General features: G+C 33.1%; 3 protein-coding genes across 3 annotated transcripts; 2 read left to right on the forward strand and 1 right to left on the reverse strand.

Moving 5' to 3' along the window:
• Positions 1–5,346: 5,346 nt before the first annotated feature.
• Positions 5,347–6,282, reverse strand: LOC101962086 (olfactory receptor 6C2). Its single transcript, XM_005342509.3, has one exon. The coding sequence runs from the start codon at positions 6,280–6,282 to the stop codon at positions 5,347–5,349; it is 936 nt and encodes a 311-aa protein (XP_005342566.3).
• Positions 6,283–32,623: 26,341 nt separating this feature from the next.
• Positions 32,624–33,562, forward strand: LOC144378332 (olfactory receptor 6C2-like). Its single transcript, XM_078052358.1, has one exon. It carries the CDS (start codon positions 32,624–32,626, stop codon positions 33,560–33,562), a length of 939 nt encoding a protein of 312 aa, XP_077908484.1.
• A 12,810-nt stretch (positions 33,563–46,372) lies between these two features.
• On the forward strand, positions 46,373–47,254 carry LOC144378333 (olfactory receptor 6C2-like). Its single transcript, XM_078052359.1, has one exon. The coding sequence runs from the start codon at positions 46,373–46,375 to the stop codon at positions 47,252–47,254; it is 882 nt and encodes a 293-aa protein (XP_077908485.1).
• The last annotated feature ends 24,835 nt before the right edge of the window (positions 47,255–72,089 follow it).

Raw genomic sequence — 72,089 nt, forward strand, 5'->3', positions numbered from 1 at the left:
AAATCTAACACATTGCCAATATTTTCTCATTACAGATTTCATCCATTTTAAAATGCTCTAGGTTTAAGAATCTATGATACTCAGAAGTTTTGGGAATATGAAGAGCTCTTCTGGTTTTGCAAGAGTTGGTAATTCTGATTCCTATGGATGGGGTGAGAAGATTTACAATTACAAGATTATCATTTGTTTTATTTGCCAAAGTTGAAGTGAGATGAATAAACAAAAGGGACCTTGGTGACCCAATTTCAAAAATCACTAATGAAACTTCACTATAATGAACTTGGCAGGAATCCTGAAAAATACAGTACTGAAGGCAGTGTCCTCTGAGAAACAGAGACAACAATCATGACCAACATATAACACCGAAAGCCAGATGGTTAGGTACATGTCTGTCCCTCTGATATCTGTTCCACCTCCCCTATGGTGGATGATGATTGGGACTTTGTTTTCTTAATTATTACATTTTTTTCCATAGAAGCTTTTCTTCCCTTTCACACTGTGGATATCACTTTTTCCTTTAACCAGATTGTTTTTGGTTATCAATTTTTAAAATTTATTCTAATTTGTTATATATGACAGCAGAATTCATACTACATTTTTAATTTAAATAAGTAAAAAATTCAGATAGTCACAATAAGAAAATATATGAACAATCACAAACTTTTACAGTTTCTATAATTTCCAACTTTTCCCATACACAAATAACTACATCTTACATTTGTATTTCCTATGATATAAATATTCCTTATATAATTTTTAAACTTGTTTCATCATGAAATATTAATATACAAGTATTTTAAGACAATAATGTTAGAAGGTATCATCATTTTTGATATTCTTATAATAAGATTCCTTCAGTTTTTCCATGCCATTCCCAATTCTTGAACATGCCTTGAAGCTGCTTATTATTATCAGATAGATGGGTGCATATAAATATATTGCATGGTTGAATAAACTGTTTTCCAGAAATTTACTTTTCTTGCAAACCATCCTTTTATGACCACTTTTGCAAGCTTACAATGACTACATTTATACCACCAGAAATAAAGCACATCCACACTCCAAGGCTTCTGCATCAGATTATCAAAAGTTTTTCTAAAAGGTCATACTGATTTATACATCTAATTATACTTCATGACAGTACTCCTGTTTCAACACTGAGTTAAACACTGTATATTCTTCTTCTTTTTTATTTTCAAGTCAATAAACTCTTTTCGACTATGTTTTTTTAAATTTATTTTTTTTTAAATTAGTTACACATGACGGTACAATGACCTTGACATATCATACATTTGAATCAGGTATGATATGATATCTCATTTTTTCTGAGTATACAGGTTGCAGATCACATTGGTCCTGCATTCACATATATACACTATGTTTAAATATTTTTTCTCTAATTGTTACTGGTCTTTAAATTTGCGTATGTTACTTAAAAAATTATGATTTCTCCTATTAGTCCTTGGGAATTGTTCTCATAGTTTTAACTTATTTAATATTTATACTTATTTTAAAAAATATTCTATTGTATATTTCAAATTGTTATCTACAAACTCACTAATAAGTTTGATTCTACTATTAGTGCTATTGAAAATACATTTCAAACTATATCAAATATTGTATTTGATATAGTCATTGAGATAAAATATTTTTCTACTTTAATATCTTTCTTTTATTAATTATTTATTTTATTTCCTTTTAATAATTTATTTTACCTTTATTATTTATTTCACTTTATAATACTTTTGTTATTAATAAAATATGGTGAATTATTAATAAAATGTGGTGAATTATATATTTCATTTTAAATGTACAACCAGTATTATGTTCTGTTGACAAATTCAAATGTATTATATTAACCTTTTATATGTTCTGGATTCAATTAGTTAATTTTCTAATATTTTTTAAGGATGTAGTATTTATGATCACAAGAGATTGGTCATTAATTTCCTTTAACTGTCCTAACTAGGTTTTTGTATCAAAAGTACTGTGAGATTTTAAACTGAGTGGTTTTATTTTTTTTCTCTTATTTTTTGAGGATTTAATGTAAGATAGATGCTACTTAGAGTAATCTATTTGGAGTGCCATTTGATCTTGGAGCTTATATTGTGGAAAAGTTTTTAAATGTAGCTGCATTTGTTTTTCATAAATTTGGATATAACAAAATTTGAATTAATATTGTATTGTATGAGTTGTAATTTTCTAAGAGATGCCAGTCAAATATATGTCTAAATTCATTTGCATGAAGTTTTAGACTATCACCTCATTTCTTCTTAATGATCCTAAGATCTGTAGGATATTTGGAACTTTGTTAAAAATAAGAAGACAATCTATGTGTTTATATTAGAATTTTTTTTTCTGTTCCATTGACTATTTTTTAATCTTGATGCAAATACTGGCTTGATTATAGTAGTTTTATAAATTTTAAAGTCAGGTAGTTTTTGTCCCTAATATTGTCCTTTCTCAAAGCTGTTTTGACTACTCTACATCCTTTGCAACTACATGTACATTTTAGAATCATCTTGTTGACTTTTATAGAAAAACTTGCTGAGATTTTGGTAGAGATTATATTGAAACTATAGAAAAATGCAGGTAAAATTGATATCTTAACAATATTGAGTGAATCTATGAGTATAGTTTATTTCTTCATTTATTTAGGTTTTCTTTAATTTTCATCAGTCATGTTTTGTAGCTTTCTGTGTATACATCTTACAGATTTAGCTCTAAGTGTTTTATATTTTTGCAGCAATTTTGGTTCTATTGTTTAATAATTTTAATTTTTAGTTATTTGTTGCTAATGTTTAGAAATAAAATTCATTTTTACACATTGATCTTGTATTTCACACTTGAAAAGTTTACTTTTGGTTCTAGTAGTTTTGTCATTTATTTATTTATTTATATTTTATTTTATTTTTTTTGTATTGGGGATTGAACCCAGGGAAGCTTTCCACTGAGCTATGTCCCTTGCCTCCGCACCTCCCCACTTTTTTTTTTTTTTGAGACAGGGTCTTGCTAAATGCTTTGGGCTGGCCATTGGGTCTGGCTTATCTTTAGTAGTTTTTAAATAGATTCCAGATAATTTTCTACATACATATTCTTGTGGTCTTCAAATAAAGTTGGACTCCTTTCTTCCTTTCTATTCTGGATGTCTTATTATAATTATCAGAATAATTGTTATTAGATTTTGCTTTATTTTATGGTTAAAATCTCCAGTATAGTTAAAGAAATGTGGTAAGAGAAGATGTCATTATATTGTGTATTGTATTTTAGAATGAAAGCCATCCATTTTCTCACATTTTACTATTAATAAAGTCAGTATATAAATTCTTTTCTCAATTTTGGTTATGCTTTCTTATTTTTTTAGGTTCTTCAAAAATAATTACACTTCATATAATTTCTTTACATATTTATTAAATTTGCTAGCTTTGAATGTGTTCAGAAAAACATTATATTTGTGTCAGTGTTGTTGCTGGATCATGTTGCTGGATGACAGCCCAATGACATAAATACCCATCATTGATTCATCAGATTTATTCTTTAATGAAGAATATGTAAATTCAAAAAGTAGAGATAGAGGTACAGATTTAGACTTAGCAAAACTTGTATTTGGAAAAGTTTCAAGATCTTTTGTTCTTTTTTCTCTAATTAGATGGATCTATGAGCTATACCATTTATATCTGAGTCAACAAGATGTTGTTTTAGTGGATGATGTTAGATTTCTCATTCCAACGATTCTAAATATTTTAAAAAAATCTTAAAAGGTGTTAGATAACCTCATTGGATATTTTCCTGAAAATAGTCTAGGGTGCAGAGTGTTGCACAGACTATAGTGTTCAAGATTTTGGAATTAATGCATATTTGCTTTAAAAGAAAACACTACATTAGAAGTAGAGGTCAAAGATTAAATTCCTTAGACTCTGGAAAATAGTGGAGATTATGGAATTTCAATTGTGGTACTTTTACCATGTGAAGTAGTAGAATAAGAGGAGATTTCATGAATGACTGGACAAGAGATTTGTTAAAATGTTCAATGTTATTTATTTATCTAAAACTTCTATATGAATTATTTGGGGTCAGGGATGCAAATAAAGACAAGAAATACAAAGCAGCTGTCAGTTCTTTGGGGTATAAGAGAGTGTACCAGTAAAAAAGTGATAGAATATCTATGTATGAAAAAGAATTTTTAAAGACTGCTTATACATTATATCCATCATTAATCATTAAAAGAAGCTAAAAAGAGATGATGTAGTAGCTCAGATCTAGCAAAGTGGAGAGTAATTAATATTTTCTGTGTTTGAAGAGAAATATTAGAGGGAATGGTTACTGGAATCTGGAAAAAGTGACTCTTAGCTGTAGGTGAGCTACTCACAGGATTTTGGTTTTTAGGTGTGGCCAATCCCTGGCAATCCCATTAGGAACAAAGGGACAAAATAGATATCCAATTTCACTTCTAAACTCTGATCTTTTAGTAGGTCTTTCCATTGGCTAACCACGTTGAATTTATGAAATTCATGGAGGTAAATCTCATAAAAATATTCAAAAAATTTTGGAAGGTCAGGTTCTGGAGTGTCAGGTCATTTGTTTTGGTGCTATTTCATGTTTGGTCAAACCTACTCATTAAAACTTACTGGGAAAAATTATAATAAGGCATAGTTCCACGCAACGAACCAGACCCTAAAACATCAAATATGTGTCATTGCTTGAGATAGTGGTGGTGAGTCTTTACTTTCTTTGCTTGAGGTAGTGGTGGTGAGTCTTTACTTTCTTTGCTTGAGGTAGTGGTGGTGAGTCTTTACTTTCTTTCTTTTTTTTCCTTCTTCCTTCCTGTATTTTTGAGATCCAAAATACAACTTTCCTATAACATAAACTACATTATAGTGAGGAAGTGTCAATTTGTTCTAAACACATTCCCCATCAGGTAAGTACTTATTTTTTGAATTGTTTTGTGTTACATTTGGTTCTCTTAGTTAAACATTTATAGTAATTTGTAGTTTTGGTTAACCTGGATAGAAGATAAAATTATTATTGTATTTCTTGTGAACTTTTAGAGATATATTCCAGTAAAGAATATTAGTCTAACAAAGGTTCATTTATATGAAGAGAAAAGAATAAACTGAAAATTGAGCTTTAGGATATTTTGAGAAAATTATCCTGAATTAGAACACAGATGAGGAAGGCATAAAATGGTTTTGTAACTTCAGGAATTTGTTAGGAAATCTCTGGTTCCTTGAAAACTTGATTTTTAGATGTCAGCATTATCCTTTAAATATTTAAATTGATTCACAAAATTGATTTTTAAATATGACAATAAATTTGACAACATATTTTTGATGTCTCTGTATTCTCTTACTTCTTTGAAGGTAACTTAATTCTTTTGAAGGAATCATTGAAAGCTTGTCTCACCTGTTTGTTTCTCAGAGTGTAAATGAATGGGTTCAACATGGGAGCAATGGATGTCATTAGCACTGTCACACCCTTATTGATAGCCACAGATTCCTTGGCTGAAGGTTTGACATAGATGAAGATACAGCTTCCATAGGTGATGGACACCACAATCATATGAGAAGAGCAAGTGGAAAAGGCCCTTTTTCTTTGCTGGGCAGAGGGGAATCTTAGGATGGTCTTGATGATGTATATGTAGGACAGAACAACGCACAGAAGAGTTGTGATGAAAGATAATACAGCACAGGTTATCACCATCTGTTCTAAAAGCCATGTGTCCGAGCATGAAATCTTCAAGATAGGATATGAATCACAGAAAAAATAATCGATTATATTTGAGTCACAGAATTCTAGATTTAGTATCATGATAAGTGGTGGGAGTATGATCAACACCGCAATGATCCAGCAGCAGAAGACAAGCTTTCCACAGACTCTGCTGTTCATGATGACCACGTAATGCAGGGGTTTGCAGATGGCCACATAACGATCATAGGACATAATGGCCAGAAGAAAAAATTCAGTTACTCCAAATACATCAATAAAAAACACTTGAATGACACACACATTATAAGTAATGGACTTGTCACCTGTTGCTATGTTATATAAGTATCTAGGAATACAAGCAGATGTAAACAAGATTTCTAATAAAGCAAAATTCTGTAGGAAAAAATACATGGGTGTTTTAAGGTGGGGATCCAATAAAGTGAGGGATATGATGGTCAGATTCCCAGTTATACTCAACATGTAAGTGAGAAATAGAAACGCAAAAATTAGACCTTGACCTTGAGGATCATCAGTCAGCCCTAGCAAAATGAAGGTGGTTATTGTCTTGTTTGCCATCATTGAATCCAAGTTTCTTTCATATTTTCAGAAAAAATTCAGAGACGTTTCAAGGGAATACAATGTTATCAAAGGTGAATAGTGCAATTTTTCTTTCTTATTAGGATATAGAGAGTCACCAGAGGCTGTTACTGTCACTTCAGCAACCCAAACGACAAGGTTAGCTACAAAATAATTGTTTTAATAAATCATATCAGAGTTCTGAAGAGTCAAAGAAGCCTGAATGAAATAACTATGTAAGATAGTAAATCCTTCACAGGGGAGAAATGACTCTTAACTGCACTTATTTGAGGCTGAGGAGATGAAGGTGAAGGAATTTACCATAAATAGGAGTAAAAATAAACTACCTAAATCTTTGATGAACTTTTAGCAGCTGCATTTGGATTTCTGTCACAGATTTTTGAAGATTCTCCACTTTTCCTCAGGTCCTTATAAGGTACTTGGTAAAGTATTTTAAAGCTCTTGAGAAAGTACAGATATTGTCGCAAGTACCTGTAAGATATTCTCTTAATATATTCCAAGCATAAGTATAAGGATGAGGCAGAGAAAGTGAGAAAAATATTCCTCCAAAACATTCCAGATATACTCGTAGGATAACAGTAACCAATCTGCAATGTCAAGGGGCAGTCTAACAGGGTAAGAAAAAAATCTCCTAGGATCCAGAATACTGGAAGTATATCGAAAAGCAGGGAATTCAACAGCATGAAGAAGATAAAATGGTATCCTCATGATGCTGAAAGGAACAAGAACAACAAAAAGCATCAACTTAAAATTCTTTATTCAGCAACCATTTGTTAGAAGCAAGCATTTGCAAAATAAGAGTTTTTATGCATAAAACTGTAATAAAATATTTACAGAACAGCTGAATTTAAATGAATGTTCAATCATCAAGAATGAAAATAATAATTGCTGCTGATAATGTGAGGAGAAAGGTCCATTGTTGGTGGGAATGTAAATTAGTACAATCACTTTGGAAAGCAGTATGAAGATGCCTCAAAAAACTAGAACCACCATATGACTTAGCTATTCCATTCCTGGTATTTATTTGAAAGAAATAAACATGCTATAGAGAATCATGCATACCAATGCTTATAGCAGCACAATTCACAATTGCCAAATTATAGAATCAGTCTAGGTTTCCACCTATGGATGAATGAATACAAACCATTTCTTGGATGCCTTAAGTAAGGATAGTATCCAACTTACAAATATTGCTTTTTCCTATACATAAATATGTATGATAAAGTTTAATTCATTAAAAACAAAAAAAGTAGGTGGAATTCCATGAAAACAGAAGAGAAGTCAGTGGAGTAGAAGAAGGAGATTGAGGAGGGAGAAGAGGGGACCAAAAAAAAAAAAAAAAAGGGAGGAACTGTGGAATGAATCTGATCAAATTTTCCCATGCATATACATGAATATACCACAGTAAATGCCCCCTTTATGTATAGCCACAATGCACGAATTTAAATCTATAAATCTATAAATAAAAAGGGTTGTTTTATAACTTAGGCACAGTAGAACACCAATGACAGTAGCTAATAACATGATAGAACAATTATAACAATATATTTTCATAAAGTTGTTTAAAGCTTATTTACTTCTGGAACTGTCCATTTAATACTTTGAAACCGCAGCTGACTATAGGTAACTAAAACCACTTTAAAGCAAAACTGTGAAGGGGGTGGAGCAGGTGGAACACTCACATGTCCATAACACACACAGAAATTGTTCCAATGCATCATGAAATGCTTAGTACTTAATGGAAGAGCAAGGTAATAATTATGTACCTCTTCCTGCTTTGTCTGCAAACTATAGAGTCCATTCTTTCTACTTTTGCATCTCCAAGTGTGTGTCATTTACATAATGAAGGCAGAGATGAAGAATTTTTTTTCAGTTCTGAGTTTTGGTCAATAGCTGTTCTGTACACTCTTCGTTAGCTATCAGAAATTGGCCATGAGTGCAGGTAATTAAAAGTTTTCAGTCTTGAATCAGACTAATGGTGGTTTGAGTATTTTATAGAAGTCATTTTAAGTATCTTTTTATTAGTGAGGTAGGTTTATAGCCATTCCAACCATGTGATAGTTTCCATAGTTAAACATTCAGGTCTTACCTTCACCATCATAGAAGGGAAGTGTCACTGAGTTGAGAAGGTATTCAAAATAATGATCTTAAGGAAACTAATTGAGATACAAGAGACTTTAACGAAGACAGAGATATCATTAAAAAATCAAGCAGAAATCTTGGAGCTGAATAAGGGAATCAAATAAAAAAATACAATAGAGTGCTTCAATATCAGACCAGATCAAGCAGAAGAAAGACTTTTTGAACTTGATGGGTTTTTGACATTATCCACTCAGAGATGTAAAATAGAAAGTGAAAAAGAGTAGACAGACCTTATAAGACTAATAAGACTCATTAAACGAAATCAACACTCACAGAAATTTTACATATTCATGGAAAGCCATGTGATTTACTTTTAATGTGAGATTTCTTTTTCACCATTGTGACAAGAGTTTTTCTTTCTTTCTTTTTTTTTTTAAAGGAGCAACACTTTTCTGGCGATATCTGGAACACCCAAGAGTGTTGATTCACTAGGTTTCAATCACAATACATCACACTCAATTGTAGTAAAAATCCAGTTCTGCAGCCTGTTTACCATCCCTTGTTTCCTTTTTCCTCAACTGGCAGCCTCCTGTGGTTTACTGTAATTCCCCAGTCAAGCTTGCACACTTAGGGCAGTATTCAGCATTCTGAAAATATTTTCCTAATTACTAGTATTATGCAGTCTTCTTTTTTTTGATGGCATACTTACTGTCTTTATCAGTAATATTTAACACTCAACAATCAGTGAACAATCTAAAGTTCATTGCCCAGGCTCAATTTAATACTATATAGTATTAAAGACAGTCTTACTAGGTATTACAAAAGAGAATACATAATTAATACTTCTGTGTTACTGATTTGTTTATCTTTTCTTTAAACAGTTTTTCAAGACATTTTAATGAGATAAGGTTATCCAATGTATTATTAATTTTGGTGGAGTTACTGATGTATATGTGTATGTGTTTTTAGCTTTAGATTGCAAAATCTCTACATGAAATCATATGAAATTTAGATACTGCTCTTGACATAAAAACTATCCCCTCAATGATTATAATCTATATGAGAGCATGCTATTTAAAAATGTGTCCCATAAATAACATAGGTTCCTTTATAACATATTCAATTTAGCACTCACATCTTTTATTTTTCTGAATTTCTTTAATTTTATTTAAAAATTCAAATATATTTTTAAGAGATACACGCAAATACAAAAATTGCATATATTAATGGGGTGACATGAAGGTTTTGAAATATTTATGTATGTAATGTTCAATCAGATTAATATATGTATCTTCTAAAACATTTATTTATTTTTAAAAAGTTTTTATTATTATCAAAATTATTCATAATAGTGGGGTTCATTGTGACATATTTATAGGTGCATATAACATAGTTTACTCCATTTTACTCCCTAGTGCTTCCCCTTTCCCTCTCTTCTTCTATTTCCTAATCTCTGTCCTCTAATCTATTGATCTCTCTTGTATTTATTTATTTTTAATTGGTATATTATAATTATAAATAAAAGATTCATTGTGATATATTAACATATGCACATAGAATTTTTTTTTGTGTGTGTGTGTTACTGGAAATTGAACCCAAGGCCTTGCACATGATAGGAAAGTGCTCTACCTCTAAGCTATGCCCCTTCACAGTTCCTATTTTGATAGAGGCAAATGCAATCTATTTTGAAGTAGAATTGTGATCAATTTTTTCACAGAGAAAATTGTTGAAGTAAGACATTTTCATGCTTATGTGTTGGACTATCATTCACAACAATGTTTGGTAATTTAACTATCAAAATTTTTAAGGTTATCATTCAAAATGAAGGTATTGTTTAGACTTGTGAGTTTCCTTACTCAGCCATTCACTTAAGAAAGTGTCCCAGTCAGGCCTAGGAATGCATAAATATTTCAGAGTTTTTCTTTAGTAATTGCAAAAATTTTCCCTTTACTGACTGCGACTAAATACCTGCAAACATTTTCTTATATTCTCCATAATTTTAAAAGAAAATATATTGTGAAGAGCTGAAGGCATTATAAACTCTTGATTGGTAAATGTTGATATTCTTGCCACATCAGTTTAAACATTTGCTTTATTTGTTAGCTTTGATAATAAAATCTCACATAGGGTAGAAATATCTAATTCAAATGATTTTGGGTTATGTCTTTCTCAACTTTGCTTTAAATAATTGTTCTAAGTTATATACATATGTAATTAGTAAATACATGATATAATTTAACACATCACTTATCTTTAAAATATGCTGTGAAACTATTTATATCTCAATAATTGAAGATATCTGGCTCTTATATTTTGGGTTATGTAGATTGGTTATATATTAAAATTCATCTCCATTATTAAGATTTTGTGGTCTCCCCCCACACTTATTCATTATTAATGTGAATATATTACCTCATTTTAAAACTATGATTAATTATAATTTTAAATTCTATGTTGCTTTTACTTTAAATATGCTTCTACTTTAAAACAATTTAATTTTTGATAGTATTCTTATGTATACATTTCATGCTTGCTATAATAGGTAGAATTTTGGGATAAGAATATGCTTATTATTTAAAAGTTTTGAATAATGTTACCAAAGTGACTTTCACAATTTTTAAAAATCAATATTATATAAAAGTTCACTGTATGCATGTCTGGTTTTCTTACATGAAAATCACTCCTGTGTTGTATTATTAAAAGAGCATCAACACTTTATTTGGTGTAGAAATTGTTATTGGCTCTGAAATTATCCATGAAAATTTTACTTATTCAACCTGTGCATAATACTTTCGATTAAAAATGAGCAAAACAAAAAATGTTTCTCCTTCTTCTTTTTGGCAGATAAAAGTTTCCCTTAGAGAATTTTCTGCTGCCAATTATACTTTATCAATGTATTCTTTTGTAAGGTATTAAGAAAAAAAATTTAAGAGCTTTGGAAAGCTGATTTTTGACCATAATCCTCTTGCTCCACAATAATTTCTAAATTATCATCAATTATTTATAATACTAGCTAATAAAAATTTAAATTTTGAGTATCTCCAGAGATCACACCTCTTTTAAATTGATGACTTTAAAGACACTTTCCCTAGAGACCCAAATTAGTTTGTCATGTGAATGGTTTTACTCATTTCCTTTAAAACACTTTCTTTCTATTGATATCAGCTTTGTCAATTCCTACTCTGTATCTAGTTCCCATAGATAGACCTCTTAAGTTAGAGAGGAAGGTTTGCTGTCACACTCACCAGGACACTGTGTGTGATGTATTTTAAGACACTACAACCCACTTGTAATCATTCCATCTCTTTTCCTCATCCTCAGAATTCCCAGAGTATCTGTGGTTATGTTCTCAGCCATAAATGGAAATATCTCCTGCTCTCTTGCTTCTTTTTTTCTAACCAGTAAGACTTTCCTTTATTTTCAAAGTTATTAAGAAGTGATGTTTGGAAGAATAAGATTCTTATTCTTATTGATTGAAGTATGTTTTTCCTATTGGTTTCAGAGATCTTTGGATTCTGAGTTTGTGGGTCACTAAATAAGTCAATATTTCATTATATCTATCTCTATTTGTGTCTCTATCTATACATATGCACACACACAGAGATAATTCAGAATGGTCTGACTTAGAATTATTGCTGTGAATTATTGCTATGTATTTAGTGGAAACCATACTTAGAATGTTGAAATTTGAAATATTCTCTGGCTAGTGATATGTGGTATGATATCTCTTGTGATGTTGAGCCATGACAGTGAGCTATAGCTGCCAGTCAGCCATGCAATTTTGAGGGTAAAAGCTACAGACTACCATGTTGTTAGGCTATGATGCTCTATAGGTTAGGTATATTTAAATGCATTTTCTTTTAAATATATGATGGGTTTATCAGGAGGTAACCTCCATCTCCTAGAGTAATTTTTGCAAACTATTTACATAAGAATAGCATTGATGAAAACATCACAACCAGTAAAGAACTTGACTCTTTCAAAGTTATTTAAATCAATGTTTTCATTGTTAATAGATCAAGTCAATAGATCAAATCAGGAAGTTTCCATCTAAATTATTTAAAAGTAAAAGTGAAATCACAAACATCATACTTACTTTTCTAAGTGCCAATAATAGCTTCATCTGGTTGATCAATCACAATAGCTATGAAGGTTAAAAAGAGGAAAGTGTTAGCAAAGTCTTATGTGTGGGTCTCTGGTCACTCTTACCTATGACCTCACAATCATGTGCACTGGTGCTCTGAGATGGCCTAGATTGCTCTTGATGTTTAATTTCCAACACATCACGAAGATTTTCTCACTGAGGCCATTTACAATTTTTAAAATAGGAAATATCTCCTCATTCTCCAGTTTGGAAGTACATACTGTTCAAAGGCTTCTAGACTACCCAGAACTCTCTTTGGTTTGAAGAATTGATTATTCTCATCATCCTAATTTTATTGCCTTTGTTTGAGGGAGAGTGTTGTTGATAAGACTAAAACTAAGTATATAAATGAAAGGATCCTTGGTGCTTCATGTTAACAAATTAATAAGGAATCCCTTGAGTGAGGCAAAAAGGTACAACATGGGCACAGTTCCTTAGAGACATAAACATTCAATAACATCAGACATGGCCTAATACAAAAGACTGAAAATCAGCTGGTAAGAAACCAGGAATACTTCACTTAGAAAGAATCCAATAAAAAATGGGCAAGTTATCTGAATAGACCCTTCTCAAAAGGAAGAAATAAAGTAGCTTATAAATATATGAAGAAATGCCCAATATCTTTAGCCATCAAGGAAATGCAAATCACAACTACAACAGGATTCCTTCTTACCACAAATATATGATTGGTTTTATGTACATTGGTTTTATGTTTCAGATTTTGGAACCTTTTGATGTGGAATTTCGGGATTAAGGATGCTCACTTTGTAATTGAATTGAAGTCCATAAAACCAATGTCTATGTTGGGTGATGTGTTCAAAGATGCAGCTCGGACTCAGTGACAGCTCTGTGGATGTTGTTGACACTGTTCTGAGACTGCCTGGGCTCCATGAGTGTCCGTATGATGTACATAGGGTTTTAATGTACATCAATTTTCTACTATGACCCCTCCACTACCTTCACTCCCCTATGCCTAATCCAAAGTATCATATTCTTACCTAATCTCCTTACCCTTATTGTGGATTAGCATTTGCATATGACCAAAAATATTTCTTTTGGGGGGGGGTTTGGCTTAATTCTCTTAGCGTGATATTCTCCATCTACATCCATTTACCAGCAAATGCCATGACTTTGTTCTTCTTCAAAGATGAGCAATACTCCATTGTGTATATGTACCACAGTTTATTTATCCATTCATCTGTTGAAGGGCACCTAGGGTGATTACATAGTTTAGCTATTGTGAATTGAGCTGCTATAAACATTGATGTGGCTGTGTCACTATCATATGCTGATTTTAATTCCTCTGGGTATAAACCAAGGAGAGGGATAGCTGGGTCCTATGGTGGTTCCATTCAAGTTCTCTGAGGAATCTCTACACTGCTTTCCATAATGGTTCCACCAATTTGCAGTCCCACCAGCAATGTATGAGTGTACTTTTTTCTCCATTGTTGTCAACATTTATTATTGCTGGTATTCTTGATAATTGCCCTTCTGACTGGAGTGAGATGAAATCTTAGAGTAGTTTTGATTTGCATTTCTCTAATTGCTAAAGATGTTGAACATTTTCTCATATATTTGTAGATTGATTGTATTTCTTCTTCTGTGAAGTGTCTGTTCAGTTCCTTACCTATTTATTGATTGGGTTATTTTTTTGAGTTCTTTATATATATATATATATATATATATACTAAATATTAATGTGGTTTTTTTAGCAATAAGAAAGCATTTGCTTTATTGCAGATTGTAATTGAAATGAGTTTAGAATTTCATAAATTAAAATAATATTTATTTGGAATTGGGGAACATATTTGTCATATTTAAGTAATTTCCTTTCGTTCCAGTTAGACATGGAAGATGATGCATTTTATATAATAAATTATGTTGATATTTTTCTGAGTTTGAACCATCCTTGAATTCTCTTAATAACCATATCTGCCACAGTATATTTTTTGATAAAGTATTGCTACATTTCTGTTACTAACATTTTGTTTACAAACTTTGCATCTGTAATTTCAACAAGCTTTTTTTTTTAAGGTTGCTCAGAGTGTGCTGTTAAAATTATACTAGAGTATCAATCAAGATGTTATTTTTGATACAGAAATAAGCAAACTTTAAAATTACTGTTTTAATATAATAATTTATATATTCTACCATTGTCTAATTATTAATCATCTAGAGGTCTGCTTTGTATCATGCCTGTTCTACAGCTCAAACAGCACAGCCACTCTTTGAATATTGTTCTTCATAAGAATAGAATTTTAGAATCCAGAAATATTTTGTAAAGATCACTCATGAATATTACTGTCTACTCTTACAGCTACCAAATAGTGACTCAATTCATTTTCCCTTGGGTAAAATATTCTCATCATTCTCAATTGAGCTAATCTAAAAATTCTTCTAATAGAAGTCAGCTCTAAGGCAAAATTCCTAGTAGAAATTCAGTAGCTTATACACTGTGGTGATCTGGATCTGGAGAACTAGAAAATGAAATGAAATGTTAATAACACCTCATACATTCATTGTGCATTGATGGAACAGGAACTATAACCTCAAAAAAATGTTACCGTCTAGAATGCAAAAAACACACATATGGAAGCCCCTTTTCTTAAGCAATTCTGAAATCTTGCTTAGTAGATATTTTAAAAGTATTGCTCTCTTGATACAGGCAGTATTTCATTATTTGGCCTGAATTATACTTCCCGGACATCATTAAACTTTTAAATTTTCATTGTTAATTCTTGTCTCCAATCTTGGGGAGACCCCTCATTTGTTGTGATATCTCTTTGCCATATTGAAGATTAAATTATCTCTAAATTATACTTAAAAATTTGGTGCCAAATTCAAACAACAGAGATTATCTCCTGGACTTTTCCTGAAAGTTTTATAGATTCTTAAATTAGGTCTTTGAACTATGTTGAATTAACTTTTGTATATGATGTTAAGAAAGGGTAAATTTCTATTGCTTGTATATGGCTTTTAAATTTTTTCAACATCACTTGCTGAAAAGGTCATCTTTGCCTAATCTAAAAACCTTGACAATGTAATAAAATCCAAATTGATTTTAATATGTGACAGGTACACTCATTTTCTTTTTTCCTATTGATTTTTTTTTAAAAAATGACAGTGGAATGCATTACAATTCTTATTACACATATACAGCACAATTTTTCATATCTTTGGTTGTATATAAAGTATGTTGACACCAATTAATGTCTTCTTACATGTACTTTGGATGATGATGTCTATCACTTTCCACCATCCTTGCTAATTCTTGCCCTCTCTCTTCCCCTCCCACCCCTCTGCCCTATCTAGATTCATCTGTTCCTCCCATGCTTCCCCTCCCTATTCCACTATGATTCAGCCTCCTTATGTTAGAGAAAACATTTGGCATTTTTTTGGGGGGAGGGAGATTGGCTGACTTCACTTAGCATTATCTTCTCGAAGGCCATCCATTTACCTGCAAATGCCATGATTTTGATCTCTTTTAATGCTGAGTAAAATTCCATTGTATATATATGCCACATTTTTTTATCCATTCATCCACTGAAGGGCATCTAGGTTGACTCCACAGTTTAGCTATTGTGAATTGTGCTGCTATAAACATTGATGTGGCTGTGTCCCTGTAGTATGCTGTGTTTAGGTCCTTTGAGTATAGTCTGAGAAGAGGAATAGCTGGGTCAAATGGTGGTTCCATTCCCAGTTTTCCAAGAAATCTCCATACTGCTTTCGATATTGCCTGAACCAATTTGCAGTCCCACCAGCAATGTATGAGTGTACCCTTTTCCTCACATTGTCATCAACACTTATTGCTGTTTGTCTTCATAATAGCTGCCATTCTGACTGGATTAAGATGTTATTTTAGAGTAGTTTTGATTTGCATTTCTCTAATTGCTAGTGATGATGAACATTTTTTCATATATTTGTTGATTGATTGTATATCCTCTTTTGAGAAGTGTCTGTTGAGGTCCTTGGCCCATTTGTTGATTGGGTTATTTGTTTTTTCAGTGCTTAGCTTTTTGAGTTCTTTATATGCCCTAGAGATTAGTTCTCTATCTGATGTGTGAGGGGTAAAGATTTGCTCCCAGGATGTAGGCTCTCTGATAACCTCACCGATTGTTTCTTTTGCTGAGAAAAAACATTTTAGTTTGATTCCATTCCATTTATTGATTCTTGGTTTTAATTCTTGCGCCACAGGAGTCTTATTAAGGAAGTTGGGGCCTAATCCCACATGATGAATATTAGGGCCTACTTTTTCTTCTATTAGACACACAGTCTCAGGTTTAATTCCTAGGTCCTTGATCCACTTTGAGTTGAGTTTTGTGCATGGTGAGAGATAGGGGTTTAATTTCATTTCTTTGCATACGGATTTCCATTTTTCCTAGCACTATTTGTTGAAGAGGCTATCTTTTCTCCAATGCATGTTTTTGGCACCTTTGTCTATAGTTGTAGTTTTGTGGGTTAGTCTCTGTGTTCTCTATTCTGTACCATTTGTGTACCAGTCTGTTTTTGTTTTTCAGGAAATAGAAAAAGAGGCTCTTTTTGATACTATTGCTTTGTAGTGTAGTTTATGGTGTTGTATAGTGATACTACCTGCTTCACTCTTCCTGCTAAGGATTGCCTAGATATTGGGTCTCTTATTTTCCCAGATGAATTTCATGATTCCTTTTTCTATTTCTATGAGGAATGCCATTGGGATTTTGATCGGAATTGCATTAAATCTGTATAGTGCTTTTGGTAGTACGGTCATTTTGATAATATTAATTCTGCCTATCAAAGAGCAAGGTAGATCTTTCCATCTTCTAAGGTCTTCTTTGATTTTTTGTTTAAGGTTCTATAGTTTTAATTGTATAGATCTTTCACCTCTTTCATCAAGTTGATTCCCAAGTATCTTATTTTTTTTTTTGAGGTTATTGTAAATGGGGGTAGTTTTCCTCATTTCCTTCTCAAATGATTTGTCACTAATATAGAGAAATGCCTTTGATTTATGGGTGTTGATTTTATATCCTGCTACTTTGCTGAATTCATTTACTGGTTTCAGAAGTTTTCTGGTGGAGCTTTTGGGTCTTCTAGATATAGAATCATATTGTCAGCAAATAGTGTTCTTCTTTTCCTATACATATTCCTTTGATTTCTTTTGTCTAATTTCTCTGGCCAATGTTTCAATAACTATGTTGCATAGAAGTGATGAAAGAGGGCACTCCTTTCTTGTTCCAGTTTTTAGAGGAAATGCCTTTAATTTTACTCCATTTAGAATTATGTTGGCCTGAGGCTTAGCGTAGATAGTTTTTATGATGTTGAGATATGTTCTTGTTATTCCTAGTTTTTCTAGTGTTTTGAATATGAAGGGAGCTGTATTTTGTTGAGTGTTTGTTCTGCATCTACTGAGATGATCATATGGTTCTTATCTTTGAGTCTATTGATGTGATGAATTACATTTATTGATTTCAGTATTTTGAACCAACCTTGCATCACTGGGATGAATCCCATTTGATCATGGTGCACAATCTTTTTGAAATGTTTTTATATTCAATTTGCCAGAATTTTATTGAGAATTTTTGCATCTATGTTCACTAGAGGTATTGGACTAAAGTTTTGTTTCTTTGATATGTCTTTGCCTGGTATTGGGATCAAGGTGATAGATATTCACCTCATAGAATGAGTTTGGAAGTGCTGCCTCTTTTTCTATTTCCTGAAATAAATTATAGATTATTGGTATTAGTTTTTATTTAAAGGTCTTGTGAAACTTGGCTGTGATTTTATCTGGTCCTGGGCTTTTCTTGGTTCATAGGCATCTGATGTTGTCATCTATTTAATCACTTGATATCAGTCTATTTAAATTGTGTGTATCTTCTTGAGTCAGTCTGGGCAAATCGTATGACTTAAGAAACTTGTCAATGCCTTCAATGTCTTCTATTTTATTGGAGTATAAGTTTTCAAAATAATTTGTAATTATCCTCTGTATTTCACATATGTAATATGAGTTTTCTCTCTCCTTCTCTTCTTTAGCCTAGCTAAGGGTCTGTCAATTTTAGTTAGTTTTCAAAGAATCAACTTTTAGTTTTGTCAATTTTTTCAATTGTTTCTTTTGTTTCAATTTCATTGATTTCAGTTCTAATTTTAGTTATTTCTTACTTCTAATGCTTTTGCTGCTGATTTGTTCTTCTTTTTCTAGGGCTTTGAGATGTAGAGGGAGGTTCTCTATTTGTTGACCTGTGTGGGAGTGGAGTGCAGTGTGGAGTTCTGCAGAGATGCTGATAGGTGATTCTGCTAAGGTGCTTATGAGCTGTGCTTGGGCTAGAACTGCGGGCTTTGGGTTTAGGGAGCCAGGAGTAGTGAGTCCTACTCAAATACTGAGGCTCTGAGCCCTGCACAGGGGTCGAAGCACTGGTGATTTCTGCAGAAATCAGCTGCTTAGGGATACTCTTACACTCTCTGAGATGCAGAATTCCAACTAGGTGAGATCTGGGTCATGGAGTGTCACAGAATACTGCCTCCCTCTGGCCCGCCATATTTGAATCCTAAATTTTTTTAAATGATTTTTTATTTATTATTTTATGTGGTGCTGAGGATCGAACCCAGTGCCTCATGGGTGATAGGCGAGCACTCTACCACTGAGTCCCAGCCCTTTAAATTTCATACTAAAGTGACATTTCTAAGATTCCTCTTGGCACCTCTTGTAACTTCTCTATACTAATGAAAATATGAAAATTCCCCAAGGAAAGTTGTAAGAGTTTATATCACAAGAAAATTAATATGAGTAGAATATAAGAAAATTGAAATAATATTTATTTATTTATTTATACAGAATCTCCCTGTCTCTGAAATCTGCTGAGAAATTGGAGCCTCTGGATAAAAGAAAATATTTCATTTTTATTATAAAATCAATTATATAACTTAAAAACCCCATAGTTTTCTAGTTAAACATAGCTTTTTCCCCAAAAAATTTCAGATTCAATAAGTGTAGACTTTGCTTCAAGTTCTCAGTTCTGAAAATGTGCATATTAAGGTGAATTCTTTGAATTCACTTTTAAGATGCAGTGAAGGAAAATAGAAGGGAGAATTGTAAGAAATTCTGTTCGCAGCATCTTTGTTTATCAACACAAGATTAGTAAGCTGATATTACTAAAATACTGCATTAGAGTTTTTCAATAGTGTTGTTGCTCTACCTACAAATTTTCTAACTATAAGTGAAGGATTAATTATGCTGATTTATTTTAGTATCTAAATTCAGGTATAATATTAGCAAATTAAATGATTTTTGTTGTAATTAAAATTTCATAGGCCTGATTTGAACTCCTATAAAATCCATAATTATTCATTGGGATGAAGATGTAATTGACTTGATTTAAAATGAATATATTCTGTAGATAATACAGTAATATTATCTACAGTAATTCTGTAAATACAGATGCTTTATGTAGTAAGATCAAAATCCATGCATTTTTAAAGTTTGTTTGTGTTACTTGGAAAAAAATCAATAAAGAAGTACATTCTCTGATATTTCTGGAGAAAACATGAAGAACGACATCTTTTTATAATAAAAAGACAATTTTAGAGATGAGAGCATACAACAAATTTTTTAATTTAAAGTAAAATTGTAAGGACATCCCTTATCTATCTGTATAAAAATGAATTTATAAATTGAGACTAAAAATTTTCTGAAGAAATAGTCAACAAATATATGAAAAAATGTTCATCATCACTAGGAATTAGAGAAATGCAAATCAAAACTACTCTAAGATTTCATCTCACTCCAGTCAGAATGGCAGCTATTTTGATGTGTGGAAAAAATGTTTGTGAGGATGTGTGGAAAAAGGTATACTCATACACTGCTGGTGGGACTGCAAATGGTGCAGCCAATATGGAAAGAAGTATGGAGATTTCTTGGAAATTTGGGAATGGAAATTTCTATTGTATTGTATTGTACACAATACAATTTGATTGATAGATACATAGATATAGAGATATATAAAGGTAGACTAAGAGAGAGAGTCTTTACCCAAAGGACTCAAAAACAGCAATACTACAGGAACAAGCCACATCAATGTTTATAGCAGCACAATTCACAATAGATAAACTGTGGAATCAAGCTAGATGCCCTTCAACAGATGAGTGGATAAGAAAAGTGGTATATGTACACAATGGAATATTACTCAGCAATAAGAGAATAAAATCATGACATTTGCATTTGTGGATGGATGGAGTTGGAGAATACAATGCTAAGTGAACTTAGCCAATCCACAGAAATCAAATGTCAAATGTTTTCTCTGATTTATGGTGGGGTAGGGAGGGGAATAATGGGAGGAACAGACAAAACTCTAGATAGGGCAGAGTAGTAGGAAGGGAAGGGAGGGGGCATGGTGTTAGAAATAATGGTGGAATGTGATGGACATTATTATCCAAAGTGCATGTATGAAGACACAAATTGGTGTGAATATACTTTGGATACAACCAGAGATATAAAAAAATTGTTCCCTATATGTGTAATAAGAATTGTAATGCATTCTGCTGTCATATATAAATAACAAAATTATAAACAGAAATATTTAACTATAAATTAGCAAACTATAAATGAAAACTAAAAATGTAATTAAAAAACTATCTTCTAACTTTAATAAATTTAAAACATTTAAATGGCCTATTAAACAAGTATAGAATATCTTCTAAGAATAAATATTTTTCATTTTATTGAATTATTTCTAGTAAATAGAGAAAAAGTAATGGGTGCTTGCTTACTATGTCCAAAAACCTGTTAGATACATTATAGAGATACATAAAGATAGACTCAGAGAGAGAGAGAATGTACTCAGATGCTTGCATCTGTGTGTAAAAATGCATTAACTTTGTTGCAAAAAATTTTTTTCTCTTTTCTCCCCAATGATTATAGTCATCATGATGCCTGAATACTCCCAAGAGCTACACATGCCAGAAAAAAATTTTCAATATTAAATTATTGTTGAAATATTTTTGGTTCAATTTTCTATAATAAGATGTAATGTTGCCAGTATAATGAAAAATGTTATTTCATACTGAGTAGTTTATTTTTAGCCTAAATGATACAATGATAATCCAAAAGTTAGTAATTATTTATTTTCAATTTACCTTATACATAGTATAAAGGTGGAAATCAATACTTTAGAGAATATTCCTTTGTAATTTGTTATGTAAAATAGACTCCTTAGTGAAAAAAAATCAAGCTTTTAAAGCATAGCAAGACCAAGGAAACAAGCATTAAGAACTGATTAATTAAATCATAAAAGTATATTTTAGCAAACTCTAGAACTCAACAGCAAAACTCACCATCACCACTACTTTTCAGATCTATTGTGAAATCTATAACTAAGATTATAAAGAAAAATATAGATTTTAAAATTCAAGTAAATTCTTAATTAGAACATAAAATGTATTTACTCTTTATGTTTATAAAATATCTGATCTGATGGGGTTCTTAGAACATGCACAATAAGAAACAAACTATTACAACAATAAAACAGTTCAGTAATATGAACAGATTTTTTTTAACTCCTAAAAGGAAAAAAATCTTTAGAATAAAAAGTATAAAATTTACCTTTCTCAAAAAATGCTCATAATACGTATGAGCTCAAGGTCATGCTATTGTTTGAAAGTGAAAAATACCATGATAAATCCTATATATACATATAATCATATTGCACACTTAAAAATAATAATAATTATAACAACAACAACAACAACAACAACAATAGGAGGGGACCAGAGAGAGAAAGATACTAGGGGAGATAACAGGGAATGAGATTGATCAAATTATGCTATGTGCATGTATGAATTGGGCCTAATAAATTCCACTATTATGTATAATTATTCTTCACTACTTAAAAAAGAAAAAAGTGAAAAATAGAACACAATTAAAATATATTAAAAAAGCAAATTCTTTGCATAATTTTACTCACTTAGATACTAATGCATTTTAAGGTGAGGACATTGATGAATATATATATTCTTATAAAAATATTCTGGTATATTTTAGATACAAAATTACAAAGTTTAGATACAAAATACAAAATTTAAAAAATGCAGTAATTATTAACTCTTCTATCAAAGGGAATGATCAAATGCAACATAATTTTTTCAAATTTACTTAACTATTTAATAATACTAAGAAGGAACTATTAGTGAATTCAGTAACTAATTGTGTAAAGTCATGTTTTTAATTTAAGACAGTGGTACACTTCATTTTCCTCTTAACCTGAGCAAATTTTTGTAGTTGATTTGCAAAATATATTATTTCCAAATTAGCTTAGAATATGAACACTGAAACAGAAAATAAAACATATTATGTAGTATAAAACATTTCCTTTTTTAAGTTAAAACACTTAAAGTAATTTTCTTCCCATTAAATTTTATAAGTTAGTATTTTTGCCATTTCCGAAGATTTTAAAAATTTTATTGCTTAATATAGAATATTTTCCTTCTACATGATATAGTTCATTACTTTATACATGGATTCAAGAAGCCAACATTACCTCATTTATTAATTCCATATTTCTAGTAACTGTTTTTTCTTTCAGTTTTTTTTGTTTCTTGTATTAATTTTTTAATTCACAAGTTTGTGATGAAAACGGTGGATAATAAAAACACACAAATCAATCTATCTTTCTTCTTTAATCTCATTTCATTTGGTATTTTTAATTTTGCTAAAATGCCTACATTCTTTTATCTTTTTTTTTCTGCAAAACATATTGAGCGTTTCTGAAGGTCAAATGGGAGCTAATTTCAAAACGAGGACGGAGACATTTTTTCAACAAGAGAAAATTAGGCAAGTAGCAATTATTAATTAACTTCCAAAAGAGTTATTTTTTGCTATTTAAAAAATGTATTAAAATAAAATGTGAAGTCATATGCTAGTAAGAATATCTTTCAACTTTGTTATGTTTAATTGATTTCTAAAATTTCTTAAATATTCTTTATTTTGTCAGTAAAAATATAATGGCCATTTCTTCACAGCTCTCCAGTGCAATGTTTGGTTTGAACTACTAAAGCATCAGAAATTCAGGTGCAAGTATAAAAATAAAACTTTTTGTACTTGCATTCATGGATTCATAATATAGAAAATAAACAGTTATTCATGTTTTATAAAAAGAGAAATGATAAAATATCATGTTTGAATAACTGTTATTTATTTTTGTGTAACTTACATTGTTTGTGTAATTATTCCTAAATATTTGAAAAAATTCACTACTATTTTACTTACCATTATAAGTATATATTGGTATATTTTTCTCTATAATATATGAGTAGCAATAATGAAAGGCAAATATACTCATTGAAAACAGTATTTAATTTTGTTGGCAAATTAAAAACAAAATAATCTCTCAGGTTATTTCAAAGCAGAAAATTAAGATTTTAATATTTTAGTAATGTAATTTTCCTTTACTAATACATGTGTCTGATCATATGAAAGTATGTATGGAATGGATAATAAATATTTCTAATAAACTCTTATTTTAAACACCAGATAGTATAAGATAATACATAGATTATCATAACTGAGATGGTTTTCTGAAAACTAGCAAATTCTAGTCTCCAATTATTTAAAAGAAGTAAGTGCTTCTTTGTGATTAGTCTAAGGGGTCAAGGTCCCTATGGAAAACAGGAAAGATTTAAAAACATTCAAAACAACCTACAAAACCCCAGTAGTTCTTTTGTCTTTATCATTTAATAAAAGTAGATTTATTATTCCAAGCATAATGATATTAAAGTATCATTTTATTCACATTAAAAATAATCATATCAATATAATCATGGAGACATTAAAAACTAGCAATTTGTTTGGGTCATAGATAACATACATGTTCCAAGATATCAAGATAATTCCTTTCAAGGAATAATTTTGTAGGGATACATTCATATTTCCAACTTATAAATATATCTCTAAGAGAAAGACATCGAAGTACCTAACACAAATATTATTTCTATTTAATTTTTAAACATGATGTTCAACATTAAGAAAAAATAAAATGTCTGCATGGTGTTGCCATTAGAGAATGAGTGTTACAGTATTTTCCTCAGTGATTTGAAGATTAACACCTAAATTCAACCTTTTTGAAGTGTTAATAATTATGATGTATTAACTTATCATGTGTGAACATTTACTAAATCTGAAGCACTGTAAACAAATGAATTCAACTTAATCATTTTAATAGGAAAGAAAGCATAATTATAAACAGTTTACTATTGAAAAATAAAAATTAGGAAAATTACTTATGCACACTCATGACAGTTTGGAAATTATGATGACTGGATTGCAAATTATAGTTTGTTAACCATTAAACCATACTTCCAACAACACAACTGCTACCACTTGACATGCTCACTACTCAAAAGCCAATTCTCAAGAAATGAGAGTTGGTGGGAAGGAAATCAGTTTATTTGAGGTTTGGCCCTGAGAAGTTGGATGGGAAAAGAAGACCATCTTAGGGGTCTCTGAAATAATTATGACAACCAATAAAAATAACCATAAAGATCATTATCAGATCAATTTGGGAAATTTGAATATGGAATACAATTTTTTCCAATAGCATTATTTAACCCACAGGGATTTGAAACAGTTCAATAAACATCCAATGAAAAGTAGCACCTTAATTAAAATCATTACACCTAAGTCTAAACAATAAAAGTAATTTGGCTATTATTTGGAAGATATCACTATTTGCTTTAAGTAGGAAGATTTGTGATAGGGTGTTCAAAATATGAAAATATTTTATTAAAATGTCTAATGTTCTATTTGTTCAAACTTGGTACACCACTCTTATGTCTTATAAAATTTTGTTTTATATATTTATAATCTTGGGCTCCTTTTCTATGAGAAAAAATACTGGAAATTAAAGGAAAAATGCATAGAAAGTAAAGCTTTTAAAAAGAACTGCAACTGATACTTTGAGTAAAGGAGTCTTCATGGACATCAGTATTTTGAATCGTTCCTTTGGTACTCTTAGGATTTCATACTGTGGGTCCTTGTGTTATAGTAATAGAGCAAGGCTGAGGATGAGTGAGAAGAGAGCATGTCTTTTATAATTGTGGGAAAAGGACAATTGTAAAGAAAAATTAAGAAAGAAGAGCAGTCAACCACAACTGAATCCTTATGCATTTTTAAGAAGAGTATATAGAGAGGCAGAATATCCAGAAGTTGTATACTGACTTCTCTCCTGGAACATACTATGCATAACAAGGTAGAAGATAATTCCAATATTGAGAGACAGTGTTGGTTTGGTTTTTCTGGGGGACAGGAGGGGCTTCCATTTATTTCATGTTTTTATGTGATATTTTTTTCCCTTCTCCCCTGTCCTCTCTTTTATCTGTTTGGCTGAGGCTCAGGCCCAGGAAGCAGGGCTCAGGTGTTCATGGCTCCAGCAGTTGAAAGAAGCTGAGAGGCATGGTTGAGAGAGTAGCCCATTTTATCCAGAGGTGGCTGCTAGCCAGCCTCCCAAGCCATTTCCACAGGACTTTTTTTATATGCAGGTCAAAGAAAAAGCACAATTTCAACAGGTTACATAAGTGGGCACATGTTCACAAGCAGATGTTTATGACCTTGAGTACATACACTAAGTCAGACATTTTTATGACCTTGACTACACACTGAAAACATAACCCTCCAGAAACTTTGGGAAGGGAGCCAGGCTACAACCATTTTGAGCTTATCCAGCACTCTCCGCCTCTCCCTCTCTCTTCTTCTTTTTCTCTTTCCACCAGAGACCTAAAAACATGAGCAGACTACCTGCCCGAACTCCTTTCTTCACTTGATTGCCATGATACACATTCACGTGTGTTTTTCATCCCACCCACCATTCTATGTTTTCTTCTTACTTATTTTCTCATCTCTCCTTATTCTGATTGTGCATATTACATTGGATCTTTGGACCCAAACCCTTGTCTTTCTATACTTACTCCCACATGTCCTCATTCTGGATCGTGTCTTAAAGCCACTATACAGTCTTATGAATTCCTAATTTTCATCTCTAGTTCATACCGCTCCACAAACTCCAGACCTGTGTGTACAACTATGTAGCTGACTAAACAAATCCAACTGCTCCAAAAGGAATTATTTATAATAACCAATTTTGTTTACTTTTAACTCTTTACTCACAAGATACTAGAGCTAAACCTTAATTTTATCCTTAATTTCTTTCTTTAGCACTAAAGGGTATTTTTTAGAAAATAGCGAAAGATCTTCAAAATATTTCTGGAATTTAACCACACCTCATCTTTCTCACTGCCACTTTTCTGGTTATAACCATTCCTATTTTTTGATATTAAAAAAAAAACATGTTTAGTAGGCAAAGAGGTTGATATTGAAGCTATATCATGAGAAACTAGCATTAGCCATCAACCAAACGTATGATAATTATTTTATTATTTTTAAATATATATATATATATTGTTATTAATGGACCTTTACTTTATTTATTTATTACTTATTTATTGTTTTATATGTGGTGCTTAGACTCAAACCTAGTGCCTCACACATGCCAGCCAAATGCTCTAACCCAGAGCCATATCCCCAGCCCTAATTATTTTCTTCTTAACATGAGTTAATATATAGATGAAAATTAGCATTTTAGGTGGTACTTGAAAACATATTACCACAATTTTTTCTTCTTAGATTTTTATATTTTTCAGCCTCCAAAGAAGATAAGTCTATAGACTCAGTGGAGGTGAAAAAAGGGTGACATGAAGGAATTAGAAGAGACCAATGAGCAATGTGTTGGATGGCAAAGGAGAAGAGGAGAAAAAAACATGACTATCAGGAATGTGAAACACATGTGAGAAAATACCTTTAAGAGTATTTTAAGAGGTTTTATGAAATATCCCAGTAGATCATTAGTTACACTCCCATTGTTTTATTTCAAAAATTTAATCAGCTTTTAGTGTTAGTACTAAGAATTTCTGTCTATATAAAAACCTGAGAATTTCTGTACTATATAAAAACCTCAGGGCAAAACTGGTTCACATGTAACTTATTCTTCAATTACATCTAAATCAAACATTAATGTCTTAGTCCATTTGTGGTCCCATAACAAAATATCTGAGACTGGATAATTTATAATGAGCACAAATTTATTTTCTCATATTTATGAAGGTGAGGAATTCTAAGACCAAGGTGCCAGCAGGTTTAGATGTACAGTGAAGCCTGCTTTCTTCTTCCAAGAGGCACCTTGTGACTGCATCTTTCAGAGGGGAGGAATGTTGGGTCCTCACATGGCAGAAGGTGGAAGGTAAGAGATCTAAATGCTGAATAAAGCCTCTTTCATGAGGACCTCAATCCCATTCACTGGAGAGGAGCCCTCATGACCTACTCACTTCTTAAAATCCTGATTCTTAGGACCACAATGACCATTAAATTTTGATAACTAAATTTGAGAGAGTACACATTCAAGCTGTAGCAACTATTTTTTTTTCTTTTTCAAAATCTAAATAGTTATGTTCATTTACTTTAATAGTCTATTAGCTGTGAGTATCTAAAATGTTATAATTTCATTCCACACATTCTTTGGATATCAAGACTTTCCATAGATATGAAATGATGGATATTGTGGGAACACCATAGTTTTTTATTACTCTTTGATGAATCAATGAATTGGAACATTTAATAATTACCCTTTTTCACCTATTATTTTATATTTTTAGAAATATAAAATATATTTCACTTATTACTTTATATTTTTAGAAATAGAAAATTTTTAGATGGGTCCAACTCTAGACCCATCTAATTTCCATTTCTGTTAACTCAGTCTTCTATTTATTACTCTTCTTATTCAACAGAGAAAATGGATTATAATTAAAAATATTCAATTATCACTTGTGAGTATCATGACCCTCCATTTATTGTTTATTGGCCTTTTTTGACACCATCACCTTCCTCCATAAAGTAGTCCAGTTCCACTGGCAAATTATCTTTTTCCTCTTGTTCCTATTGGTTCATAATGGATATAATATTGGACATGTAGTAATCCAATATTATGTGTCAGGAATCCTTTCTCTTTCCCATCCAGTGGATCAATTAATAAGATGATATAAATATGGAATGAAAATGAAGCAAGCAAAGAGGAAAATTTATCTTTCTGGATGTTATAAATGTTTCAAAACTTATAGACTAAAAATGGCTCATTTTGTTCCTTTCCAAGTGAAGAAATAGGGTAAGTTCTAAAAACAAATTGAAAAATGAGGAAAAAAACAACATAATATTTGATTGTTTATTAAGTCACAACATGGTTATTCACTTGAGAGAAAATTACATATCCTTATACCTTACACCAAATTATGATTCAGATAGGACAAAAATGTAAACATAAACAAAAAATAATAAAATTATTGGAAGTAACATATATGTCCAGATCAGGGTCGTAAGAAAACCTCAAATAGTACTGCTAAATTTAGAAATCATGGATCAAAATCAAGAATATATTTTATGATGTAGTTGAAAATTTTTCTAAATATCAGTAATATTATTAGTATTAAATATTAAATCACGAAGTACCATTTCTAAGATATAAGACTTCTAAAGACTTAATAACAACTAGATGTTAAGCACATGAAAACATCTTAGGAAAGATAAGAATTCAGCAAGCATTTTCATTCAAAAATAACCAGTGGGCAGTAATATTGAATTCATTAAGAATAAATTACAAATACACACTGAAGAAATTTCTATATCATTATCAACCAACATAATGTGAATAAAATGAACAAAAACCAAAATATCATTTGGATCATTATTTTTGGCAAAGATACTATACTGATAATGCATCTTGACCTTGGAACTATAATGCATTGTCATTCTCCAAGGACACTATTCTAATTCCTATGTGCACTATTTAGCTTTTGTTTTGTCAATAATATAAATTACATTTTATTTTCATTAGTGACGTTGAGGCAGGGTCACCAAGGACACTTGTTTTTTTAAGCTTAGTTAATCCTTCCTGATACAGGATGACCATATAAATGATTCTCCATCATGACTGTGGTGAAACTCTTAAAGGACTCATCCTATTTCAATCTTGTTGAGATTGGACCCTTAGCTTTTAAAAAATTAAAGAAATTTCTGGTTCTCCCTAGATATTTTATTACTCTTTCCTTCTCTTAAGCCATACAAATTAGCAGAAATAGTTTCCTTTTAAAATTTAAGCTAATATTGGGATTTGTGATAACTATCAGACATCAGGATATAAAACTTGAGGTAACCTGGTATATATATATATTTCTGCTGCTCCCTTTGAGTGCCAGTTCAATAAGAAAACATGACTAGATTGTATCCACATCACTACTAACAAATTTTACTTGGTTGTGAATTGCACTAATGAGGCTGTGGATAAAACAAAACTAATGCCTGAGTGACAGACTAAAGTGTAAGTAGTTTCATATTTCTAAGTCAATTTTTCTTTTGTAAATTTTGTTAAATAAGATTTTTCCTGTCACTAATGGAGACAGATAATACAAATATTGATGTTGATATATGTGTATGTGTGTGTGCTAATTTAGTTTTTAAGGATATGAGCAATTAATTTCATTACTTGATGTTATTTCTTTTTGAGATTATTAACCACAGGCACAAATTAAGAAGGCTTTAAGCCTGTTTATGAATTGAAAAAATTTCTGGGTAACAAAATGGTCAAATACAAAAAGTATTCTCTCACAGTTACGAGACTAAATAGACACAGTACTGTAGAAAAGTTATTAGCTAATATCTACAAACTTTTAAAATAACTTGTTACCTTACTTTTATCATTTTTTACATGATCTATATTAGAATTTAAATGACTAGTTGGGCAGATGAAATGCCTAGTCTGAGTAATTATGTCATAATGCTCAAAATTTGTACTGAAATGTCAGGGAAACATATACCTATTTTTTTATTGAAGGAGCTACCTTCAGTATGAGTGTAGTACGTTCTATATGGGCCACAGGAGTAAAGACTTTTCTCAAGTAAAGAATACATCCTGGTATTTGTCTGTCAATATCTATGATATGTACATTCAATATCCAGAGAAATATATTCTAGGAAATGGATTAAGATATGCATCATATTGTGTAACAAAAATATCACAGTTTAAGTAGGCTGATTGGTAAATAGTAATACAAAACAGCTCTGAAATAGAGATGATGGTTCTAAAAATGCAGTGGAGGTGGTTCTAGCTACTTCTACAGGAATTGAGATGGTATGTCAGGAACTACTCTAGATGCAGTATGGAATATGGATTAAAATGATCAGAATAGAAGATTTAAAGTCCAGTTAGAGAATTAATGTTTCCTTCTGAGTGTAAAATCAAAATGATAGAAGTGAGATGTAAGCATGAAATGGAAAATATGAATTGTGTTTATAATATATTAAGCATCTTAAGAATGTAGATCCTAAAGAAAATGGTCATTATTTAGATGTGCCCAATCTTGTGGGATAACTTTTGAGAGAAATCAACACAGTTTTGGGTTTGGCAAGAGAAATAACATTAATAATTATGCAGAAATAATGATTGTGGACTAGTAAATAAAAAAGTCATATATATATATATACATATATATATGTATATATATATATATATTTTGTTTCAGAGAATAACAGCCAGAATAATTAAATGCAAGAAAAAGTATAGTGTACTATAGACTGCACAGAAATTTAAAGGGTATATATTGGGATTGGAATGTAGCCCAGTGGTAGAGTACATGCCATCAGGTGCAAGGCCCTGGGTTTGATACCTAGCACTAAAAAACAAAGAAGTATACCCACACACTAACAAGGTGAATTTATGATTTGATTCGAAACCTTTATAAAATAGCATGGCTTTTGAAATACAATGATTGAGTGTATGTAAATCTGGGCTACACTAAATCAATATAACTTGTGCCAAGCTTTTCATTATATTGCAACAAACTACTTATAGATAAAAAGAATTTTGTGTATTAATCATTACCAAAAATTATAGAAATAAGGAACTGTTATGAAATATTAAAGAGTCAGATGAAATGACCAACATCCATAATTTTTCTGTATTTATAGTTCTTAAATTAAAAAATATTTTTTTCTTTCAATTTTATTAACATATATTAATTGTACATATGAATAGGGTTGTGTGAGATATTTGCACTAGTCAAATCCAGCCTCCCTTTACCTGCCCTTGCACCCACTCTTCCCAATCTCTAGTATTCACTATTCTACATTCATGTTGACAATTTTTGGCTTCCATATGTTAAAACATGTAGTAGTTTTCTTTCTTTCTGTGTCTGGCTTTTTACACTTAACATAAGGCTCATCCATATAGTTTCATCCATTTTGCTGCAAATGTCAGGATTTCATTCCCTTTTATGGCTGGACAATATTCTATTGTGTATATATGTCATTTTCCTTACCCAGTCATCTATTGATGAGCACCCAGACTGATTCTTTATCTTAGCTATTGTGAATAGTGATGCAATAAACCTGAAAAGGTAGTTATTTCTTTGGTGAGTTTATTTCATTTCCTTTGACTGTGTACCCAGAAGTAGCATACCTGGATCATAGGGTACATCTATCTTTAGTTTTTATGGAACCTACATACTGTTTTTCACAATAGCTGTGCTGATTTACATCCCTAAGAGTTCCTTTCTCTCCACATCCTTGTCAGCATTTGAATATTTTGTTTGTGTTCTTGTTTTTTTGATAATAGTTCTAACTGTGGTGAGATGGTGTCTCATTATAATTTTCATTTTCCTTCCTGGGAAATCTCTAGTGATTTCCTCCTCTATAATTCCTGATATTTCTAAAATGTGTGCTTTCTTTCTGTTAGTGATTTTGTGTGTGTGTGTGTGTGTGTGTGTGTTTGTTTTATTGTCAGTCTGGTTAGAGCTTTATTAGTGTCATCCATCTCTCAAAAGTCAATTTTGCATTTTGATGATTTTTCTCTATTGCCTTCTTAATTTTCAATTTTATTGACTTTATTGTCCTTATTATTGCTTGTCTTAGTATACATAGTTTTACCTTTTTTTAAAAATTGTACTTCATTGTCAAAGCTTGTAAGTATTGTTTTTTCTTTTGTTTAGGTGGTTTGACTTTTGGCGTGCATATTGCCTAAAACATCAAAATCAATTATGATAAATCACACAGCAATAACAACATTCATCTTGTTGGGACTTACAGATGACCCACAGCTGCAAATTCTGGTTTTTATCTTTTTATTCTTAACATACATTCTGAGTATCACTGGTAATCTGACTATTATCGTTCTCACCCTGACGGATTCCCATCTTAAAACACCTATGTATTTTTTTCTTCGAAACTTCTCCTTCTTAGAAATCTCATTCACAACAGTCTGTGTTCCCAGATTCCTCTATAGTATATCAACTAGGGATAACACCATAACTTACAATGCTTGTGCCAGTCAAATATTTTTTATTGGACTCTTTGGGGCCACAGAGTTTTTTCTCCTGGCCGCCATGTCCTATGATCGCTATGTGGCCATCTGCAAACCCCTTCATTACATCACCATCATGAACAACAGAGTCTGTGCCATCCTAGTCTTCTCTTGTTGGATCTCTGGGCTGGTGATCATCATCACACCTCTCAGCATGGGCCTCCAGCTGGAGTTCTGTGACTCCAATGTCATTGATCATTTTGGCTGTGATGCATCTCCTCTTTTTAAGATCTCATGCTCAGATACGTGGTTTCTAGAACAGACTGTTATTATTTGTGCAGTGTTTACTTTTATTATCACACTCATAGGTGTGATTCTTTCTTACATAAATATTATTAGGACAATTCTACGATTCCCTTCAGCTCAGCAAAGAAAAAAAGCTTTTTCCACCTGCTCCTCCCACATGATTGTGGTTTCCATCACCTATGGCAGCTGCATCTTCATCTATGTCAAGCCTTCAGCCAAAGAACAGGTGGACATCAATAAAGGGGTATCTGTGCTCACTACATCTGTTGCCCCTTTGTTAAATCCATTTATTTATACGTTGAGGAACAAGCAAGTGAAACAAGCTATCAATGACACAATCAAAAAAATTGCCTTTATTTTACACAAATAGGAGTGTGCTGGATATAAGCAATTAAATGAAAATGAAAAGTTAGTTCCTTTACGTCTTTCTTGAAGTTCTCACTAGATTAGCTGGATTAACTTTCTTATGGTTCTTTATTTATTTGTGACAATTTTGTGATTTTTTAATGCTAATTTGTTATATGTGACAGCAGAATGCATTACAGTTCATATTACATATATAGAGCACAATTTTTCATATCTGGGGATGCAAATAAAGAATATTCATACCATTTGTGTCTTTGTACATAGGGTAATGATATCCATCTCATTGCATTATCTTTTTTACCCCGATGCACCCTACCTTCCCCTCCCACCTCTTTGCTCTATCTAGAGTTTTTCTAATCCTCTTATTCTCCCTCTCCCAAACCCACTATGAATCAGCTTCCTTAAATCAGAGAAAACATTTGGCATTTGATTTTTTGGGATTGGCTATCTTCACTTAGCATTATATTCTCCTCTCCATCCATTTACCTGCAGATACCATGATTTTATTCTTTTATTGTTGAGTAATATTTCATTGTGTATAAATGCCACATTTTCTTTATCCATTCATCTACCAAAGGGCATCTAGGTTGGATCCACAGTTTAGCTATTGTGAATTGTGCTGCAATGAACATTGATGTGGCTTTGCACTGTAGTATGCTGTTTTTTTAAGTCCTTTGTGTATGACTGAGGAGTGAAATAGTTAGGTCAAATGATGGTTTCATTCCCAATTTTCCAAAAAATCTCCATACTGCTTTCCATATTGTCTGCACCAATTTTCAGTCCCACCAGCAATGTATGAGTGTACTTTTTTTCCCCACATCCCCGTCAACACCTATTGTTGTTTATATTCTTAATATTTGCCATTCTGACTGGAGTGAGATGAAATCTTATAGTAGTTTTGATTTGCATTTCTTTAATTGCTGGAGATGTTGAACACTTTTTTCATATATTTGTTGATTGATTGTATATTATCTTCTGAGAAGTGTCTGTTCTATTTTTTTGGTATTAAGATTTTTGAGTTCTCTATATACCCTATAGATTAGTGCTCTATCTGACATGCATGTGGAAACAATTTGGTCCCAATTAGTAGGCTCTCTATTCACTTAACTGATTGTTTCTTTTGCTGAGAAAAAAGCTTTTAAGTTTAAATCCATCCCATTTATTGATTCTCAGTATTAATTCTTGTGCTATAGGAGTCTATTTAAGGAAGTAGGGGCCTAATTTGACATGATGGAGTTTAGGACCTACTTTTTCTTCTAATAGATGCAGTGTCTCTGGTTTAATTCATAGGTCTTTGATCCACTTTGAGTTGAGTTTTGTGCATGGTGACAAATACTGGTTTAATTTCATTTTTTTGCATATGAATTTCCAGTTTTTCCAGTACCATTTGTTGAAGATGCTATCTTTTCTCCAATGCATGTTTTTGGCACCTTTGCATAATATAAGATAACTATAATTATGTGGGTTTGTCTCTGTGTCCTCTGTGCTGTACCCATTGGTCTGTGAGTCTATTTTGATGCCAATACTATGCTTTTTTTGTTCCTATTGCTCTGCAGTATATTTTAAGTTCTGGTATAATGATGCCACCTGCTTCTCTTTTTTCTAAGGATTGCTTTAGCTTTTCTGGGTCTTTTATTTTTCCAGATGAATCTCATATTGTTTTTTTTCTATTTCTATGAGGAATGTCATTGGGATTTTGATTGGAGTTGCATTAAATCTGTATAGTGCTTTTGGTAGTATGGTCATTTTGACGACATTAATTCTGCCTATCTAAGAACAATATTTTCATATTCTAAGGTCTTATTTGATTTCTTTCTTTAGCATTCTGTAGTTTTCATTGTAAAAGTCTTTCAATATCTTTTGTTAGGTTGATTCTCAAGCATTTTATTTTTTAAAGGCTATTATAAATGGGGTAGTTTTACTTGTTTCCCTTTGAGAGGATTTGTCACTGATAAGCAGAAATACCTTTGATTTATGGGTGTTGATTTTTCATCTTGCTACTTTGCTGAATTCATTTACTAGATCTGGAAGTTTGCTGGTGGAATTTTTTTGGGGGGGTCTTCTACGTATAGAATCATATCATCAACAGATAGTGCTAATTTGAGTTCTTCTTTTCCTAAATCTATCTCTTTAAATTCTTTTGTCTGTCTAATTACCAGTGTTTTAAGAACTACGTTAAATAGAAGTGGTGACAGAGGAATTGTGTATTGCTCCAATTTTTATAGGAAATGCTTTCAAATTTTCTCCATTTAGAATGATGTTGGCCTGAAGTTTAGCACAGATAGCTTTTATGATGTTGAGATATGTTCCTGTTATCCCTAATTTTTCTAGTGTTTTGAACATGATGGGAGCTGTATTTTGTTGAATGCTTATTCTGCATCTCCTAGAGATGATCATATGATTTTTATCTTTAAGTCCATTGATGTGATAAATTATGTTTATTGATTGCCATACATATAACCAACCTTGCATCCATGGGATGAATCCCACTGGATCATGCTGCACAATTGTTTTGATATGGTTTTGTATTTGATTTTCAGAATTTTATTGAGAATTTTTGCATGTATGTTTATTAGTGATATTGGTCTGAAGTTTCCTTTTTTTGATGTGTCTTTGTCTGATTCTGGAATCAGGGTAATATTTGCCTCATATAATGGGTTTAGAAGTACTCCTCCCTCTTTTTCTATTTCATGAAATAATCCATAAAGCATAGGTATTAGTTCTTCTTTAAAGGACTTGTAAAACTCAGCTGTGTACTGGTCTGGTCCTGGGTTTTTCTTGGTTGGTAGTCTTCTGATGGCGTCTTCTATTTTCTTGTTTGAAATCGATTTGTTTAAGTTGTGTATATCATCCTGATTTAATTTAGATAACTCATATGCCTCTATAAATTTGTTGATGTCTTCTATATTCTCTGTTTTATTAGAGTACAAGTTTTAAAAAATAATTTCTAATTATCTTTTGTATTTCTGTAATGTCTGTTGTGATATTTTGTTTTTCATCACGTATGTTAGTGATTTCATTTTCTCTCTCCTTCTCTTTGTTAGCATGGCTAAGGGCTTGTCAATTTTATTTATTTTCATGATGAACCAACTTTTTGTTTTGTCAATTTTTTTCAGTTGTTTATTTTGTTTTAATTTCACTGATTTCAGCCCTAATTTTAGTTATCTCTTGCCTTTTACTGCTTTTGTTGCTGATTTGTTCTTCTTTTTCTAGGGCTTTGAGACGTAGTGTTAGGTCATTTATTTGTTGACTTTTTCTTGTTTTAAGGAATGAACTCCATGCAATGCTTTCCTCCTAGAACTGCCTTTATAGTTTCCTGGAGATTTCCATATGTTGTATCAGTATTCACATTTACTTCTAAGAATTTTTTAATCTTGTCCTTGATGTCTTTTGCAGCTCATTGTTCATTCAGAAACATTGTTTAGTTTCCAGGTGTTATAGTAGTTTTTATCTTTTATTTTATCATTGATTTCTAATTAAATTCCATTGTGTCTGATAGAATACAGGGTAGTATCTCTAATTTTTTATATTTTCTAAGATTTGCTTTGTGGCACAATATATGGTCTATTTTAGAGAAGGATCCATGTGCTGCTGAGAAGAAAGTGTATTTGCTTGTTGAAGGATGAAATATTTATATGTCAGTTAAGTCTAAGTTATTGATTATATTATTGAGTTCTATAGTTGTTTTTCATTTCCTCTTTACAGAATATTTTGCCAAGGTGTTCTGTAGTGTAGGGTTTTTTTTTAGCTGTAATTCTTTTTAACTTTTGTTTATCATGGAAAGTTTTTATTTCATCATCAAATCGGAAGCTTAATTTTGCAGGATATAAGATTCTTGGTTAGCATCCATTTTCTTTCAGAGCTTAGTATATATTGTTCCAGGATCTTCTAGCTTTCAGGGTCTGGGTTGAAAACTCTGCACATAACCTAATTGTTTTTCCCTTATATGTAATCTGATTCCTATCTTTCATGGCTTTTATTATTCTGTGTTTATTCTGTATGTTAGGTATTTTCATTATAATGTGCCTTGGTGTGAATCTGTTATGATTTTGTTCATTGGTATCATTTACATTCCCACCAACACTGTATAAGAGTTCTTTTTCATGAGGAAATATGGTGGAATTGGACTAATCAGGGACTCTGGAGCTCTACATAGCCCTGAAAGGAAGCAGTGAAGGAGCAGCTGACTAGAGAAGGGGTTAACAGAATAAGTGCTTTGACACTCAATATTGAGCTGTCTGAGACTTGGAGAGGCTTGAAGTTTGATCACCAGAGCTGAAAATAAGGACAATGTTTTTAATGCTGAACCTGAATCAGGTTTGGGTATCAGAAAGAGAAAAAGGAAGAGAAAAAGCACATAAATTCACTTCCTTACCAACATCTGGAAAGAAAAACAGAAACAATTAAAACATGAGAGAAGCAGAAGAATCAGTGAAGGAGATCAAGCTGTTGAATTTAAATTGTGAACAGAAAGCCACTCAAAGTGTGGCAGGCATTTCATGATATATATACTTGGCCAGCTTCTCTAGAAAAAATTAAATCAATACAGCTTCTCCACACTTTCAGATAGCAACAAATAAAACCAGAGAGAGCACATCTGCATCAGGAAATCTCAACAATTCATCTAAAAAGAACTTGTAGCAGGATGGGTATTACCAAAGAGGTGCTGAAACCCCACAATCACAACACAGAAAAGGGAATTTTTTCTTTTAAAGGATAAACATCATTGATAGACCCTTAGCAAAACTAACAAAAAGAACGAGAAAAAGACCCAAATTAACAATTTAGAGGTTAAAAAAAAAGGAGATATCTTCACAAACACTTCTGAAATTCAGAGGATCATTATTACGACTTACTTTGAAAATTTATACTCCAATAAGCTATAAAATCCTGAAGACATTGACAAATTCTTAGAGACAAATGACCTACCCAAATTGAAACATGATTACATAGAAAACATAAAGAGAACAATATCAAACACTGAAACTAAAGCAGTTGTTAGAAGGCCAGAACCAGATGGATTCTAAGCTGAGTTCTACCAGATCATTAAAAATTTCATGAAATAGCAAAGGAGAAAAAACTGTCAAATTCATTTTATAAAGCCAGTATAACCCTGAAACCAAAAGCAGACAATAACACATCAAGAAGAAAAAAACTTCAGACCAATTTCCCTGATGAAAGTAGATGCAAAAATCCTTAATAAAATATTAGTGAACCACAATCAAAAACACATTAAGAAGATAATCCACCATAATTGGTTTGATTTCATGTCAAGGATTTAATGTTGTTTTAACATGCACAAATCAATAAATATAATTCACCACATAAATAGAGTTAAGGAGGGCTGGGGTTGTAGCTCTGTGATAAGCACTTGCCTCACATTTGTAAGACACTGGGTTTGATGCTCAGTATCATATAAAAACAAATAAAGATATTGTGTGTCCATCTACAACTAAACAAATTTAATAGAGTTGAGGAGAAGTATCTTATGATTGTCTCAGTAGATGCAAGAGGCCTTTGATAAAATATAGCACTCAGTCATTAGTTCTCCCTAGCTGGAGAATCTAGGGATAGAAGTAAATTACCTCAATTTTGTAAAGGTTATATATGACAAACTGAAGGCCAACATCATTTAGAATGAAGGAAAACTGAAAGCATTACCTATAAAATCAGGAACAAGACAAAGATGTCCACTCTTACAACTTTTATTCAACATAGTCCTTGAAACATTAGCCAGAAAAATTGAACAAGAGATAGAGTATAAAGGACATAAATAGGAAAAGAAGAAGCCAAATTTCTTTTTTTGCTGATAACACAATTCTATATTAGAAACAACAAAAATTTCACCAGAAGATTTCTAGAACTTGTAATTTAGCAAAGTAGAAGGATACAGCTTATACAAATCAATTGTTTTCCTAAATTCCAATAAGAAATCTGCTGAAAAGGACTTAGGAAACTATCCCATTCACAGTAATCTCAAAGATTTTTTAAGATAATTGGGAATATAACTAACCAAAGAGGTTAAAGACCTCTGCAATGAAAACTATAGAACCCTAAGGGAAGAAATTGAAAAAGACCTTAGAAGATGGAAAGATCTCCCATGTTCCTGAATAGGCAGAATTGATATTGTCAAAATGGCCATACTAACAAAAGTGTCATGCAGATTACATGAAATCTCTATCAAAATACCAGTGATATTCTTCACAGAACTAGAAAAAAACAGTTCTAAAATTTATAGACCCAGAAAGTCAAATACCAAGCCAAAAAAACCTGGCTGGAGGCATCATCACAATACTGGACCTCCAAGCATACCATAGAACTATAGTAACAAAAAACAACATGGTATTGGCACCAAAACAGACATTAAATTCCTTCAGAATAGCATAGAAGACACAGAGAGAAATCCACATAATCCATAGAGTCTTCTGGTGCCCAAAATCATACATTTGAAAAAGATTGCCTTTTAACAAATGATGTTGGGAAAACTTAATAACCCTATGTAGAATAAAAAAAAAAACTTGACCCCTATTGATCACTGCAGCAGTTTGGCTGGACACAAATCAAGAGCCACTGAAGCAGGAACAAACTTTATTTCTGAACTCCAGCATCACACTCCACACAGGCTCCTGGGAACTCCCCTGAAGGCCCCATGGCTCCTCCAGGAACCAGCAACCGGAAATATCCCTCCTCCTACACTTTCCCAACCAATGGGAACTCTCCATGAATCCCCACAAGAGCTCAAGCGGAACTCAAGGGGAACTCTGCCAGAACTCTGCCAGAACTCAAAATTCATCATCTTAATGGCTCGCTAGAGTCACCTCTCAACCACTACTTGTGGCAAAAATGCCATGTGTCATCCCGACTTGGCTGTGGCCCTCAACATATCACTTCACACAAAAGTCAGCTGAAAGTGGATCAAAGACCAAGGAAGTAGACCAGAAATTTGACAACTGTGGAAGAAGATGTAGACCCAACACTCCAACATGTTTGTATAGGCACTGACTTCCTTAACAAGACTTCTGAAGACAAGAAACAAACCAAGAATCAATAAGTGGGAAAACACAAAATTAAAAGCTTGTGCAGAAAAGGAAACAATTAAAAGCTTGAAGAGAGAGCCCACAGAATGAAAAATTTTGCCACCTGCAACTCAGTCAGGAGATTAATATCCATAACATATAAAAAAACTCAAAAAAGCTTAGTACCAAAAAAACCCAAACAACCCGATTAATAAATGGGCAAATGAACTAAATAGATCCTTCATGAAAGAAGAAATAGAAATACCAAGTGAATACATGAAAAATGTTCAGTATCTCTAGCCATTGGGAAAACACAAATTGAAACCACATTGCGGTTTTCTGTCCCTCATCAGAAGGGCAAAGATCAAGAATACAAACAAGAATAAATGCTGGATGTGGGAGGAAAGTAGATTGCTGGTGGGACTGCACACTAGTACAACCATTTCAGAAAGCAGTATGGAGATTCCTCAAAAAACTAGGAATGGAAGCACCATGTGACCTAACTATCCCACCTTGACATATATCCAAAAGATCTAAATCAGCATATTTTAGGTAATCAGCCATATGAATGTTTATAGCAGGTGCAATCACAATAGCCACATTATGAACCATCCCAGAAGCCAGTCAACAGGTTATAAATAAAGAAAATCTGACATATAAAACTCTATTTTGAGTTTTACTCACCATAAAGAAGAATAAAGTTATGATATTTGATGATAAATGGATGGAACTGGGGAGCATCATACTAAGGCCATGATCTAGAAAGTCAAGGGTAGAATTTTTTTCTTATATGTGAAAGGTAAAACAAAATAAGGGGAAAATGTGGGGAAAACTATAAAAATACAAGAGAGATCAGTGGAGTGGAAGAAGGGAACTGAGGGGGAGGGAAACAGACTGGGAAAAAGGAGGAGTGGTGCAATTTGATACAATTCAACATTCCATGATTATAAAAACTCTCAATAAACCAAATCCAAATGTAAGAACAGGAAATAGCTGATTCTACTGAATGAGGACAGTTTGAAGCTCTTCTTTTAACATCTAGAACAAGACAAGATACCTACTTTCACCATTCCTATTCCATACAGTGGTGAAATCCCAGACAGAGCAATTAGGCTAGAAAAAATAAAGGGCATACAAATTAGGAAGGAGAATATTAGATTGTCCCTGCAAACAGGGACAATTTTTATATAGAAAAAAACAAAATACTTTTCTAAAAAATGTATTAAAACTGATTAGCAAATTCAGTAAATTTTCAGGATACAAAATTAACATCCCAAAATTAGTAGAATATCTAAAAAGTAATAATAAACTAGCTGAAAAAGAAATCAACAAAGACATCCCATTCATAAAAGCTATTAAAATCCAAAATTTGAAGGAATAAACAATGGAAGCAAAAGCTCTCTACAATGAAAACCATAAAACAATGATAAAATAAACTGAACAAGGCCCAGCAGCTAAGGATATTTCATGTTCCTGGATTTGAAGTATTTATATTGTTAAAATACAATGCTATCCAAATCATTTATAGATTCTGTGAAATCCCCATCAAAATACCAAACATATTCTTCACATAACTGCCAAATAGGCAAAACAATCTTGAGCAAAAGAGGCAAAACTAGAGCAGCATAATACCTGATTTCAAAACATAATATAAAGCTACTGTAAGAAAAACAGCCTGGTACTGGCATCAAAGTAAATTCACTGACCAAAGCAATCGAAGAGATAAGTTCGAAGTAAATCCATAGTTATACAGACAATTATTTTTCATCAAAGCTTCTAAGAATACACAATGAGTAAATGACAGTCTTTTCAATAAATAGTGGTAGGAAAAGCATGTATCCTCATACAGAGCAATAAATCTAGATCCCTACCTCTCTCTATATACAAACATAATTTGAAAATGGATTTAAGACTTAAATGTCAGGCCCAAACTTTTGAAACTACTAGTGAACATAGGGAAGCACTACAGGATATAAGTTCAGGCAAAGTTCTTTTTGGGTAATTCACAAAGCTCAGGAAAAAAAATAAAAATAAGCAAATGGTATTCTATCAAATGAAAATTATCTTCTACACTGCAAAGGAAATAATCAACAGAGCTAAGTAAATCTGAAGAAAGGGAATAAATATTTCAAACTATCCATTCAACAAGGGATTAATAACAAGAATATATAAGGCACTCAAATACTCAAAAGCATAAGAAGAAAAAATCCAATTTTAACATGATCAAATGATCTGAATAGAAATGTCTCAAAAAGAAGACCGGCAGCCAGGTGCCATGATGAGCACCTGTAATTCCAGTGACTTGGGAGGCTGAGGCAGGAGGAATGAGAGTTGAAAGCCAGCCTCAGCAATGGTGAGGCACTCAGTGAGACCCTGTCTCTAAATAAAATACAAAGTAGGGATGGGGATGTAGCTCAGTATTTGAGTGCCCTAAGTTGAATCCCCAGTACAAAAAAAAAAGAAGACCTACAAATGGCTAAAAGTTTATGAATATACAGTCAACCTCAGTGATATCAGGGAAATGAAAGCAAAACACAACGAGATCCTATTTTATCCCAGGTAGAATGACTGTTAACATAAAGGCAAAACAAAAACGCAGAAAAACAAAAAAACAAACAACAAAATAAAAAATAAAAAATCCCAGAATTGGTCAACTGGTGAGGCTACAGAATGAAAGAAACTCTCATACACCATTGATGGAAATGTAAATACGTATACCCATTATGGAAACCAGTATGGAGGTTCCTCAAAGAACTGTAGAACTACCATATGATCCAGGAATCCTACAGCTAGATTATTTTCTTTGGGAAAGGAAATAAGTGTGTAGAAGAGATATCTGTACTCCTGTGTCTACTGCAGCATTATTCACAATAGCCAAGATATGGAATCACCCCAAGTTTCCATGAACAGATACAAAGATAAAGAAAATGTTTGCACACTCACACCCACATACACACATTTACATAATTGAATACTAACTCAGCCATAAAATATTGAAAACCATGCATAGAAAGACAAATGCTGCATGATCTTATATATAGAATGCAAAAATTAATTAATTTCATAGAAATCATGAGTAGAATAGTGGCTGCGAGGAGTAGGATAAAAGAAGAATAGAGAGAGCTTGGTGATTAAAGTCAAAAGCATAGGTAGAAAGAACAATTTCTAGTGTTCTATAGCACAGTAGGGTGACCTTAGTTGACCATAAGTTATGTATATACAAAATAGCTAGAAGAAAAGATTTGAATATCCCAAAGAAATCATTAATGTTTGAGATGATGAACTTGCTGATTACTCTAATTTGATCATTATATGTTATATACATGTGTTGAAATATCACACTATAGCACATAAATATATACAATTATGTGTTAACTAAAAATAATTTTTAAAAAATAAAATAAGGGCTGGGTTTGTTGCTCAGAGGTAGAGAGTTTGCCACACTTATATGAGGCACTGGGTTCAAATCTCAGTAACACATATTAATAAATAAGTCAACAACTAAAAAAATTAAAAACTTAAAAAATAAAATAAATTAATTGCAAAAAATGATTCCAATATGATTACATATATATTAATTTGGAGCATATTTAAAAGTTTAAGAACATTTAACTGGGCACAGTAGCACACACCTGTAATCTCAGAGGCTTGGGAAACTGAGGCAGGAAAATCAAAACCAGTCTCAGCAACTGCAAGGCACTAAGCAACTCAGTGAGACCCTCTCTCTAAAGGAAATACAAAATTGAGCTTGGGATATGACTCAGTGGTGTAGTGCCCCTGAGTTCAATCTCTGGTACCCCTACCTTAAAAAAATTAAGAACATTTGGCATTGTATATCCAATTATACAAATTATGTTGTTAATGTTTATTTTTAAATAAGTGCTTATAAATATATTGATATATTTGTAGAAAAAAATCAGAAATATAAACAACATGGGTTATGTAATTTTATGTTTTTCTTGTCTAATTGAAATTTGCCAACTATAATGAGTAACTCATGTAAAAAACTTTTAATGAGAAATGTAGTTTCTTATGATTTTCCCTCAGTGTATGTGAAGTGAAAGTTTTTAAAAAGGACCTAAAGTTGTATTTTATTTCATAATCAGATTCTTTTTAGTTTGTTTGTTCTATTTGCTTTAATCCACAGATGCAGCCTCCTGTCTCTAAGGACACTGTCTCCAAGGAAGCCAAAGGTAGCATACTTTTATTTTTTTTTTAACCTCAAATTTGGTTACTCCATAGATTTCCTAGTAACCATGTGTAGGTCACCAGAGACTCTCTTCTTCATTTAGTTGCATTTTTATCCAACAGAGCAAATGTAAGCTAGATACAGCAAAGGTACCCATTGACCTGAGAAGTCAGAGTGCCAACTATCCTCAGGTACAGATTCCTAACATTCCACAGTCTTCATATTAAAATGTTTTCTTTGCTTTCTTTGTTTTATTTTAAGGGTATAAAAATAGAAGGAAGTCCAAGTAACTGGTTGAAGATGGATACCTCTGAGATGTTTATGCAACCTAGAGTTGTCATGAATTTGACAGTGGATTCATAAGCAAAGATGACAAAAAGTTCATATAACAGTCATCTTAAATATCTTTTCCAGTTTAGAAATTGTACGATTTTGTGTTTCAACAACCAACAGAAACTATAATTGACAGTTAAAATAGTAAGTGCAATAAATTTTATTATTTTAGTTTAATTATATTTACTTTTTTGTAATCTAAATTTTATTATTTCTGGAAGAGAGAAAATCACCTATCTCTTAAAAAGAAAAAATGTGATAATTTTTATATTTAGTAAAGCAAGTTTTTTCATTTATAGAATTTGGTTTCCTTGGATATATAAAATGCCACATTGGGGAGATGTTTATGCATTTAAATTTGACATTGAAATGTTAAAATTTGATAGTTATCTAGAAATATATTACCTACATTAGCACCTCACATCAGATACTAAGATAAATGTGCATATAACCACCCCCAGCCTTCCAAAATAATGACATAACCTCATTAGAAATCTCTGTCCTCATTTCAAATTTACACTTTGAAAATAGAATAAACAAAACCCAGTCTCATTTAGAGGATGACCAATATCGAGTCGTAATAAGGCTGATTAAGTTTACTCAGTGATGTGATCATTGTGTTACCTGAGAGATCAGAGGGGGAACTGGAAGAAGGAATTATACCTGAAAATAATGGCAAAATGAAGGTAGGTTCTCTATTATGAGTATGAAGATAATAAATAAAAGCAGAAAATTTGATCTATTGAAATGTAAAAATTAATAAATTAACAGTAATTCAAAGTCACAGAAAACTTAAAGAAAGTTAATGTTAAAACTTTTTAAATTCAGAGTCCAAATTGAAAGGAAAATGGATTAGGCATCTAACTGGAAAACATGCAATAGATGAATTCATTTAGGAACATTTTTTTGGACAATTGAAAAACATGTGTATAACAGTGTATATGGTGGGGAGTATGATGATGAGAACAAATGCAGCCTGATCCCCACTCCAAGTTAGTATTCTTTGTTAAGTGTCAATAGAGTAGCACATGATATTTTCTACTAGAGTACATGATAGCAGACATCAGACTTGCAGAAAACTTCCCAGACGGCTTAAAACAAAGCTTAAACTGATCAAATTAAGTATGCTTATTGTAATGTAATGTAATAAACGTTAAATGTAATATTTTAAAAAAACATTGTGAATAAGAAAATCCCGAATTAATACTGTTAAATAGTCTATAACAAATTGTTTCTGAATGTTAAGTGTAGATCTAACAGAAGTCAGAGATCAACAATGAGGAACAATACTGTAACAATATTCATTCTACTGGGACTGACAGATGACCCACAACTGCAGGTTCTGATCTTTCTGTTTCTCATTAACATGCTGAGCATAACTGGGAATCTAACTATCATCTCCCTCATCTTAGTGGATTCTCACATTAAAACAGCCATGTACTATTTCCTACAAAATTTTGCTTTCTTGGAGATCTCATTCACTTCTGCATGTATTCCCAGATACTTATATAACATAGCAACTGGTGACAAGATGATTACTTACAATGCCTGTGTCAGCCAAGTATTTTTTACTGACCTCTTTGATGTAACTGAATTTTTTATCCTTGCTGCCATGTCCTATGATCGCTATGTGGCCATCTGCAAGCCCCTGAATTATGTGATTATCATGAGTAGTAGAGTCTGTAGGAGAATTGTCTTTTGTTGTTGGGTGGCTGGTCTGTTTATTTTAATCCCCCCACTCAGCCTAGGCCTGAATCTGGAGTTTTGTGATTCTAATATCATTGATCATTTTGTTTGTGATACATTTCCCCTCCTGAAAATCTCTTGCTCAAATACTTGGTTTATGGAACAGACCATTATCATCTGTGCTGTACTGACCATCATTATGTCACTCATGTGTGTAGTGCTGTCCTACATTTACATCATCAAGACAATTTTAAGATTCCCTTCTGCCCAGCAAAAGAAAAAAGCCTTTTCTACCTGTTCTTCCCACATGATTGTGGTTTCCCTCACCTATGGCAGCAGCATCTTCATCTACATTAAACCTTCAGCGAAGGACTCAGTGGCCATAAATAAGGGAGTGACTGTCCTCACTACTTCTATTGCTCCCATGTTGAACTCCTTCATTTACACACTAAGGAATAAGCAAGTACAATAAGCTTTCAAATACTCAGTCAAAAGAATTGTAATATTTTCCAAGAAATAAGAGACATGAAGTTGATGTTTGGTGAATTTCCCAAAGTCTTCTGGCAAGTTAACTTTTTCAAAATGCTCTTGCTCATCCTCATCCAGTGGCATTATCTCTACAAGCCTCTTTTAAGATCACATCATTCCATAATAGGCATGTTAATAGCATTCAAAACTTTAAATCCTTGTTTCATTTTCAAATTTGAAGACCAAAAAATAAGATAAAAGAACATAAGATAGATATAAACTTTTAGTTATTTTTTACATTTTCATGGAAACAGAACAAATAATCATCACCATTATTTCTTCTGATTCAAAACTTGCAAATGATTCATTCATTAATTCACCTAATAAATATGTATTGGGCACTTTCTTTAGGGTAGGTACTGTTGTAGGTCCTACAAACAGAAGACAAAGCAAAATCAGAATAAAAAAAAATCTTCCTACGCCCCCTCAGAGGTAAAAAGAAGAAATGGAACAAGCAAGCTAAGTGCTTATCAGCTGAAGAATGGATGAAGAAAATGTGGTATATATACACATTGGAATACTTCTTGGCTATAAAATTAGATGAAATTCTGTCATTTGCAAGAAGTTAGATGGAAGTGGAAATCATTATATTAAGAGAAATAAGTTGGTTCAGTGGTGCATGCCTGTAATCCCAGTGGCTCAGGAGGCTGAGGGAGGAGGATTACAAGTTCAAGACCAGCATCAGTAATTAGTGAGACCCTGAGGAACTTAGGAAGACCATGTCTCAAATATAAAAAAATAAGAAGAGCTGAAGATGTGGCTTAGTGGTTAGGTGCTCCTATATTTAATCCTCTGTCCTCCCCCCTGAGAGAGAGAGAGAGAGAGAGAGAGAGAGAGAGAGAGAGAGAGAGAGAAATAATCCAGGAACAGACAGACAAGTACTTCACAAGTACTTCACTTATGTGTGAAATATAAAAAAGTATATATCATTAGAGTTGTGTGTAGAGTGGCAGTTGCAAGAGGCTGGGGAAAGTAGAATGGGGAAAGGTAAATTGATGAGTAGTAAGTTACAGATAGGAGTAAGAAATTCTGCTGTGCTACTGCCCAGAAGAGTGACTTCAGATAACAATAATATATCAGATATTACAAAAAGCTATAAGAAAGGATTTTGAATTTTTCCATCATGAAGAAATGATAAATGTTTGAGAAGATAGCTTGTTTTTATCCTGATAAGAATATTATACAATGTATACAAGCATTGAAAAATCATGTAGTAACCTGTTGAGAGCCACAGCCAAAGGGGCCCCAGCAAACTTCCAGCTGCCAGCAAGTTTCCAGCTGCCAGCTGATGATTGGCTCACAGCGGCCCCAGCAACATCTAGCTGATTGGCTCCTCTGCGGTGATGCTCATTGGGCTGTTTCCCTGCCCTTTCAGACCACGGAGCTGCTCATTGGGGGACTTCTTTGGCTCTGCCCATGCAATCCAGCCAATCGGCCTCAAGAGCAGGAGGATTGTGGGAGGTGGAGAGGCTTGTGGGAAACCGGTGGTGGCAGTTGGGCTCTGAGGGTTTTTTCCTGAGGAGCTGTTTTGTTTGGTGTGTGTGGTTCTAAAAATAAAGTTAGTTTCTTTTGACAAGTGGCTCCTGAATTGTGTCCAGCCAGACTGCAGCAGTAATCCATAAATATGTATACTTTTATGTTTCTTGTGTAAGTTTAAAAATAAATTCAAATAATAAAACCAAAAAGCTTAGATTGTACCAAAAATAAGTTTTTGTTTTCATTAAATGGAATTATAGACCTTTCAATTTGAGAAAACCCTCTAAAATACTAAAACTTGTAAATTGCTAGATTTTAAAGTATATCAAACCAATAAAGCCAAAATTTTAAATAGAATAGGCTTTCCTAAAAAAATGGAGTTAAAAGGAATAAGGTAAAAAAAATACTATTTGGGGAATGTTTAAATGTTTTTGTACTGCAAAATAATCTGCCAGATGTAGGTAGTTATATTAAAACATTTACACAAAATGTTACTAAAATGAGCAAACACAGAGGAAATGATGTGAAAAAAATAAAGGAAATAAAAGCAGCCAAATATATGGGATCTTAAAAATTTAATATATTTTCTAAAAGGAATATAAAAAGCTTTTAGGATATAAATAGCTACACAATATAAGAGTACAAATTGTTTACCACATTCCTCCCCAAAAGCTCATATGGTTTATCATCTGGAACTAATCTCTTATCCCAAAGCTATTTGAATTTACATTTTCTTACTTTTTTGTGCCTCATCTTTTCCATACCAGGTTTATTTACATGTCAAAATTTTTTTCTTCATTTTTCTATGCCTTGGTTCTTAAAATAAAATTCACTCCTCCTGTCCAATCTTACATGCCCCAAACCCCAAAGTGTCACCATGCAGAAACATTCTGTATATCTGCTATTATTTTTATGTAAATTTTAAAAATTTATATATCACAGCATAATGCATTACAATTCTTATTACATATATAGAACACAATTTTTCATCTCTAGTTGTTTACACAGTATATTTACATCAATTCGTGTCTTCATACATGTGCTTTGGATAGTAATGATCATCACATTCCACCATCATTAATTACCCCATGCCCCCTCCCTTTCCCTCTCACCCCTCTGTCCTATCTAGAGTTGGTCTATTCCTCCCATGCTCACCCACCCTATCACACTATGAATCATTCTCTTTATATCAAAGAAAACATTCAGTATTTGATTTTTTGGAGTTGGCTAACTTCACTGAGCATTAAATTGCTTCTCTATCTAGATTGTCAATATCGAAAGCAGAAACTTTGTCAATATAGTTTGTGTCCTTGAGTATGAATAATTTCCAATATATTGAAAGCACACCTTTCTTAGTAAAAACAACATTTGAATCATTGCAACAGTCAATAAAAGGGAAAAATATTTTCAACAAGAGGAATTAAATGTTTCAGTGTTGAAACAAAAGATGAATTCATGCTATATTGTGGGAAGCCATTGAAGGTGATTGGGAACCTCCCTGACTGGGTGTGAAGTGTTCAGGCTAAACTGTGTCAGAACTAATCCCCACACTTTCTAGGTTTGAGAACCCATCTGTGTGGGGGTGTGACTGACCATTGACCTTGAGACCAGTCACTGACCCTGACCTTGGAATGCTGTTCCCCTTGACCTTCATTGGATGGAATTTTCCCCTGAGTTTCTTGTTCCCCAATTAAAGGCCACTCTCTGGCGTGCCCTGCCTCCCTCTCCTGATAGTCCCTTGTGTAACCTCGCTGCCCCACAGTGGCTTGAGGCAGGAGCCAGAGGGAGAGCCATCTCAGACCTGGTCAAAGAAAAAGGTAATTGAGTTTATGTGTGTTTATTTTGATCTTAGTAGTTAACGTCTATGCTTCAAACCTCCAGTGTGAAGCTAGCATGCTGGTCGCACGGCCGAATTGGTGCCCACAAGCATTTTAGATTAACTAGATTGAGTAAGGACCCACTATAAAAATAAAGGAATTGGTGACAATTTTGGGTCACAAAAGTATCTGGAGGTACTGAAGGGACGAGTCGTTAAATTATTTAAAATGGAAAATTCAACTTCTACTGATAAGGACATGTATTTGACTATCTTAGAAACTATAATTAATCAGAAAGGAAAACAGATAAAAAGACTCAGTTATACAATTCTTAAAGGTTGTAGGTGAATTTTGCCCTTGGTTTTGTGACCAAGATTCTCCAAATTTACACACTTGGGAGAAATTAGGGAGTAAATTACAAAAAAAAATTGGCTTTCTAATGAATTACCTAGAGGCATGGAGAATATTAAGAAAACTTGGACGGCTTTAGAAATTTGTCTTTTTGACTACTTGGACCATAACTTGTGGCCCCCTAAGATCTATTGAAAGGCATTGAGATTAGCATGCTCTGTATTTGAGCAGGCAGGAGGGCAGTGAATTCACCATGCTTTAGATTTCAAAACAGTGAAGCAGCAAAAAGAGGCTGTAACAACCTATGGTCCTCAAGCACCCTTCACTGTAAGCATGGTCGAATCCATTATCAACTTGGACATGATGCCAGCAAATTGGACTAGTATGTGTAAAGCTGTGCTAAATGGAGGACAATATTTGTCATGGAAGGTTGCCAATGAGGAATTTTGCAAGGAAATGGCTAAGCAAAAATGCAGCAGCCAGTTATCCTCAGAGAAATCTAGATATGTTGTTAGGAAAGGAACCTTATGAGGGTCAGAGGCAACAAATTGGATATGATCCTGCCATATACCTACAAATTGCTGTAGATGCGGTTAGGGCATGGAAGATGTTACAAGGACATGGAGGTTTATAAGGTCAATGACCTAAGGTAATACAAGGAGCTAATGAACCTTACACTGAATTTGTAGGTAGGCTTATTCAAACAGCTACCAGAGTTTTTAGGAATACAGAACAAGCAATGCCATTAATAAAACAACTGGCTTATGAGCAAGCAAATCGTTGGTGCAGAGAGGTCATTAGACCATGGAAACATGAAGATTTAAACACATATATTAAATTATGTAGAGACATTAATGAACAAGGGCAAGTCTTGAAAGCTGCAGTGCAACAGGTTTTAGATGCCAGGCCAAAAACATGCTTCAATTGTGAACAAACAGGACATTTTAAAGGAATTGCCCCATAGGAGGAGGGTTTAACAAAACTAGGTATCAAAGGAGTAGAATACTGGGTATTTGCCCATGACGCTATAGAGGGAGACATTGGGCTAATGAATACCATTCTCAAACCACCATAAAGGGTACTCCGTTATCAAAAAATGAACAAGGACCAAGTGTGTATCCACGATATCATGGAGAAAGGCATCAGGCTCCATTGCCAAAAAACGGACAGCGGGGGCCCAATGCTCTGGGGCCCATGACCACAAATATATGGGGCACTGGAGGAACCCAGCAACCCCATCAGGGTAGTGCCCAGGACACATTATCCATTAGATCCCTCACTAGACAAACCAGAGGAAGCACAGGTTTAGACATTTGCACCTCCGCCAGAACAGTACTAACTCCAGAGATGAGAGTTCAAATCATTCCCACAGGGGTAAAAGGATCTCTTTCCAAAAGAACAGTAGGCTTATTATTGGGATGCAGTTCTTGTACTCTAAAAGGACTTATGATAAGTCCTGGGGTAATTGATCCCAATTATGAATGTGAAATAAAAATTATAGCCAGTTCTCCAAAGGGTATATCAGTAATTTCACCAGGAGATAGAATGGCACAGTTATTAATAATACCCAGCCTACATGATAAATTTTCTAGTCGTACTGTAGAAAGAGGTTCTAGGGGATTAGGCTCCACAGGTGTAGATTGGGCTATGCTTTCTTTAAATTTAGATTCTTGCCCAATGCTAAAACTAAATATTCAAGGACATGAATTTAATGGGCTAGTGGATACAAGTGCAGAACTTAGCATCATCTCTCATCAAGAATGGCCAAAACATTGGCCATTACAACAAGCCACTCAAATGCTTCGAGGCCTAGGAGTGGTGACTAATCCCCATAGAAGTGCAATGGTATTAGATTGGAAGGATCCTGAAGGATGTGAAGGAACTATACAGCCATATGTCTTCCATCATCTTCCTGTAAATTTATGGGGATGAGATGTTTTAGATCAATTAGGACTAACATTAACAAGTAACATCAATTCAAATGTGTCCACTATTATGGCTAGACAAGGTTTTAGGCAAGGAAAAAGATTAGGAGAACAAAAACAAGGTATAGCATCACCAATACAAATAGATCAAGGAACAGACAGACATGGATTGGATTTTCAGGAGGTGTCTCTGAGACAATAAAAATTACTTGGAAATCAGAAAGACCAGTATGGGTTCCTCAGTGGCCTCTGACTAAAGAAAGGATACAAGGAGCCCGTGACCTGGTCAAACAATAATTAGTAGAGGGATATATACAACCTTCTGTATCTCCCCTTGATACTCCCATTTTTGTCATCAAAAAGAAATCTGGTAAATGGAGATTATTGCAAGATTTAAGAGCTATTAATAATGAGATGATTATTATGGGACCTGCTCAATCAGGGATTCCCCAATTGTCTGTTTTGCCAAAAACCTGGTATGTTTTAGTTATACATATTAATGATTGTTTTTTTTTTCAATTCCAATTCATCCTGAGGATAGTCCACGTTTTTTATTTACTATCCCTGCACTGAATCATGAAGGTCCTGATCAGAGATATGAATGGAAAGTACTTCCTCAAGGGATAGCTAACAGCTCAACTATGTTTCAAACTTATGTTAACAAAGTAGTCCAGCCACTTAGAAATCAAAATCCTGAACTACAAATATTTCACTATATGGATGATGTATTATTAGCACACAAAGATAAAAACACATTGCTAGAATGTTATGTCACACTTAAAAACTTATTAAAAAATATAATCTAGAGATAGCAATAGATAAAGTACAATTAAATTTTCCAATTAATTATTTAGGAGTTCCATTATCCTCAACCATGGTCCATTCACCAAAAATTCAAATACGAGTAGATCAACTCAAATCACTTAATGACTTTCAAAAAGTTATTAGGAGACATAAATTGGATAAGGCCTTATCTAGGCATACTAACAGGAGAGTTGGGACCTTTATTTTTTATCCTAGAAGGTCCATCAGATCCAAATTCACCCCAAATGTTAACGCCTGAGCAAGAAAGGCATTAAAATCATTGAAACATATACGGAAAATATGCATTTGGATAGAATTAATATAAGTTTGCTCTTATTATTTACTGTACTACCAACAAAAAATATTCCTACAGGAGTATTTTGGCAAGAAGGTCCAATTTTTTGGATACATTTATCTTATTCTCCTAACACTATTCTTACTAGGTATCCTGAGGCTGTAGGACAATTAATACTCAAAGGAATAAAAGCAGCAAAGGGAGTATTTGGAATTTCTCCCAATAAAATTATTACTCCATAAACTATGGATCAAATTGATGAGTTAACTAATGAGTTAAATACTTGGGCAATAATCTGTGCAAATCTAATGTTTCATTTGATAACCACTTACCATCTAATTGTTTATTGTCTTTTTGGTCATTGCATCCTGTAATTTTTCCAAAAATGATGAGAAAAACACCTATCATGAATGCTCCAAATATATTCACTGATGGGTTAAATAATGGTACAGCAGCAATAGTTACACCTGATCAAACTTTTACATTTTTAGTACCCAAACAATCAGTTCAAAAGGTAGAGCTTAATGCAGTATTACAAGCTTTTGTGATGTTTAAAGATTCTGTATTTAATTTATTTTCTGATAGTCAGTATATAGTTAATGCTATAGTATCCCTTGAAAATGCTGGTAGGATTTTCCCTTCCTCTACTGTTTTCTCTTTGCTTTCCACTATACAAAATCTAATCTGGGACAGAAAAGATACATTCTTTATAGGACATATCAGGGCACTTACAAGATTGCCTGGAGCCCTTAGTTTGGGCAATGATTTAGCAGATATAACTACACATGACATACATATTTTCTCTACACTAGAAGAAGCTACAAATTTTCATAAATGGTTCCATGTCAATGCTAATACTTTACAAAAGCATTTTAAAATAACTAAGGAAAAATCTAGACAAATAATAAAACAATGTCAAAATTGTGTGACCTTTTCACCACAAGTTAATCTTGGAGTCAATCCTAGAGGACTGGTACCTAACCATATTTGGCAGATGGATGTCACACACTTGCCAGAATTTGAAAAATTAAAAATTTTGCATGTTACAGTTGATACTTCTTCCGGATTTTTGATGGGCTCCCTTCATGCCAGAGAAAAAACTAAAGATATTATAGCTCATTGCTTACAAATTTTGCCACTGCGGGCTTTCCAAAACAGTTAAAAACAGATAATGGCCCTGGTTATTTTTGTACGTCTTTAAAACAATTTTGCTCATAATTTGGCATTACTCATATAACAGGAGTCCCATACAATCCACAGGGACAAGGCATAGTTGAAGGAGGTCATCAAACTATTAAAATTTACTTATTAAAGCAAAAAGAGGGAACTGGGAAGGGGTATATATTCCCCAAAGATAAGCTTAAAATAACCCTTTTTACTCTAAACTTTTAAAATTTGGATTCATCAGGGCTTAGCACTGCGGAAAAGCATATGTGTCTGTGGTGAGCCGTTCCTGCGGACTGTGGTCGCCATTACATGATGGCGCTGGCTCCGCTGTGGTCTGTGAAGGACAACTCCATATCAGAGAGAGTTGGCATATTGTCAACTCCTTATCAGAGAAAGTTGGCGTGTCGTTTTCTAGCACCCTGTGAGAAGGGTCCATGTGGCAGCTTCGCATTGGGGTTCGCGGTGCTTTATTAAGGCTGGGAGGGGCATCCGAGGAGAATTAGAAGAATTATTAGAAGAATGTCAAGGGCTTGAATAAACTGCTAAAAGAAGATTCCTGAGTCGCGTCTCCCTTGCGGGCAAGGGGGTCGTGACATGTGTCCAAAATATGTACATAAGCCCAAGGTACTTTGAAAAGATATTCTAACAGGACAATGGAAAGGTCCTGACCCAGTAATGTCTGGAGTCAGGGGTCTGTCTGTGTGTTTCCCCAGGGAGAACAGCAGCCAATTTGGATTCCAGAGAAATTAACTAAAGTGATTTCTACAGACCAACAAAAAGATGATTTGGCTCAAATCTATAACAGCTAATATCCAGAACTTCAGTTTAGCTATCCTTATATCTGCAACAGAACCAGGATACTTTTTTCAATATCTATTTTATTATTGCTCTTTCCTACATCATGAAGTTTTATTTTGTTTTTTGAGCTAATACAGACCTAGGTTAATGTTTTGCTGATCAGTTCTATTTTTTGACTATAGAGTTTTTAAACACTGCAATGGATATTTCATCTGTAAAAAGTTATAAGGCCTTTACTATTATGTTATGTGTTGTATGTATTATATTATGTGTGCACACTTGTGTTTTGTGTTGTATGTTTGTATGTCCATATGTCCATATATCATATATGATGAACGCTCATGCAAAAATGGATCCAAATATTTTTTTTTCTTATTCACATGATTTAAGTGGTTTAATGTAAATTGGGTAAACAGCTGTTGAGGATTTTTTTAATATGTGAACAAAAAAAGAAGGTTAAGAGATCTGTTTCTTTACTTTCACCTTCCCTTTTCATTATATTTAATAATTCTGTTTAGGATAATGTAAATTGTTCAGAAAATTGTTTTCTTTTTTTGCCTGCTGGAATGTTACATAATTTTTTCTTTAGCCATTATTGCCAGAATTCCTATCTTCATCTCAGTGCAGGTGAAGACAAAGATGATAGCTATCACTGAACTGCTTGCAGAACTTGCCTCGACTATGTATCACTTGTATGCATTGTGAACTATCTGTTAGTGCAACAACTTGTGGTAGTTCTGGGGTATTTTTGCTGATGGTGTCATTGATGATACAATTTTTCCAAAAGGAGCCATCAATTGTCTTGGTGCATCCTCCTCCCTTCTGCTTGTGTTGGTTGTTCAGCTAAAATTTGGGGGCCAACAGAGGTGAGACAAAGAACTTCACCCTTCACTGGTACAAAGACCTATACACAGGTGTGGCTGTATGCTGGACCGGTAGTTAATGATGGGTAAGATCCAATTGCAATGGTACCAACCTAAGACATGAGGCTGACGCCTTGAGGTCAGCTCATCTGATGATGGGTAAGAACCATATGTAGTATTGGACAACCTAAGGCAGGCATGGTCCCTAAGCCACATGCTTGTTGTTTAAACAGAGAGGGGGAGATGTTGAGAGCCACAGCCAAAGGGGCCCCGGGAAACTTCCAGCTGATTGGCTCAAAGTGGCCCCAGCAAACTTCCAGCTGCCAGCTGATTGGCTCCTCTGCGGTGATGCTCATTGGGCCATTTTCCTGCCTTTTCAGACCACGGAGCTGCTCATTAGGAGACTATTTTGGCTCCACCCACATGACCCAGCCAATCGGCCTCAATAGCAGTGGGTGTGGGGGGTTGAGAGGCTCACCAGAAGCAAGTGGTGGCAGTTGGGCTCTGAGGGAATTCCTGAAGAGCTCGTGTGGCATGGCATGTGTGTTCTAAAAATAAACTTCATTTCTGCTTGATAAGTGGCTCGTGAATTGTGTCCAGCAAGACTGCGGCAATGGACCAGTCCAATTTAGTTCTTACCAGAGTCAAACAAGGTGCCAGTGAGCCGTATTCGGATTTTGTAGCAGGATTGTATCAGACAGCAAATAGGTCTATTGGAGACCCAGGAGCTTGTGAGTTTATTTTTAAACAATTAGCATTTGAAAGTGTGAATAAATATTGTCAGGATGTTCTCAGACCCCATCTGAAAAAGGGAACAGTTTCTGAGTTTATCCGCTTGTGTTCTGAGATTGATTCCACCCATTTGCAGACAGTAATGCTGCGGCCCCAAAGCAAACCCTACCACTGCAGGGATTGGTACAAAAACCCTGCGGAAAATATCATCTCTGTGGTAGGGATGGCCATTTTGCGCGGAAATGTCGTACTCGTAATTTTAAGTCCAGGGCTCCATCTGCTGTTGATAATAGATATTGCAGGACTCAACCCCACGTGGCGGATCAAGATGGTGCAGATCAGCCCTCTTTCTCGCCGTCATTTCCTCTTAGTGGGAGAAAAAAAAACCTTCGATTGGCCCCTCCCTGGGCCGAGCAAAAATACACGGAATCGGAGGAGGGGTTACACAGTGTGACATCACTGGTGCCGACCAGGATGGCCCGCCATTTCTACCTGAACATAAATCAAAGACAGTTTTCTTAAGACCCTCAATGACAATTGAATTGAATTCTGAATCAGGGCTGAAACAAATTCCTACTGGAATTTTCAGGCCGCTTCCTAAAAATAGTATAGGTTTAATTTGGGGAAATAACAATTTAAAAGGAGCCATTGAGGTAATACCTGGAGTGATAGATTCAAATTTTAAAGGACAATTAAATGTTGCTGTGAGGTCCAATTATGCCCTAAGTCTTACTCCAAAGGATGCATTTGCCCAATTAATTCTATTGCCCTGTGATTTGGATGAACACCCGCAAGTAATAGTTTCTAAACTGCCAGACAGAGTGTACTGGTCTCAGTTAGTGGGACAAGAGCACCCTTTATTGGAACTTAAAATTAATCATAAAAATTTTACAGGAATTCTCGACACAGGGGCTTATATTTCTGTCTTTTCTAGTAGATTCTGGCCTAGTAATTTGCCCTTACATGTAGCACCAGCTAACCTAGAGGGAATTGGACAAATTTCACAGCCTGCTCAAAGTGCAAATTATCTCCATTGGGAAGATTCTGATGGGAACAGTGGAGTTTTATGTGTTAGAGTCTTTACTAGCAAAACTATGGGGAAGGGATATTTTAGCAAAAATGGGATTGTTATTAGTAACTCCAAATTCTACAAGATCAATTGAGGAAGTTAATCAAGAGTTTTTTTTTTTTCCTGGAGATGATAAGGAAACCTTTCAGGGAGAGTATCTGCTTACAAACCAGTCTCCATGGCAGAGATTAGTAAATGTTCCAAATCAAAATTTTACTAGGGACCCTGAGTGATTCCCTGATCTTAAAGACAGCTGAAAAAATTACATGGCTCACAAATGAGCCTATATGGATTTCTTAGTGGCCCATCTCAGGGGAAAACTTCAAATAATTCATAGGTTAGTTAAGGAACAACTTCAGGCTGGTCTTATAGAACCAACACTCAGTCCTTGGAACACACATATTTTTGTTATTAAGAAAAAGTCAGGAAATTGGAGATTGCTACAGCATTTAAGGGCAATAAATCATGCAATTCAGCCTATGGGATCATTACAGCCAGGACTTCCTTCCCCCAAAGCCATCCCTTTAAACTATAGCTTGATGGTAATAGATTTAAAAGATTGTTTTTTTCTCTATAAGGTTACAACCTGGAGATTGTGAAAAATTTGCCTTCACTGTCCAAGCAATTAATTTTAAGGAACCTGTTAAAAGATATTACTGGAAAGTACTCCCCCAGGGAATGCATAACAGTCCTACATTATGCCAGAAATATGTAGATCAGGCGATAGCTCCCATAAGATATAGCTTTCCTGATGCGTATATTATTCATTTTATGGATGATATATTATTGGCTCATGCTAATCCAGAGGTACTTTCAGAAATTTTTACTCAGTTAGAGGCTTCACTTACAGCAATGGGTTTATGCATTGCTCCTCAAAAAATACAAAAGATGCCTCTCTTTCAATATTTAGGTCAAATAATTCAAGGGCATACAATCCATCCTCAAAATCTTCAGATAAGAGTTAAGGAGTTATATACCCTTAATGATTTTCAAAAACTATTAGGAGATATTAATTGGCTGAGGCCATCCTTAAAACTAACTACTTCTGAATTAAGTCCTTTATTTCAGATATTACAAGGAAATCCTTCTCCAACCTCTCCATGTCAGCTGACCTTAGAGGCTACAGCAGCTTTAAAAAGGGTTGAAAAATGCAATTAAATATGCACAACTTACTAGAGTTGATCCTAAAGAAATAGTGTATTTATTAATATTCCCAACTGAGCATACCCCAACAGGAGACCTATGGCAAAGATTGGGAGTTATTGAGTGGATTTATTTAGCCCACTCCCCTCAAAAAACATTGATTCCTTTTCATGACTCTATTGCTCAATTAGTTGTTAAAGGTAAAACAAGGATTTTACAATTAATTGGATCTGAGCCTGATATCATAATTATTCCATTTTCTATTCAACAGAATAATTGGCTTTTTCAAATTTCTAGCTTATGGCAGATAGCTTTTGCTGATTTTCCTGGCCAGATAGATAGTCATTATCCTCGTGATAAAATTATTCAATTTGCATTATTAACATCACTTATTTTTCCAAAGATTGTGCATGCACACCCTATAGATAATGTTCACTGATCGTTCAAGCTCAGGTAAAGCAGGTTTTTATAGTCATGTTTACACAAAGGTAATGCAAACTCCATATACTTCTGCCCAGAGAGTAGAGCTTCAAGCTCTGATTTGTGCCTTAAATCACTTTGCAAATGAGCCTATTAATATTTATTCTGACAGCTTATATGCAGTCAGAGTTACTAAAAATATTGAAACTTCAGTTACTGGGTATACTTCATCACAAGAGTTACTTGAATTATTTCATAATTTACAAAAGATAGTGCAAATGTGAAAATACCCATGTTTCATAGGACACATATGAGCTCACAGAAATCTTCTAGGACCTTTAGCTTCAGGTAATGACAAGACTGATATATTAGTAGCTGTTTTTCAACAGATGTCTTCATATGATTGTGCACAAGCTTCCCATTCCTTGCATCATCAAAATGCTTCTAGCTTACGTAAAAAATTTAGTATTACCAGAGAACAAGCTCGTCAAATTGTAAGTCAATGCCCTAAGTGTGTTATTCACTCTCCATCTCCACCATCAGGGGTAAATCCCTATGGGTTAAAACCAAATCAAATATGGCAAATGGATGTAACTTATATTCCTCAATTTGGTAAGTAAATGAGGAGTAAATATTAGCAAATATTACTATGTACATGTAATAGTTGATACATATTTCAGATTTATTTTTGCCACAGCACGTACAAAGGAAAATACTCAACATGTAATTTCTCATTGCCTAGCAGACTTTCCTGTGTTAGGGTGCCCTATGCAGATCAAAACAGATAATGCACCAGATTATGTAAGCTCTTCTTTTCAACAATTTTGCCAAGAGTTTCAAATTAATCATAAAACAGGAATTCCTATAACCCCCAAGGTCAAGCCATTGTGGAATGAGCTCATTTATCTATTAAGCTTCAATTACAAAAATTAAAGGAGCAGAATAGGTTTAGACTCCCCAAAATAGCCTCAATCATGCTTTAACTTTTTTAAACTGTGATGTAGAAGGTCACACTTTGGCTGAGAGACAAATGTCTCCCACAGTAACAAGCCCTTTAGGCAGAGTTTTGAGGAAAGATTTACAGACTGGTCAATGGAAAGGCGCAGACCCAGTGATTATATGGGGCAGAGGTCATGCTTGTATTTTTCCAGAAGGTGCTTTTCATCCTATCTGGGTGCCTGAATGCGCAATCAGACATGGAAGAGATAGAACTGAGATTCAAGCGACTGAATATAGACCCGGAGAAGCCCCCATTGAAAAGGAAGAGATATCGGAAAAGAAAAGAAAAGATAAACCAGATTGACCCAGCCAAAAAGCTGATTTCATGGGAAGACATGAAGAAGCTAACAACACAGGCTTCCCGAATAATTCGACTCCTAGGAAAAAACAGGACCCCAGTCCTGATGGTAGCAACAGTAATTGTTCTGCTGGGCTGTCAGGTAAAGGGGAACCAGACAGACATTTACTGAACATATTTCCCAGATCCACCCCTGGTACACCCAGCTGTGTGGACTGGAGAATCTATTCCAGTGTTTACTAATGACTTATTCATGATGGGAGGATTTACAAATACTCATATTACTCCCAATCATGTGACTAGATTTAATTATTCTGCCTACAGTGCCCAATTACCTTTGTGTTGGTCCCACGATAAACATGCTGGCTGTCTGAAAGTATCATTTGAGGAAAAGACAGTGATTGGTAGACCTAGACTGACTAATTATTCTATTTATGGAGACTTAAAACCTTATACTAGGTCAGTAATTAATGGGACTTTCCCATAACAAACCAGTCATTTCTGCAAAACCTCCACTGATACCCCACTGTCCAAATAGTTCTATAATTGATATTGGCACCTTTCCTAGATGGATGAATTGTGTAAATACTTTTCCTGTACAACATAAGGTGTCTAAAGATAGTGGGTACATTTTAGACTGGTCTCCAAAAATTGATAAGAGACAATTACAAAAAAATTCTGCTATGAAACCTGCAGGATTTGTTAGTAATATTTTGACTCACAGTGAGGGTGGTATTCAAAAAGATGTTTGGTGCTTAATTGCTGCCTCAGAATTCTTACATTTTACATACAAGCCTTTACGAAAATTTGTTGGCAAGAACTGTAAGAAGGGATCTTGCTATGGCGTACAAGTCTGTGTCCAATCTCCTTACGTTTTAATTATTGGAAATGTAAAAGTTAAATGGATTGATGAAAAATATGTTATTATATGTAACAATTGTAACCTAACCAATTGTATTACTAGGTATAATGGAGGAAAAGGAGTGCTGATACTTCATCAGCCCTCTTTTGTTTTATTGTCTGCTAATATTTCAGAGCCATGGTATGCTGATGCTGGTTTACAAGTCTTGCAGCAAATTCATGCCCAGCTAGCAAGACCTAAACGTGCTATTGGAATTACAATTGTTGGTGTTTTGGCATTAGTTTCTTTCATTGCATCCAGTGTTTCTGCCTCTCTGACATTGTCTCAAAATATTCAACATGCAAAATTTCTTAATAATTTAGCTCAAAATACTTCCAAGGCTCTGCATAATCAAATAAATATTGATGAAAGGATTGAAACTAAATTAAACGCCTTAGAGGCAACTGTTATAGACATAGGTAATGAACTTTCAGCCTTAAAGTTTAAGGAAAGGCTTAAATGCCACGCAAATTATAAATATGTGAGTGTTACAGCTGCCAAGTACAATGCTTCTCTCTAGGATTGGGAGAAGGTTAAAAACCATTTGTTAGGTATTTGGCAAAAGAATAATAATAGATTGGATCTTTTGGAACTTCATCACCATATCCAAGATATTCAAAATAATAGAGCTGATTTTTTGAATCCTTCTTCTTTGGCTAACCAAATATTGAAGGAGTTAAATGGATTTAACCCTGAAAATATTCTAAAACACTCGGCCTGGTACATTATTGGATTGTTCTCTTTGCTGTTAATTCTTTTTTGTGTTGTAATTATAGAATGGTGAATCTTCAGAACAAGAATGCAGAAACTCGAAAGAGTGAACCCCCCCCTGATTTTAAAGAAAAAAAGGGAGGAATATGTGGGAAGCCATTCTTGCACTTGATTGGGCACCTCCCTGACTGGGTGTGAGGCATTCCAGCTAAACTGTGTCATAACTAATCCCCACCCTTTCTAGGTGTGAGAGCCCATCCCTGTGAAGGTGTGACTGACCATTGACCCTGAGACCAGTCACTGACCCTGACCTTGAAATGCTGTCCCCCTTGACCTTCATTGGATGGAATTTTCCCCTGAATTTCTTGTTCCCCAATTAAAGGCCATTCTCTGGCATGCCCTGCCTCTCTCTCATGATAGTCCCTTGTGTAACCTCGCTGCCCCACTGGGTGGCTCAAGGCAGGTGCCAGAGGGAGAGCCATCTCAGACCTGTCAAAGAAAAAGGTAATTTGAGTTTATTTGTGTTTATTTTGATTTCACTAGTTAACTTCTATGCTTTGAACCTCTAGTATGAAGCTAGTGTGCTGGTCGCGCGGCTGACCATATTGATTATAACATAAATATGCTTCTTGCATTTCATCTTTGCTAGCTGCTTTCAGTGAATACATAGTTTAAATTTATTATACACATATACATTTATTACTTTATTTATCATGTTATTGATTTTCTTGTATATATTTAAAGTCTACAACATGATATACATGATGAAATGATTACAATCAAGAAAACTAATATATCCATCATCTCAAAAAGTTTTTGTTTTGTGTAGAGGCATCTGATATCTCATCAATTTTCAGTATAAAATACAATATTATTAATTATAGTCTTCCTGCTGTATAATGTCTCTAGATTTCTTCACTTTGCAAAACTGCAAGTTTTACCCTTTGACCTACATTACATAGATTTGTTGAATATCAGACATTTTATTTTCCTAACAGATGCATCCAGATTCTGCTCTGTTGGTTGCATGATTCCTAGTAAAAATTATAAAATCACAGACCCTGGGATTTTTCAAAGTTATTTCCTGTTTGAAAAGTTAACCTTGAGGTAATAGTATCTAAATTTAGATCCTATCAATATTTCTACTAGCTGTGAGATTTTTACCATTTCACTCTAATTCTTTAAGTAATTTCCTTTTGATTGAAGCACTTAATCCACTTTTTTAAAAAAACAGCTGTATTAGTACATCAAATGATATAGTGTACACCTTAAACATATGTAGTAAAAATAATAAACATACCTTTATTAATATATGATTTATATACATTTGAAGTATAAATTATCATAGTACAACTGAATATAAAAATCAAATTATTTTTGTTATATTTACATACCTCATCAGAATCTAACTTTGGAACATTTCTATCATCCCAAATGGAACCCTATTAACTTCAGCCATCACTTTTCATCTATCTCTTTCCACATTTTTTCCCAGTCTGAAACAACAAATATACTATCTTATATTATTGGTCAAAAGACACAGAGTTTCAGTTAGGAGATCTGTTGCATATCAGGGTGAATATATTGAATAACAGTATATTGTATATTTCAAAACAGTTGAAAATAAGTTCTCATCTCTAAGCACAAAGTCATGGGAGGTGATGGATGCAAGCACATGGCCACCAAATGATGGAGGCAAGAGACAGGACATTTATCCACTCAGAGATGTAAAATAGAAAGTGAAAAAGAGTAGACATATCTTATAAGACTAATAAGACTCATTAAACAAAGCCAACACTCACAGAAATTTTACATATTCATGAGATTTACTTTTAATGTGAGATTTATTTTTCATTATTGTGACAAGAGTCTTTTTTTTTTTTAAAGAGCAACACTTTTCTGGCGATATATGGAACACTCAAGAGTGTTGATTCACTAGGAGTCAATCAGAATACATCAAACTGAATTGTAGTAAAAAAAAAACAGTTTTGCAGCCTCTTTACCATCCCTTGTTTCCTTCTTCCTCAACTGGCAGACTCCTGTGCTTATTTTCCTGTAATTCCCCTGTCAAGCTTGCACACTTTAGGGCAAGATTCAGCATTCTGAAAATATTATCCTCACTAATAATATTATACACTCTTCTTTTTTGATGGCATACTTACTGTATTTATCATTAATATTTAACACTCAACAATCAGTGAACAATCTGATATTCATTAACTGGGCTCAATTTAATACTATATAGTATTAAAGACAGTTTTACTAGGTATTACAAAAGAGAACACATAATTAGTACTTCTGTGTTACCAATTTGTTTATCTTTTCTTTAAACAGTTTTTCAAGAAATTTTAATGAGATAAGGTTATCCAATGTATTATTAATTTTGGTGGAGTTACTGATGTGTGTGTGTATGTGTTTCTAGCTTGAGATTGCAAAATCTTTACATGAAATCATATGAAATTTAGATACTTTTCTTGACATAAAAACTATCCCCTCAATGATTACCATCTATATGAGAGCATGCTATTTAAAAATGTGTCCCATAAATAACTTAGGTTCCTTTATATCATATTAAATTTAGCACTCACAGCTTTTATTTTTCTGAATTTCTTTAATTTTATTTAAAATTCAAATATATTTTTAAGAGATACATGCAAATACAAAAATTGCATATATTAATGGTGTGACATGTAAGATTTTGCTATATTTATGTATGTAATGTTCAATCAGGTTAATATATGTATCTTCTAAAACATTTATTTATATTTATAATGTTTTTATTATCAAAATTATTTATAATAGTGGGGTTCATTGTGACATATTTATAGATGCACATAACATAGTTTACTCCATCTTATTCCCTAGTGCTTCCCCTTTTCCACTCTTCTTATATTTCCTAATCTCCTTCCTCTAATCTATTGATATCTCTTGTATTTATTTATTTTTAATTGGTATATTATAATTATAAATAAGAGATTTATTGTGATATTTTCACATATGCACATAGAATTGGGTTTTTTTTTGTGTGTGTGTCACTGGAAATTGAACCCAGGGCCTTGCACATGATAGGCAAGTACTCTACCTCTAAGCTGTGCCCCTTCACAGTTCTTATTTTGATATTTTTCTGAATTTGAACCATCCTTGAATTCTCTCAAAAACCATATCTGCCACAGTATATTTTTTTGATAAAGTATTGCTACATTTCTGTTACTAACATTTGTTTACAAACTTTGCATCTGTAATTTCAGCAAGCTTTTTTTTTTAAAGGTTGCTCAGAGTGTGCTGTTAAAATTATTCTAGAATATCAATCAAGATGTTATTTTTGATACAAAAATAAGCCAAGTTTAAATTACTGAGTTTTAATAGAATAAGTAATATATTCTACCATTGTCTAATTATTAGTCATCTAGAGCTCTGCATTGTATCATGCCTGTTCTATAGTTCAGAAAACAGAACAGCCACTCTTTGGAATATTGTTCTTCATAAGAATAGAAATTTAGAATCCAGAAATACTTTTTAAAGATCATTCATGATTATTACTGTCTACTCTTACAGCTACCAAATAGTGACTCAATTCATTTTCCCTTGGGTAAAATATTCTCACCCTTCTCAATTGAACTAATCTAAAAATTCTTCTAAAAGAAGTCAGCTCTAAGGCAAAATTCCTAGTAGATATTAAGTAGCTTATACACTGTGGTGATCTGGATCTGGAGAACTAGAAAATGAAATGAAATTTTAATAACACCTCACACATTCATTGTGCAGTGATGGAACAGGAAGTATAACTTCAAAAAATGTTTCCATCTAGAATGCAAAAAACACACATATGGAAGCCCCTTTTCTTAAGCAATTCTGAAATCTTGCTTAGTAAATATTTTAAAAGTATTGCTCTCTTGAATCAGGCAGTATTGCATTATTTGGCCTGAATTATACTTCACGGACACCATTAAACTTTTAAATTTTCATTGTTAATCCTTATCTCCAATCTTGGGGATACCCCTCCTTTGTTGTGATCTCTCTTTGCCATATTGAAGATTAAATTATTTCTAATCATACCTAAAAATTTGGTGCCAAATTCAAACAACAGAGATTATCTCCTGGACTTTTCCTGAAAGTTTTATATGTTCATTTTTAAAATTATGTCTTTGAACTCTATTGAATTAACTTTTGTTTATGATGTTAATAAAGGGTAAATTTCTATTGCTTGTATATGGCTTTTGAATTGTTTAAACATCACTTGCTGAAAAGGTCATCTTTGCCTCATCTAAAGACCTTGACAATGTAATAAAAACTTAATTGATTTTAATATGTGACAGGTACACTCATTTTCTTTTTTCTTATTGATTTTTTAAAAAATAAATTACAGTGGAATGCATTACAATTCTTATTACACATATACAGCACAATTTTTCACATCTCTGGTTGTATATAAAGTAGGTTGACACCAATTTATGTCTTCATACATGTACTTTGGATAATGATGTCTATCACATTCCACCATCCTTACTAAACCCTTGCCCCTCCCTTTCCCTCCCACCCCTCTGCCCTATATAGATTCATCTGTTCCTCCCATGCTCCCCTTCCCTACCCCACTATGATTCAGCCTCCTTATATTAGAGGAAACATTTGGCATATTTTTTTTCGGGGCGGGGGGATTGACTCACTTCACTTAGCATTATCTTCTCCAATGCCATCCATTTACCTGCAAATGCCATGATTTTATTCTCTTTTATTGCTGAGTAAAATTCCGCTGTGTATGTTTGCCTTTTTTTTTTTAAATTCATTCATCCACTGAAGGGCATCTAGGTTGGCCCCACAGTTTAGCTATTGTGAATTGTGCTGCTATAAACATTGATGTGGCTGTGTTCCTGTAGTATACTGTATTTAGGTCCTTTGTGTATAGTTTGAGAAGAGGAATAGCTGGGTCAAATGGTGGTTCCACTCCCAATTTTCCAAGAAATCTCCATACTGCTTTTGATATTGCCTGCACCAATTTGCAGTCCCACCAGCAATGTATGAGTGTACCCTTTTCCCCACATTGTCATCAACACTTATTGCTGTTTGTCTTCATAATAGCTGCCATTCTGACTGGATTAAGATGTTATTTTAGAGTAGTTTTGATTTGCATTTCTCTAATTGCTAGTGATGATGAACATTTTTTCATATATTTGTTGATTGATTGTATATCCTCTTCTGAGAAGTGTCTGTTGAGGTCCTTGGCCCATTTGTTGATTGGGTTATTTGTTTTTTCAGTGCTTAGCTTTTGGAGTTTTTATATGCCCTAGAGATTAGTGCTGTATCTGATGTGTGAGGAGTAAAGATTTGCTCCCAGGATGTAGGCACTCTGATAACCTCACAGATTGTTTCTTTTGCTGAGAAAAAACTTTTTAGTTTGATTCCATCCCATTTATTGATTCTTGGTTTTAATTCTTGCACCAAAGGAGTCTTATTAAGGAAGCTGGGGCCTAATCCCACATGATGAGATTAGGGCCTACTTTTTCTTCTATTAGACACACAGTCTCAGGTTCAATTCCTAGATCCTTGATCCACTTTGAGTTGAGTTTTGTGCATGGTGAGAGATAGGAGTTTAATTTCATTTTGTTGCATATGGATTTCCTGTTTTCCCAGCACTATTTGTTGAAGAGGCTATCTTTTCTGCAATGCATATTTTTGGCATTTTGTCTAATATGAGATAGTTGTAGTTTTGTGGGTTAGTCTCTGTGTTCTTTATTCTGTACCATTTGTGTACCAGTCTTTTTTTGTGCCAATATCATGCTCTTTTTGTTTCTATTGCTTTGTAGTGTAGTTTATGGTCTTGTATAGTGATACTACCTGCTTCACTCTTCCTGCTAAGGATTGCTTTAGCTATTGGGTCTCTTATTTTCCCAGATGAATTTAATGATTGCTTTTTATATTTCTATGATGAATGTCATTGGGATTTTGATCAAAATTGCATTAAGTGTGTATAGTGCTTTTGGTAATATGGTCATATTGATAATATTCATTCTGCCTATCCAAGAGCAAGGTAGATCTTTCCAGCTTCTAAGGTCTTCTTTTATTTCTTTCTTTAAGGTTCTATAGTTTTCATTGTATAGATCTTTCACCTCTTTCATTAAGTTGATTCCCAAATATCTTATTTTTTTGAGATTATTGTAAATGGGGGTAGTTTTCCTCATTTCCTTCTCAGAGGATTTGTCACTAATATAGAGAAATGTCTTTGATTTATGGGTGTTGATTTTATATCCTGCTACTTTGCTGAATTCATTTACTAGTTTCAGTTTTCTGGTGGAGCTTTTTGGGTCTTCTAGATGTAGAATCATATTGTAAGCAAATAGTGTTCTTCTTTTCCTATACACATCCCTTTTATTTCTTTCATCTGTCTAATTGCTCTGGCCAGTGTTTCATAGAAGTGATGAAAGAGGGCACTCCTGTCTTGTTCCAGTTTTTAGAGGAAATGCTTTTAATTTTTCTCCATTTATAATTTTGCTGGTCTGAAGCTTCGTATAGATAGCCTTTATGATGTTGAGATATGTTCCTGTTATTCCTAGTTTTTCTAGTCTTTTGAACATGAAGGGAGCTGTATTTTGTTGAGTGCTTATTCTGCATCTACTGAGATGATCATATGGTTCTTATTTTTGAGTCTATTGATGTGATGAATTACATTTATTGATTTCCATATGTTGAACCAACTTTGCATCACTGGGATGAATCCCACTTGATCATGATGCACAATCTTTTTGATATGTTTTTGTATTCAATTCAAGATGAAAGATCTATACAATGAAAACTTATATAACCTTAAAGAATTTTATTGAGAATTTTTGCATCTTGTTCACTAGACATATTGGACTGAAGTTTTGTTTCTTTGATATGTCTTTGCCTTGTATTGGGATCAGGGTGATATTCACCTCATAGAATGAGTTTGGAAGTGCTGCCTCTTTTTCTATTTCCTGAAATAAATGATAGATTATTGGTATTAGTTTTTATTTAAAGGTCTTGTGAAACTCGGCTGTGATTCCATCTGGTCCTGGGCTTTTCTTGGTTCATAGGCTTCTGATGGTGTCATCTATTTCATCACTTGATATCAGTCTGTTTAAATTGTGTATATCTTCCAGAGTCAATCTGGGTAAATTGTATGATTTAAGAAATGTGTCGATGCCTTCAATGTCTTCTATTTTATTGGAGCATAAATTTTCAAAATAATTTGTAATTATCCTCTGTATTTCTGTAGTATCTATTGTGATATTACTTTTTTCATCACATATGTTAGTAATTTGAGTTTTCACTCTCCTTTTCTTCTTTAGCCTAGCTAAGAGTCTGTCAATTGTATTTATTTTTCAAAGAATCAACTTTTAGTCTTGTCAATTTTTTCAATTGCTTGTTTTGTTTCAATTTCATTGATTTCAGCTCTAATTTTAGTTATTTCTTCCTTCTAATGCTTTTGCTGCTGATGTGTTCTTCTTTTTCTAGGGCTTTGAGATATAGAGGGAGGTTCTTTATTTGTTGACCTGTGTGGGAGTGGGGAGTGGAGTGCAGTCTGGAGTTCTGCAGAGATGCTAATAGGTGATCCTGCTAAGGTGCTTATGAGCTATGCTTCGGCTAGAACTGCAGGCTTTTGAGCTATTGTGAAATCTATAACTAATTAAGATTATAAAGAAAAAATATAGATTTTAAAATTCAAGTAAATTCTTAATCAGATCATAAAATATATTTACTCTTTATAATATATTTATAAAATATATGATCTGATGGGGTTCTTAGAACATGCACAATAAGAAACAAACTATTATAACAATAAAACAGTTCAGTAACATGAACATATTTTTTTTTAATTCCTAAAAGGGAAAAAATCTTTAGAATAAATTGTATAAAATTTACCTTTCTCAAAAAATGCTCACAATATGTATGAGCTCAATGTTATGATATTGTTTGAAAGTGAAAAATACCATGATAAATTCTATATATACATATAATCATAATGCACACTTAAATATAATAATAATTATAAAAACAACAACAAGAACAACAACAACAACAATAGAATGGAGACCAGTATATTAGATGGAGGGGACCAGAGAGACAGATAGATACTAGGGGCGATAACAAGGAATGAGATTGATCAAATTATGCTATGTGAATGTATGAATTGGGCCTAATAAATTCCACTATTGTGTATAATTATTCTTCACTACTTAAAAAAAGAAAAATGTGAAAAATATAACACAATTAAAATATTTAAAAATAAGCAAACTCTTTGCAGAATTTTACTCATTTACATACTAATGTATTTTAAGGTGAGGACATTGATGAATATATATCATCTTATAAAAATATTCTGGTATATTTTAGATACAAAATTACAAAGTTTAGATACAAAATACAAAATTTTTTAAAAAACATGCAATCATTATTAATTCTTCTATCAAAGGGAATGATCAAATGCAATATAATTTTTTCAAATTTATTTAACTATTTAATAATACTAAGAAGGAACTATTAGTGAATTCAGTAACTAATTGTATAAAATCATGTTTTCAATTTAAGACAATGGTACACTTCATTTTCTCTTAACCTGAGCAAATTTTTGTAGTTGACTTACAAAATATATTATTCCAAATGAGCTTAGAACATGAACACTGAAACAGAAAATAAAACATATTATGTAGTATAAAACATTTCCTTTTTTAAGTTAAAATATTTCAAGTAATTTTCTTTCCATTAAATTTTATAAATTAGTATTTTTGCCATTTCTGAAGATTTTAAAAAATTTTATTGCTTAATATAGAATATTTCCCTTCTACATGATTTAGTTCTCTAGTTCATATATGGATTCAAGAAGCCAATATTATCTCATTTATTAATTTCATATTTCCATTAACTGTTTTCTCTTTCAGTATTTTTTATTGTTTCTTCTCTTGTATCAATTTTTTAATTCACATTTTTGTGATGAAAATGGTGGATCATAAAAAGACACAAATGAATCTATGTCGTTCTTCTTTAATCTCATTTC

The sequence above is a fragment of the Ictidomys tridecemlineatus genome, chromosome 6, assembly GCF_052094955.1.
Source record: "Ictidomys tridecemlineatus isolate mIctTri1 chromosome 6, mIctTri1.hap1, whole genome shotgun sequence".
Classification (NCBI taxonomy): Eukaryota; Metazoa; Chordata; class Mammalia; order Rodentia; family Sciuridae; genus Ictidomys; species Ictidomys tridecemlineatus.

Bases quoted from the DNA above. Each gene is read 5' to 3' on its own strand.
- LOC101962086 (XM_005342509.3), bottom strand. From the start codon at position 6,282: ATGGCAAACAAGACAATAACCACCTTCATTTTGCTAGGGCTGACTGAT.
- LOC144378332 (XM_078052358.1), top strand. From the start codon at position 32,624: ATGATAAATCACACAGCAATAACAACATTCATCTTGTTGGGACTTACA.
- LOC144378333 (XM_078052359.1), top strand. From the start codon at position 46,373: ATGAGGAACAATACTGTAACAATATTCATTCTACTGGGACTGACAGAT.